Source organism: Peromyscus eremicus, chromosome 9 (assembly GCF_949786415.1).
Source record: "Peromyscus eremicus chromosome 9, PerEre_H2_v1, whole genome shotgun sequence".
In the NCBI taxonomy this organism is placed as follows: Eukaryota; Metazoa; Chordata; class Mammalia; order Rodentia; family Cricetidae; genus Peromyscus; species Peromyscus eremicus.
Genome location: NC_081425.1, coordinates 4,062,982 through 4,135,070, shown reverse-complemented (window position 1 = coordinate 4,135,070; position 72,089 = coordinate 4,062,982).

The window sequence follows — 72,089 nt, the reverse complement described above, 5'->3', positions numbered from 1 at the left end:
AAGGGGATCTAAATGAAATTGCTATATAATGGTGGAGACAGAGCCCCTACTGGACATCTCTTGTCAACAAATGAAGCTTCCAGTACTGGGATTGGGGGTTATATCTAATTGTGTTGTTGGTCAAAGGGATCCTATAGGAATCTCCAAACAACCCAGGCTGTTGTCAAGACTATGGGCTATTCTCCACAAACTAGCATTAAGACCCCATTGCTGAAGACAATATTTACACAACTCACTGAACATGGAGAAGTTGAGCTTGTACCTACATAGAGCCTTCACCCCATGTGCTAGTATCTTTGGTACGGAAAGATACTCTGCACACCACAAAAGGAGAAATGTAAACACCAAACCAGCCACAAAACCTTTGATCTACAATGGTGTACTGTCTGCAAAATAAGCTAGGACAATGGTGGCATAAAGCTTGTGGGAGTAACAAACCAATATCAAATTTTACTTAAGGCCCACTCCAGGAAATAGAACCCATTAGGCCAAGACCAAATACTTCTGTTCTTTAAAAAAACGTAGCAATAAAATGACTCCTAATGACATTCTGCTATACTCATAGATTGGTGCCTTGCTCAGCCATCATCAGGGAAGCTTCCTCCTGCAGCAGATGGTAACACATACAGAGACCCACAGTCAGACATGCAGAGAGTGAGAAACCCTGGAACACTAAGTAAGATGTGTCCATCAAATCCTTCCCTTGGGGCTCAGGGAATCCCACAGAAGAGATGGTGGAAGGAGTGTAAGAGCCAAGGGGATGGAGGACACCGAGAAAACAAGGCCCTCTAAATCAACACAATCCAAGCTCATAGTAACTCCCAGAGATGGAAGCAGCATGCACAGGGTCTGCAGAGGTCTGCACCAGATGGGACTCTAGAGCTGATGTGGAGAAATGGACACATACCCCCATCCCTAACCCAGAAGCAATCATCAATTGATAACCACTTGCAAATGAAAATTTAGTTTCCTCAAAGGAGAAACAAACTACTCTTGAGGGTAGTTCCCAGGCCCAGCAGTAGATGGCCAACAAGAAATAAACTCAAGGGCATCTTTGGAGGTTCCTTGTCTCACAGTGTGGTGTCAGGGATTTTCCTTTTTTTATTATTATTATTTTGTTTAATCATTTTTTATTTTTATTTTATTTATATATTTTTATATTTTTTATTTTATTTCTCTATTTTTATCCTACAGGTCCTTTGTGTAAATATTCTGGATTCCAGTCAGGTGTTTTATGGGCTTCCTGAATGTGAGAACAAGTGGGTCTCTGTTTCCTGTACCTCCCCCAGGCTCTTTTCCTTCTCTTTGTTTGTTTTAACCAATTCTGATGTTTGTTTTATCTTTAGTTTATTATATCTTATTTTCATCCCTCTTTGTTTTCTAATGAGAGACAGAAAGGGGGTGGATCTGGATGGAAGGGGAGGTGGGAAGGAGCTGGGAGGAGTAGAGGGAAAGGAAAATGTAATCAGAATATATTGAGAAAAAATTCTATTTTCAATAAAAGGAAAAAATATTGTTTCTACTATCAGTGGGGCACAACGAAGTCTTTTCTACTCCTGTGGTTGTTAGGATGTATTTGGTTCCCATAAGCTCACAGGAGTGGCACTATTAGGAGATGTGGCCTTGTTGAAGGAGGTGTGGTTTTTGTGGGAGGAGGCTGGCTGACACATGCCTTTAATCCAGACCTTGAGGCTGGGGGGCACACCTTTAATCTGGACCACTCCTTCTGTTGGAAGTGTGTCACTGTGGGGGCGGGCTTTGAGGTCTTTTTCTCAGGCTTCACTCAGTGGGACTGTCAGTTGATTTCCTGTCACCTGAAAGATGTAGGACTCTCAGCTCCATCACCACCTCTGCCTGCATGCCGCCATGTTCCCTGCCGTGCAACAATTGACTGAACCTCTGAACTGAGAGCCACCTCAATTAAATGTTCTCTTTATAAGAGTTGCCATGGTCATGGTGTCTCCTCACAGCGATAGAAACCCAAACTAAGACAACTTCAGATCATGAAAACCTTTAAAATAACTAATCAAAACAAAAAAATTAAGAAATGACCTCTTCTTGCTCCCAATTCAACCATCTGGGCTGAAGAAATTACCTAATAAGGTCACTGAGTGTATCACTATAGACAAGGAAACAAATGGGGACATCCCCAAGAGTATGAAAAAGCCATTGAAGACAAAATTAAATACACCAGTTCTTGCTCTAGACCTGAGGTAAGACACAGGGTCTGGTGCCACCCAGGAAGCATCTGCTTGGATTTTAGTCCCCTCTGCAATCACAGAGCAGCTGCTGGAGAAGTAGGCAAAACCACAAAATCCCACAAAACCAGAGTGGGAACTAATCTGTACATCCCAGTCTGCTAACCGCAAGTGTCAATCACCAAGACTCAACTGACAGAGAAGCCACAGAAGACAAGGCTTTGCTTCTCAGCCTAGCTTACTAAAAGTCCTGTGGGTATTTTGCCTGCAAGGCATCACAACAGTTCTGGTGTTTAAAAAAATGTCTGTTATTAGCATTGTTGAGCTCCACTGATTGGATGGGAAAGGAGGAAGCCCGCTTCCAGGTTCCTTGACCATTCTGCTTGATTGTTATGATAATATTGCTCTGGGTGTACATATATTCATGTTTCACAAGCCATAGAACTCATTCTTTGGTCATGAAAATAGAGTCTATACTCTGCTGTGTAGCAGTCAAATTAGTTGTACTGTAGAACAAGTGTGCTCTACATTTTGGTGGCTTCAGACAACAAAGATTCATTTCTTACTTGCATGGCACATTCTTCATTATTATCTGGGGCCTCAACTCACACAGGGACCAAAGCTGATGCAGTCGCCAGCCTTCTGGAATGTTACAGCCCTAGGACAAATCACACAGCAATTATTTAACTTTCTGCTCGCATTTCATTGCATATCACTAGATCGTTTTTTAGTTAAATTCTGTCATAGGCAAGAAGGAATAAAAGTTGAAATGTTTGTGAATAGGCCTATTCTTCTGAAAAGGTCTACCTAGTTTCCCTGGGAAGAGCTCATGTGAGAAAGGGATGTTAATAAGGAGACTAGGAGCAGATCTCAGAGGGAGACATGCAGAATGTGCTGAGGAGGGATGGATTTGTGATGATTCTCAGCCACTGGTGTGACCTATATTTAGCTTTTGACAGTTGTACATGCACCATCTTCCTTCTCACCCAGACTTGGCTTTCTAACTGACAAAGGGTGGCAGGCAGAGCTGGTGTTAAGCTAAGGACGTAACGCTACATGTGTGCATGTGTGTGTGCATGTGTGCGAACGTGTATACTGGTATGAAAGCTGTCAGATGAGGCAAGTTGTTAAATTAATTCTATAAGAAAACCTACAGTGAGGTGCCTGAAAATCAGAGGGCTCTCATTATGGCACCTGTGGGTGTCCATACCTCATTCCCATCTGCAGCTCTTTGGCTACTGAAGAGAGGTTAGTTGGACTTTGTGTAGAATGTGTTCAATACTCAGAACTGAGTGGGAAAAAAAACCACCTCCTAGCTGAGAAAGAGAATGGTCATACTGTAAAATATATTACATATATATACATATATATATATATATATATATATATATATATATATATATATTTAAGCCTGTAAACAGAAAGTGAGATATTTCATAAAATGTGTAAAGGAACCAGGATGAGGTAGATGATGGAGGCCTGTCTAGGCCAGAAGAGGGCACCAGATGCCCTGGAGTTGGTGTTTCAGGTAGGTGTGAGCCACCTGACATGGGTGCTGGGAACCAAACTTAGTTCTTCTGCAAGAACAGTATGGACTCTTATTTTATTTTTATTTATTTAAATTTTTTGTTTGTTTTTGTTTTTTGAGACAGGGTTTCTCTGTGTAACAGCCCTGGATGACCTGGAGCTCAGTAGACCAGGTTGATCTCAAACTCACAGAGATGCTGCTTAACTGCTCTTAACTGCTCAGCAACCTCTCCAGCCCCAAAGCCTCTTCTTAACCAACTCTAACGTGGCTTTAAAAAAAAAAGAAAGAAATGAAAGTTAAATAAAATACAGGTACCATTTTATCAACACATTCTGAAAAAATATCCATTCAGCATTGGTCAGAATTTAATGACAATAACTCAATAAATAAAAAGAGAAATAAGTACTAGATATTAAAATATCATTAATGATTATACCTGGGTGATTTTGTAGAAATCTCTTAACATTTTAATGTTCTAGGTTTTATATCATTTATGATACTGTTCTTTTATTATTGGGAAGCTCTACTTTCTGCTGAAATGAAGTAATAGTGACTACCTTTGCTCTCCCACCTCAAACACCAAACTCTAAAGTGACAGGTAAAACGACTGTTGCCTAGTAGGTATCTGCTACTAATAATAATCTGCTAAGAGGGCTCAGTTCTCAAGACAGGGCACAGATGAGGTGACATCGCACGCAGTTTTCCAAGCTACTGCCTGGGGAGTTTCTGGTTTTAATAGCAAAGAAATATGACCTGGAGGAAGCCCAGCAGACTTCCTAAGTCTAGAAAATTGAGTTGGAAATCTAGAAAGAGAGAGCAGATAGATTTTCAGAGTAAGGGCGTTTCTGGAGGGTCCCTGATGTGTACAGGACATTCATATGAGGAAACCTCTCCAAACCTCTCTCATCTAATGATGAGGCCTGTTTTCACCAGTTGGCCTACAGAACCTTGGCACAGATTGGGTATTTGAAGGGTTTTGCCTGAGAGATGAAGCAAAATAAACATCCAGTGTTTTTAACTAGGTGTAATTTTACCCGCAGGGTCATTTGGCAATGTCTGGACTGTTACTGTTAACAACTTTTACTGCTGGCCAACGCTGGTAGGTAAGTCAGAGGCACTTGGCAATAACCAAAGGCTGTGACATCCTACCTGTTCCAAGTGCTTCTTGGGTCCTGCATTAAAGAAAGACCTGGAAAGTTCAAACTGCTTCCAAATAACTTTTTCCAGAATATGGTTCAAAAACATTTATAAGAATTATAAAAAGAAATACTCACAATGTCTGGAATCCAATAAAAAAAACTGCTATGCATGCAAAGAAATAAAGAAGTATAATGCATAATGAGAAGAAAAATCACTCTGTCTCCACTGAACCAGAATTGCAACATTGATTTAACAGACAAGGACCATTATTATAACTTACGTTCAAAGAGTTAAGTAGAGACACAGATGGTATTTTTTTAAGAGACTAAAACTGAACTTTTAGAGAAAAAAATACAATGATATATGTACCGCCTTATTTTATGGCAACTTGACACAAGCTAGAGTCATCCAAAAGGAAGGAACCTCAATTGAGAAAATGCCTCTATAAGATCTGGGTCCAGTCCACGGTGGGTGGCGCCATCCCTGTGCTGGTGGTGTGTTCTGTAAGAAAGCAGGCTGAGCAAGCCATTGGGGAACAGTCCTGTAAGCAACACCCCTGTGTGGCCTCTGCATCAGCTCCTGCCTCCAGGTTCTTTCCCTGTTTGAGTTCCTGTCCTGACTGCCTTCAATGACAAACTGCAATGTGGAATGTAATCCAAATAAACCCTTTCCTGCCTAAGCTGCTGCTTTGGTCATGGTGTTTTATCACAGCAATAGAAACCCCAAGATAGTGGATGAAATATATACTAACTGGGACTGAATAAAAACAGGCTTTTAGAATTAATTAATACTTTTTTTTCCGAGACAAGATTTCTCTGTGTAGCTTTGTGCCTTTCCTGGATCTTACTCTGTAGACCAGGCTGGCTTCGAACTCACAGAGATCCGCCTGCCTCTACCTCCCAAGTGCTGGGATTAAAGGCATGCGCCACCACTACCTGGCTAATTCATACATTTTAATAACTAACAGTGAGAGCTATGTAAAATGAAATATAGAGAAAATAAAGTTTTATTTTATTTTTATTTAAAATTTTTATACACTGTATTTTGATCATATTTCCTCTCCTTTAGCTCCTCCTAGATCCTCCCCAACTCTGTGCCCACCCAATTTCTTCATTCTCTCCCTCTCTCTCTCTCTCTCAAAACATAAAAACAAGACAAACAAAAATTATTAAGACAACAGTGAAACAAGAAACTCATCCAAAAACAAACAACAACAACATGGAGTTCGTTTCATGCCAATAGTCCTGGGCATGGGGTCTGCCCTGGAGTATGGCTGATACCCAGTGACAGTGGCCCGCCACTGAAAAACTTATTGTCCCTTTGTCAGGACCAATCGAGAAAAGGTTAGGGGTGGGACATAGTGTCTACATCCCCTGTGACTGTCTTGTGGCTGGAAGACACTGTCATCCTGCACCTGTGACTCTTAAATCCTTCCTGCCCCCTCTTCCACAATTATCAATGGGTTTGGTGAAGCCAGCCTATGTAGGACTGAGTGATCCAAAGCCTCTCAATCTCTGCACATCATCCAGTTGTGGGTCTCTGTGTTAATTACCACCTACCGCAAGAAACTTCCCTGATGAGACATCAACAGTGTAGTAATAATCCGTGGGTATAAAATTGAGTACCATATCAGTGAGCTGTGAAATAATTCAAGTAGCCTAATATATGTTTAATTAGAATTTCCAAAGAAAGAGAAAATGGGGAGGGGATAGGAGGAAGAGAGAAAGAACAGGGGAAAATATTTGAAGATACAAGTTTAACAAATTTCTAAACTTGATAAAAACTATAAATCCACAGATCCAAGGAGTTCAAAAAAATCAACACCAAGGTTACCATTATTAAACTAATTAAAATGACAGACAGAAAATCTTAAAGCAGAATGTGGGTTAAACAAAAGGAACAAAAGTTCTTACAGAAGACTTCTCATCAGAAACTGTGGTTGTGAGATGACAGCGGAACATGTTTAACGCAAAAGAGCCTGTCAACCTATAATTCAATGTGTGTCAAACCAGCACTAAACACAGATCCTTCAGCTGTGTGCCTACCATTCAGCCCAACAAGCTCCATCAGAAGGCTGCAAATCCATGGTCTGTACCCACAGAAGAAGTGAATGACTTTCCAACCAGAAGCTACAGAACAACAAATATGAAAGGAAGCCCTTCAGGCAGAAGGAAAATGATGCCAGGCAGAAACAAAGTCCACACAAAGCAATGAAAAGCACCAACTATGGTAACTGCACAGTGCTGAGTAACTTACCTGTACTGTCTGAAGATGTCAACCTCCTAGGAGTTCTCTGTATGCTGCAGAACCTGTGTTGGGCCATTTGCTGGAGGTTCAGAAGATGCCAACAGGTCAGTATTATGTAGTCAATTTCAGATTCCTCTACTGCATTGGAGAAAAGGGATATTTTTATGCAATATGATGATATTGTGGCAGGAACTACTGAATGGTACTTTTTCCATGGTATGTGAGTGATGAGTGTCATGTTTATCATCTTTGTCCTTGTCCAATGAACTTTTTATTGATTAAATTTGTTCCATGACAATTTTATACACCTATATAATCAGTCTTATCTCTTATCCCACCCCGTTAACTCCCCTCTCCTCCATACAGATTCCTTTTCATGTTTGGTTTGTTTTGTGACCCACTGAGTTTAACCAGGGCCATCTGAGTGACTATGGGTATGGAGCTAGCCAATGGACTGGAACTAACCAGTGGGTGGGCATCTAAGGACACTAATGCCACCTCTCTTAGAATCTTTCATCAGGGAGTGCTATGACCCCATGAGCCCACCCCACCCATGACTGGCTGTTGACAGGTCCAGTCTTGCACAGGTCCAGCACAAATACCCACAGCCACTGTGTTTTCATGATTGTAATTGCTACGTAACACCCATAATTTAGTCTTTTGACACTCTTCTCTACATCTTCCAGATTTTAAATTATTCCTGTCTCTTTTTCACTAGTATTCCCTGAGCCTTAAAGAGAGTGATATAAACATCCTACATAGGGCTGGCCACTCAGCTATCACTTTTTCCTCAGTATCTTGAACATTCTGTATTCATGACAGAAGTTTCTTTGACTAAGGCTGAAGGTGGCATTTGTCTATGAACATAAACACAGATTTTAGAAAGCAGTTTGGCACTGTGTCACTTTAGCTGATAGTGGTAAGCTCTCTCCTAGGGCTATGACCTCCCCACTCATGGTTTTTTATTGGGTTTACAGTATCAGGCTTGAAATTCCACCTATGGAATAGGCCTTGAATTCAATCTGCGAGTTGTTAGTTGCTCCCATAACAGTCACCATTTCACCAGTGGGCACATCTGGTGTGTCTGGCAGGTTGGTATTGTAGTTTGTAGAGTTCACAACTGAATTGCACCACGGATGCTCTTTCACCCTCAGCAGCCTGCAGAGCCCCTTTTAGAATTATGAAAGCTCCCAGTTCAGTTACAGGTCGGCTTCTACATCTCGCAATGAAGGTTTGTGGTATCTTCAGCATAGTCTTTTGAATTTTTTCTTAGATTTATTTATTTTATATGCATGAGTGTTTTGCCTACATGTATGTATGTGCACTGTGAATGTGTCTGGTGCCCATGGTCAGAAAAAGGTATGAGATTCCTGGAACTGGAATCACATGATTGTAATCATCATATGGGTATGAAGAACTGAACCCAGATCCTCTGCAATAGCAACAAGCGCTCTTAACCACTGAGCTGTCCCTAGCCCAGCAACAGAGTCTTATTGTTTAGTTCTAGTAGACAACCAAGAAGGATGGCAACAACTTGTGGTTTGTTCGGGAAGGTCTGGACCCCCCTGACCAACAAGGTGGTAGCCCACCCCTGACACTAACATTTTTATTTAATAACCAGTGGCCTCTAGGAACTGCACTATCCAGCCAGGATAGCATCATTTGCTTTTTTCCCTGTAGTTGAACAAAACTATGAATACAATAGTGAATATGTATGAATATACAATAAGAATACAAGAAAGACATAACTCCAACTTTTGGGGCCTTATTTGCTTAAGATCCTTTTGATTCCTGATCCTTCAAAGATTATAGCATTTTGAGAAAACCAGACCAAATGAAAAAGTGTGTGGTGTCTTCAAATGACTACAATAAACCCCCCTATCCTAACTTTTTCATTCATACTCTCAAGTATTCATGTATAAGTATCCATCAATCCTCTGGTTTCAAGCTTTGTTTCTTGTGCTGGAATTATGAAGAGAACCTGCAGTACGGGGAAGAGTAAGTTTAAGAAAACAAATCAATAATTTTTCTCTTCCTTGATAAAAACTTAGCAAATATTTCTTTGCTATGATTACATTCTGGTGATGACATTTAGTTTGGAGATCTCAAGGATACAAGAATGCTAGAGGTAGCCAGACAGAGGGGAGAGCTCATGGACTAGGGACTCTAAGACTCAGACACTGCTTTGCTCTGTGGCTGGATAGGCACTCTAATGGGTGGTCCAAATCCACTCTTCATTTCTATAGCAATTTCTGTGTCATCTTTCCACCTTAAATAAGCCTCTCATTTAACTCATATTGTTTTCATTCATTTACCTCTTGATTTTCCCAGTAGACAGCAGGGCTCTTGTGAGCATGTGCTATATTTCCCTATGTCTTTATCAAATGAAGCTTAGTAAGATGAAAAGATATTGATTTAAAGTTGTCTGATGCTATAATCTGAATGTGCTTTGTTCCCTCCAAAGCTCATGTTGAAATATAACTTATGATATAATAGTATTGAGAGGTAGTGGGGGCATCTACAAAGTGTCTATGTCGTAAGGGCTCTACCGTGATGGAGGGACTAACATCACTCTCATGGAACTAGGTTGCTTCTCACAGGAGTGAGTTCTTACTCTCTCGGGACTGGATTAGGTACCAAAGAGGACTGGGTGTTATAAAAAAAAAAAAAAAAAAGATGTTGCACTTGTAGAGGGTAAAAGGGCCAGCCAAAGAAACACACCCTAATGCTGAGACCAGAGTCAATTCATTGGACCTGAAACCAGAGCCAAAAGGTTAAAGGGGCCAGTGAAAAAACCATGCCCTGGTTCTGAAACCAGAGCCAAAGAAACACACTCCACCCTGTAGCTATAGTTTTCCTGCCTGGCCCACAGTCAGGACAAACCTCTGTCACCTGCCAGTCCCACAGCTGCTCAGACCCAACTAAGTAAACACAGAGACTTATATTGCTTACAAACTGTATGGCCGTGGCAGGCTTCTTGCTAACTGTTCTTTTTTTGTTTTTTTGTTTTTGGTTTTTCGAGACAGGGTTTCTCTGTGTAGCTTTGCGCCTTTCCTGGAACTCACATGGTAGCCCAGGCTGGCCTCGAACTCACAGCCATCCACCTGGCTCTGCCTCCCGAGTGCTGGGATTAAAGGCATGCTGTAGTGGGTAGCCATTCCACCTTTGATCTGAAAGTTCCAACCCCCATTGAGACTTCAGCAACTGTCACGCCTACAAGGCGGGGCCAAGGGAGGCGCCTGGGGACCCAAGATCTGGATCAAGCGCTCTCCCCGTTCCGGGACCTTAGACGGTAGAGGTGGACCAAGCAGAGCTCCAGAGAACACCGCTGGACTGTGATACACCTTCCCCAGACCCCGCGACCTACCTATCCCTTAATTTGTAAGTTACGCCATTAAATAAATCTCCTTTTAACTATGTGGAGTGGCCTTAATAATTTCACCAATATCTGGCACTTACGTGGGGCAAATTCCAAAGGTCTGGGTGGCTCCTGCCCTCAGCCTCCTCCCCGGCTAGCGGGTACCTAAACCCGCCTGCGAAGTTCCATATAACCAGGGAACACCTAGACGGTTCCATTCCCGAAAAAGGGAGCAGCTAGTCGGGTCTCAGTTCCCTAGCTTAGCTCCGAGACCAGCGAAAGAGCCACTCCCCGGCTTCCTGAGTGCCGGCCCCGGCTCCGGCTCCCGGCTCCCGCCATCTTGACTCCAGCGAGCTGCAGTCAGCCAAGATCACCAGCAGGCCCTGCATTGGAGCTGTACCATCGCCACCTGCTGACTGAAAAGTGCTACTACACCCCCCAAAACCACAAAAGGTAAGTAAAAGTACCTGATAATTTTACACCTTAAAATTGACTAACAAATTTTGAGTAATTCTTGTAATATGGCTGACAACATTACCTCACAAGAATTTGAAAACCTTTTTGCCTGTATGATGAATGACATCTTCCTGGAAATATACGACCTTCCTAAGGCATATCTGGCCTGTACCATTTTGGCATTCATTATAATAATCCACACAGTGTTCAAACACTGGTTTAATAACAAGAACAAAGATGAGTCATTATTGGGACTGATACAGGCTTTAAGCGAGAGCAATGAAGGCTTACAGAAAAGGATTCTCTCTCTGGAATCTACTAACCAGGATTTACAGGCTTTCAAAACTAACAATGAAGGCTTACAGAAAAAGATTCTATCTCTGGAATCTGCTTTAAAGGATAGCAATGAGACCTTAGAGAAAAAGATTCTTTCTCTGGAATCTGCTGATCAGGATTTACAAAACAGGCTTGTACCAAAAATTGATCATATTGATAATAAATGTGAATATTTAATGGACAGAACACTAACTCTCCAGACAATATACAAGGAAGAAAGATTATCATTAATTGATAAGATAAGGTCCATGGAATCATGTGTTTCTGAGGAACATAAAAACTTCTATGATTCCATGAGAAATCTGGAGTCCCTTGCCAGAGAGGAGGTTCGCTCCCTAGAACAGACCCTAGGTGCTCATTTGCAGGTCTTAGAAGAAACTCTCAGTAAACATGACAAGGAACCTAATAAGCAGAAGGGCAAGACCATAGAGGTTGTAACATCTCCAAATGGCTCTCACACAATGGCTTATCCTGTTATCATCCATGAGAAGCCAGCGGATGACACACACCCCGAGCCATATAATACATATACATTACAACCAATTTCAACAAGGGACTTTAAAAATATAAAGGAAGCAGTCGTTACATATGGGATACACTCCACATACGTAAAACAATTGTTAAATTCATGGTCTACCTCACATAGAATCATCCCAGATGACTGGCATCAGTTAATTTCAGCTATTCTAGAATATAGTCAGCAGCTACAGTGGAAAAGCTGGTTGAGAGAAGAGACAAAAAATTTAGAACAACAAGGTAAACTCAGAGGTTTTGTAATCTCCCAAGATCAAATACTTGGTGAGGGATGTTTCGCTGACAGGAATGTACAAGCCATTTGTGATGAGCATACAATATCCCTATGCCGTACAGCAGCTCTAAATGCTTGGGAAAAAATTCCAGAACCTGGAAAACCAACTGAGGTATACACAAAGATATTTCAGGGACTGCACGAACTCTTCACTGATTTTTTACAAAGACTGAACACAGCTATAACAAGAGCTGTATAAGATAAAGAATTAAGAAAAGTATTAACTGAGTCCTTGGCGTTCGACAATGCTAATGCAGAATGCAGAAGAATACTTACACCATTAAAGATCAGAACAGCTCCTTTGGAACAATGGATTCAGTATACTAATGGTGTTGAGTCTCGTAACTACAGTAATGAGGCTTGGATAGGAGAGACAAATCCCAGAGGTGAAATAAGGCCCCGTGTTACCAAATGTTTTAAATGTGGTACACCAGGTCATATAAGTAAAAACTGTACGTGGGGTACTCCTAGAAGTAATACTCCTTTTAGGAATAGCCTAAACAGGAGACCCCAACCACCTCCCGGATTATGTAGAAGGTGTGGCAAAGGCCGACATTGGACCAGTGAGTGCAGATCAAAAATAGATATACAAGGTAACCCTTTACTGGTGGGAAATGCCTCGGGGGGCCTCTTGCAGGCCTCCAAATCAAATGTAGTACGAACATTCCCAGCCACTGTGGAAGAAATTCCTCTCCAGGACAACTGAATAAACCAATGCCTAATGTAAAAACCGATACTGCAATGGATGATAAAACCGCTCTGATGGGTGGATCACAGTTTACAAAGAACACTATAAAACAAATATTTTGGCAGACTTCCATAAATGATCAAAGACCAAAGCTTAGAATTCGAATTAATGGCCTGGTTATGGAGGGCCTGGTAGACATAGGTGCAGATGTGACTATAATTACACCAAAATCATGGCATCCAAATTGGCCTCTTCAAGAGGTAGATGTCCAACTTTTAGGGATTGGCACCCTATCTCAGATAAAACAGAGTTCAAAATGGGTTGAATGCATAGGGCCAGAAGGACAGAGAGGAAGGCTGAAGCCATATGTAGCAAATGTAGCAGTAAATCTTTGGGGCCGAGATCTGTTACAACAGTGGAATACCCAGATTAAAATTCCTACACTTTCAGAAAAAGAATACAGACCAATGCATGTTTCTAGGAATAATATCATCACATGCTATAAAAATCAGGCACCAACCATTCAGGCTGTTCACAAACAGAGCACGACTGCTGTTGAACTCTCAGAAGTACCAACTGCCTTACCTTTAAAATGGCTAACTAATAAACCTGTCTGGGTTGGACAATGGCCTTTGACAAAAGACAAGCTACAAGCTTTAGAACAGCTGGTTCAAGAGCAGTTAAATGCTCAACACATTGAAGAATCTACCAGCCCTTGGAATTCTCCTGTATTTGTTATTTAAAAAAAGTCTGGTAATTGGAGAATGCTGACAGATCTAAGAGCTATTAATAAAGTAATTCAGCCAATGGGCTCCCTACAGACTGGGATGCCCTTGCCTTCTCTGCTTCCTAAAGAATGGCCTATAATAGTTATTGACTTAAAAGACTGTTTCTTTACCATACCCTTACAAGAAAATGATAGAGAAAAATTTGCCTTCACATTACCTAATTATAACAATTCTCAGCCAGTCAAGAGATATCAATGGAAGGTCCTCCCACAGGGAATGTTAAACAGCCCTACTTTGTGCCAATACTTTGTGCAGAAACCATTGGAGATAATTCGTGTAAAGTTTCCACAATCCATAATTTATCATTATATGGATGATATCCTATTAGCTGATCCAAAGTCAGATACATTAGAAAGCATGTTTGAAGAAGTAAAAAAAGTTTTGCCTCACTGGGGACTGCAAATTGCTCCTGAAAAAATACAAAGAGGAGATTCTATTAACTACTTAGGATATAAGATAAAGCTACAAAAAATTAGACCCCAAAAGGTACAGCTAAGGAGAGATCGATTGAAGACTCTTAATGATTTTCAAAAGTTATTGGGAAGCATTTCCAACTTACTGGGTATCATGGGAATACCCAAAGATGGACTACAAAATTTGGCTAATACTCTAGAAGGGGACAAAGAATTAAATAGTCCAAGAGAATTATCAGCCGAAGCTGAGAAGGAATTGGCTCTAGTAGAAAAGACAATTCGAGAAGCACATGTGGATCATGTGGATCTAGAACTTAAATGCATTCTTGTCATATTCCCCTCCAGACATTCCCCAACAGGTATTTTGATGCAGAGGGAAGATATTATATTGGAATGGATATTCCTACCATGTAAACCAAATAAGAAATTAAAGACTTATATAGAAAAGATCTCTGATTTGATTCAAAAAGGTAAACTAAGACTTTGCCAGTTGACAGGAATGGACCCAGCAGAAATTGTAGTACCTTTAACTAATGAGGAAATTTCATCACTATGGTAAGATAACAAATACTGGCAGAGAGCCTGCAGTAACTTTTTGGGAGAGATTAACAACCACTACCCCAAAAGCAAGAGAATAGAATTCATAAAGAAGACTGAATGGGTCCTTCATCACATTGTATGACAAAAGCCAATTTCCGGAGTCCTCACATTCTATACTGATGCAAATAAATCAGGGAAAGCAGGATATAAATCAGGAGACTTAAGTAAAGTGGTACAAAGTCCATACAGCTCTGTACAAAAAGCAGAACTGTATGCCATTCTTATGGTACTGATGGACTTCAGAGAACCCCCTCAATATAGTCACTGACTCTCAATATGCAGAGAGAGTTGTTTTACATATTGAAACTGCTGAATTTATTCCTGATAATACAGAATTAACGTCATTATTCATACAATTGCAGGAAATCATCAGAAAAAGGGAACATCCTATACATATAACACATATCAGATCCCATACAGGTTTGCCAGGACCTCTAGCACAAGGTAATGATGAGATTGATCAGTTACTAATAGGTAATGTGCTAGAAGCCTCAGAATTTCATAAGAAATACCATGTAAATAGCAAAGGTTTGAAGAAGGATTTCTCCATCACTTGGCAACAGGCTAAGGATATTGTGAAAAAATGTCCTACTTGTTTCATCTATAACCAAATTCCATTACCTGCAGGGAGCAATCCAAAAGGTATACAAAGAAATGAAATTTGGCAGATGGATGTGTTTCATTTTGCAGAATTTGGAAGATTAAAGTATGTACATCATACCATTGACACCTATTCAGGATTTCAATGGACAACTCCTATGAGTTCTGAAAAGGCTGATTCTGTGGTTACACACCTATTAGAAGTTATGGCCATCATGGGAATACCTGTACAAATTAAGACAGACAATGCCCCAGCATATGTCTCCAATAAAATGAGACAATTCTTTGCTTATTACAATATAAAGCATGTTACAGGTATACCACACAATCCCACAGGCCAAGCAGTCATAGAAAGATCCAATCGAACTTTAAAGGATATGCTAAATAAACAGCAACAGGTAACAATGACTTCTAGAAATAGATTGCATAGTGCTTTATTAACCTTGAATTTTCTCAATGCTGATGAGAAAGGAACAGCTGTGGAGAGACATTGGACGACAGACAAAACTCCTGAGATAAACCAACCGGTTTATTTCAAGGATGTGCTGACCTCAGAATGGAAACCTGGATATGTTCTACGTTGGGGAAGGGGTTTTGCCTTTGTTTCTGCAGGAGGAGAAAAGCTATGGATACCAACAAAATTAATAAAAATTCAACTCGAACAGGAAAAGCCCCTTGATGAGGAGAAGTAAAAGATCATCCACCAATGTGACATCTCTACAAGTTGTAAGAAAAATTTAACAATCAAAGGTTGGGGTAGGGTTCTGTTTTTGTCTTTCCAGGATAATGGAAATACCCATCTTCCAAAAATCATAAGGCCTTGGATATCCGGATGTTTACAGCAGAAAGAAAGAATCTATTGGTACCAATCTACACACGGTAAAATCTCACTGTCTAACATCTATCTCTCTATCAATCTAGAAAAGTTGTGGTTCCAATTCAATTATAAGCCAAGCTGGCTTTGGAGATGGAATTGGTTCACTCCTTCTCTAAACCCAAGCATATTGCTAAAAGAAAAGTTTGAGAGATTCTTCAGTCCCATATCAGAAGAACCCTCTGGTGTGAGACAGAAGGAAACCAATAAAAAGGGACCATTGTCTTCTAGATTCTAATTCTCTCCATGCTTACTCTCGATTTCTCAGAATCCTTTCTTACATGCTATGTCCTCTTTAAATCCAAACCTTCCATTTTTATAACAAATAAGTTTTTTCCAATAGCAATCTCAGAAGTCTCCAGAAGGAAGATGGGGCCCCAACAACAGCAACTCTACCCAATCCAGAATGATGCCATGGTAATCATCATCATACTACACTTCTTGCCAGAATTTCAGACAATTTTACCCATTACTCTAAGACTTGCTGCAGAACCTACAGTTAGTCTAACTGAGATTTAACTATCTGAGCTTTCTCACAGTACCCAACAGAGATAACATCACCCCCTAAACAGCAGAAAGCAATTCTAAGAAAACGACGCCCCTTCTCCCTTAGGTTTCATAATTCTCAGGGTTATGGATGATGGTTATAGGGTGGGGGTGGAAGAAAATATTAGACTCAGTATTCTAAAAAAAAAAGGGAAAAGAAGAAATGGAATGGTTAGGTATAAGATATTATGGTAGATTATTGTATATACTAGTATACAAATTTAGTAAAATAGCAACCTTAGATAATTTGCACTGTAATTTGCACTGTTATGGATTCTTATATGTTGATACAAATGTAAACTATTTTTATATTCCTGTTTAAGATAATTTGTATATTGATACAAATACAGAACTATATTTGTTAATAATGTACATATATTTCTACTCTTATTTGAAATATTTGTATATTGATACAAATGTAAATTTATATCTGTCATACTTTATGTATGTTCTACTTCTGTTTAGGATATTCTGTATATTGAAATATTTTTAAGATTATTGTCATATTGCATATCGCACTATATATTCCTACCTCTGTTATAAATATCTTGTGTACTGTCACAATTTTGAAGTCATCGTTCTTTACCATACATTTGCTTATAGACTGTTTACCTTGTTTACGTGAAGCCTTAGTCCTTAGGTTATTTTGGTAGATAAGACTTATAGATTTATAGTCACCTATGCTTGTCATCTCTATAGTTACGTTAGTTAGGTTATCCAGATTTACAGATACATAGGTCAGATGGACAGGTAATCTTCAAACACTTCATAGACCTAGAGAATATGGCATTTAAATAACTTAGAATTCTGTTGATGTGAGACACAATTGCTCCTGGCTGCACCAATTTGATCCCAAGAGAATGTTGGACTTCTACGACATTTCCATTTGGAAGTTTGTCTTCTTGGCACAAAATGGCCTACTGAGCAAAGAACTGCCCTTGCCTCGACGGCTGACAGTACAAATGCAATGCTATCCTTTCTGGACAAGCGGGACACAAGGAAAGCGACCACTGTACTCTGCCAAGACAGGGTAAGATGGTCTTTCAGAATTCCTGCTTCTGAAAATGGTCTGTCAGATACTCTGGGCCTGTAGCCAATTTGAATGCACCAACAATGCTGAGAAACATTAGGTGACTGTTCAGGCTGCCAGCTGTCTCGGTCTACTCTTGCAAGATTCCCAAAAGTTGCTTGCATCCATCTACCATTTCTCAGGTACCATTATATTCCTTCTCAGGTCTTTGATGGGATTGAAGACTAGCAGTTATAGTTACAACTTAGTAGGTAGAACATATTAAGTATTAGATTCAGGTTCTTTAGGATAGGATACCTTTTGGAATGATCTTTGTAACATGCCATTTACCTATGCTCTATACTTTTCTGGATTTTAGTATGTGTTTCTTGCTTGATATTGTTTGCATTGGTTGTAGTTCCATCTTATCTAGGTCATTATCCCTCATTATTCCTGGACAATATTTGATAACCATTCCTTTGTATATAGTCTTGTATTAGGTTAGAACTTTCTTATTTAGACAAAAAGGGGGAGATGTAGTGGGTAGCCATTCCAGCTTTGATCTGGAAGTTCCAATCCCCATTGAGACTTTGGCAACTGTCACGCCTACAAGGCGGGGCCAAGCGAGGCGCCTGGGGACCTGAGCTCTGGATCGGCGAGCGCTCTCCCCATTCTGGGACCCTGGATGGTGGAGGTGGACCAAGCAGAGCTCCAGAGAACACCGCTGGACTGTGATACACCTTCCCCAGACCCCGCGACCTACCTATCCCTTAATTTGTAAGTTACGCCATTAAATAAATCTCCTTTTAACTACGTGGAGTGGCCTTAATAATTACACCAATAGCATGCGCCACCACTGCCTGGCGCTAACTGTTCTTATATCTTAAATTAATCCATTTCTATAAATCTATACCTTGCCACATGGCTTGTGGCTTACTGGCATCTTCACATGCTGCTTGTCATGGTAGCGGCTGGCAGTGTCTCCCTCAGCCTTCTGCTTCCCAGAATTCTCCTCTCTCCTTGTCCCACCTATACTTCCTGCCTGGCCACTGGCCAATCAGTGTTTTATTTATACAGAAAGATATCCACAGCACCACCCCTGACCAACTCAGCACAAAAACCAAGCAATGCCTGAGCATGAAACAAACCAATCCCTGAGCGTGAAATCTAGCCAATCTCTGAGCTTATCCAAGCTCAGGGATTGAAATCCAATTCCCAAACTCTGCCCCTAAGAAGCCCTATATAAGCTGTGTACTTGGTTCAGTTTGGAGCTGCCTTGTTCCACCCTGGCAGGGGCAGCCACCCTCCTGAATTCCTCCCTCCCAATAAATCTCTTGAATGAGGTTTGGGTGGTGATCATCTTTCCCTAGAGTGGAGCTGGGCATAAAGGTAACAATTTTTGCCAGAGCAGGAGCAGAACTGCTGTTTCCTGCAGGGAAAACTTGAGCAGAACAGGGCAGCGCTGTAAGGGCTCTCAGAGAGGAGCAGAGCTGCTGCATTCCCGCTGGGAAACCATACCCACCAGAACAGAGCTGTGGGCATCATCTGGCTTCCCACAGCCAGGACACCTTTCCTCTCTCTCTCTCTCTCTCTCTCTCTCTCTCTCTCTCTCTCTCTCTCTCTCTCTCTCTCTCTCTCTCTCTTTCATTTTTCTTCCACATTGCAACATAGCATGAGGCCTTGGTGAATTTAGACACTGGATCTTGGACTTCCAGCTTTCAAAACTATGACTTTTATTCTTCATAAATTACCAAGTCCCAGGCATTTTGTTGTAACAACAGAAAAGAGAAAAAGATACACTGTGTCCTCCTTTTAGGAATATAACTACAATTAGATCTCTGAACATACAGAATGGGGGAAATGATAAGTTGTAAAAATTCAATGTCATATAAAATGCCTTTGTAGCATGAATCTTAAAAAGTCTTATTAATAAAAACAAATCTGGAGCCAGGTATTGGGGTGAATGCCAGAAGATCAGAGAAGCAGAAGAAGCCACAGCCACCCCACCTCGCCAATTCCTCAGCTGATCCCCTTTACTCAGACTGGAAGCCTCTGAGTCTGCATCTGAATGGATCTCAGCTGAACTGCTGCTCAAAAGCCTAAAAGCTTAACCAGCTTCTAGTTCCTTGTCCTCACACCTTAAATAACTTTCTGCTTTCTACCATCACTTCCTGGGATTAAAGGCATGAGTCACCATGCCTAGCTGTTTCCAGTGTGACTTTAAACTCACAGAGATCCTGATGGATCTCTGCCTCCCAAATGATAGGATTAAAGGTGTGTGTGCCACCATTTTCTGGCCTCTATATCTAGTGGCTGTTCTGTTCTCTGACCCCAGATAAGTTTATTAGGGTGTACAATATTACCATATGCCTTTTATAAATTGAAAATCTCAAATCAAGATTCCAGGAAGCTTACTAACATTTTCTATAAATAATGAGAAATAACAGTTAAATTTGGTGTATGGTACAAGGAATTGTGCTAAATGCTTTATGTAACAATCCTGGAAGGTCAGTTCAGCAAACTAAGACATGAAGGTTGAATGAATTATCTAAGAAAGGACATTCAGTGGATAAGAGTTCCTTTTCTTTCATTTTTCCATGGTCCCTAGCAGAGTGTATTACACAACTCATATGATAAACACAGACTGTGTGGATAAGCCTATTTATAACACTTAGCATAAGGACTTAGGACTGTCTTTTCCTTTATGGGCTCCCCAGTTGTGACAGGTGACTACTCCATGCTCAAGCTGACAGAGCAACACCTATGCAGGATTGTCAGAGATCCCGTGCAGTCTGCCCTGTGACAGGTGCTGCTGTATCTACAGTCTGCCCTGAGACAGGACACTGCTGTATCTACAGTCTGCCCTGTGACAGGTGCTGCTGTAATTTACAGGTGACATTAACTTTCTCTCTCCAGCTCTTCACTCTTTACCACGGGCAGTGAATCATTCTCCAGCCTTATCAACAGCACTTGAAACCACTCATGCACTTTTTCATCTCCCTGAATATAAGCTTGAGATCCTCGTGGCTGAACAGGCTTGCTCTGGATTTGCAGAGTGGTGGTTGCTTGGATGCCCTGTGCCTCGTGGTGGGGGCCAGCTCCTGGAAGCTTGAGGAGCAGACAGTGTTCGTTAGGAACATGGTTGCTTACAGGTGTTATCCCCCAGCCTCACTCTGGTTCAGACTCATGACTTCCATGTTTCCTGTTTACCACAGTCCTGAAAGATCATTTGTCTTGTGGAGCTGCAGGTGAAGTCTCTAGCTCAAAGCAGCCGAGTACAAACTGTGTTTCTTTGCAAGCTGGCGTGCAAAGTGAGTGCCGCCCCAGCCCGCGTTTGTCTCTGGTTCCCCACCCCTCCTCACACAGGCTGAAAACGATCTTAATAGCTGCGCTAAAATGATCCCTTCAAAGGCAGAATTTAAAAATTGACATGTTATGGGGTGGATCCTCCAAAGAGGAGGATATTGATTTCTTTCCTCACTGCTGTGACCAAATTCCTCATAAGGAGCGGCTTAAGCTGGGGTGGGCGGGGGTGGGAGGGGAGTGGGTGGGTTGGCTTGTGGTTCGAAAAGCTACAGTCTGTTGTGGTGGGGAGGTCACTGCAGAGCTGTTCATGTTGAAGAAGAGAGTGGACAGGAAGTGGAGCCTGCCTCTAAGTCTTCAAGTCCCACCCAGTTCACGTTCAGACCACAGCAGGGGGACACGCCTGCCTGTGATGGGGGTTGTTGATCCCCTGAGCTCCCTTCACACCGTTCCTCCCTGCCCCTCCACTGAGTGCTCCTGCCTGGTGTTCCTAGTAGGTGTGCCCATCTCAAGCAGCTAGTGGAAGGGCCGGCCATAAGACTCAGCAGGAAAAGAGGCCTGCTGCCAAACTTGATGACCTGAGTTCGATCCCCACGTCCCACGTGGTGGAAGGAGAGAACCAATTCCAGAAGCTGTCCTCTGATCTCCAAACACATGCTGCAGCATAAATGTGTAAATAAGTGAATAAATGTAAAAAAATAAATAAATAAAATTCTTAAGGAAGAACAATTTAAAAGGGGGCTAGTTGAAGTAGAGTTACTGCTCAATCCCATCCTAAACCCCACGACTGCATGCTGCCAAGAAGGAAATAAAGGGAGCTCCTGGAGCTTCTGGAGCTTCTCTACCTGATGAAAATGTAGCATCTCAACTGTCTCACCCACTCAGAGGGCCTAATCCAGTTGGTGACCCCTCAGCCATTGGTTCATATTTCATGTGTTTCCGTTTGTTTGGCTATTTGTCTCTGTGCTTTATCCGACCTTGGTCTCAACAATTCTCTCTCATATAAACCCTCCTCATTCTCGCTAATTGGACTCCCAGAGATCCACCTGGGGCCTAGTCATGGATCTCTGCCTCCAGATCCATCAGTAGTTGGATGAGGTTTCTAGCACGACAATTAGGGTGTTTGGCCATCCCATCACCAGAGTAGGTCAGTTCGGATTGTCTCTCGACCATTGCCAGCAGTCTGTTGTGGGGGTATCTTTGTGGATTTCTGTGGGCCTCTCTAGCACTTTGTTTCTTCCTATTCTCATGTGGTCTTCATTTACCATGGTCTCCTATTCCTTGTTCTCCCTCTCTGTTTTTGATCCAGCTGGGATCTCCCACTCACCCAAGCTCTCTTTCCCTCGACCCTCGCCCTTCACTACCCCCACTCATGTCCAGGCTGTTCATGTAGATCTCATTCCATTTCTCTGTCGTTGGGCGATCCCTGTGTCTTTCTTGGGGAATGGGGGGCGGGCTGGGGGGAAGGTGAGGGGGGCGGGAGGGGGGAGAACAAGGGAATCTGTGGCTGATATGTAGAACTGAATTGTATTGCAAAATAAAAATTTAAAAAAAAAAAAAAAAAAAAAAAAAAAAAAAGAAAATAAAAAGTGGATAAATCCACTATATATTGTAAAGCATGTTTTGAAGAAATAAATAATTCTACATTTAGGTCATAAAAAAAAAATATTTCTTTGTATACATACATGAAACATTCAAATAATAATTTTAAAAGAAGCTTCGTCAAATATTTCTAGTTGATATAATTTAATTTTTATTGTTAATATCATTACCTGTTTATACACAATTAAGTTGCGTTTTGCTACATATAGTGGTAATTTTGTGTTGAATTTTTTAATATTTATTTTATTTTATAAAAAAAAAAAAAAAAAAAAAAAAAAAAAAAGAAAATGTAGCATCTCACCAAGTTCAAAGGTTAGAGTTCTCTGGGGGCTGATCAAACCCTGTGAGCAGTGAGGGGACTGGAAACAAGGACACAGAATAACCCCGTTTGTAACAAGCTGCCATGTTTTCTCTCTCACTGTGGGCTACAGAGGCTTTCTTTTGTTTTTTGTTTGTTTTTCCTCTTCCCTTTCCAGTTCCCATCCTGGAAACATGGAGATGAAATGAAAGATGTTGCCAGCCTCATGCTGTGCTTGGTGATTCAAGGAGCCTGCAAGGACCTTTGGGTCTCTTTTTGGTTGACTACCCTATGAAGATAATTCCCTCACCCTCCACCCTCGAGGGAAGGCATTTGTTTACATCAAGTCCTTCTGCATCTACCCCTGGAGTGCAGTAAGAAGCAGGCTAAGCAACACAGCTAAGCCTGTATCACCCTGTTTTTCATTCATGTTGCTAAGTCCTCAATTATTCCTGAAATGCCTCAGAACTTCCAGTGTTGGAGCCCATGAGGCATCAAGGGAAGCACAATTAGAAGCATCCACAACCAGGGACCCAGTGAAGAGTGTGTGGTTGGTGCCGATGTGTCTGACAGACTGATGTAGTCCACTAGACCTCACCTACTCAAAGCCCTGTATCCCATGGGTGTGTTGGAGTGAATCTGTGGAGCTTGCAGACTGTACTGACTCAGTTGTAAAGGAGTTACAATATTTTCATGACAGGTGGCATGGTAAGAGATGGTGTGTTTGGTCCATTCCTTGACAATATCCATCAAATGCTAAGAATCTGGGCATTGAACAAAAAGGAAAGATGGCAATTGATGGAGGGATGGTGAGCAGGCATGTTATCTCTTTTTCCAGACTTGTGCCTCTGGCTCCCTAGCCATCCCCTCTGCTCTGCTCTATGGGTTTCTGTTTTAAATTAGCACTAAATGAAATGGAATTAAAATATGATGAAGTAGCCTTGGAGTTACCCTGCTTTGCATTTAAATCCTTGAAAAACATTGCATTTACACGTTATGAACACTTTTTGGTTCAAAGCATAATTTGAGTCCGAGGATAAGAGTGATTTTTATAGTTCCTTTTCAGTAAGGAAGAAAGGATTGCTAAATTTAGCAAGGAGGGATGTGAGGGGTGAAGAGAAAAGCTGACTGCCTGAGAAGAGCCGCTGGCCCTGGCCTCTGGAGCCACACATGGAAGGCAGGGGAGGAGGACAGTGGAGATGCCCTTTCTTGGAGGTTAAAGGTGGTAAATGATAAATTGGAGTCTTCAGTTAGAGTCTTTCTAGTACTTTCCAAGCCTGTGATATATGCCAAAATACTAATGCAAATGAGTTGCAAGTCCGGGAGTTCTTAGGTTTTGAGGAACATCTTGTCCATCCTCTTTATCTGCCCTACCAACCAGCCTCAGTGATGCTCAGAAATGCCAAGACACTGTCCAAAACTGCACTGATGGACAATTGCTAACAGACGGCCACCACCCACTAAGCCCTGTTGTTCTCTCCATTGTCTCACATGGATGAATAAAATGCTCAAGGCCCTAGGTTAAAAAGCCAAAGCCATAAGACCATGAGAACCCTAGGAACCACAGACTACACCATACCACTGAGGCAAGATCATTGACTCCGCCCAAGACTGACCCTCTTGAGAGATTCACCATAAAGCGTCGAATTTAGAGAGCTTCTTAAGGGGATTGACCCTTCTGAAGATGCTGACTCCTTTATACAGGTGGACAGGGAATAGTATCCTTCATACAGATTTACAGGGGCTACACACCTAAAGCCTGCACTCTACCTGTCCACTCTGAGACTGTGGTCTAGAGCAATGGTTGCATGAGAATACTCTTCCGATAGGATCAGCAGTCTGAAGAGAAATCGACAACTACTATAATCCCCTTGAAGTTATATCTGTGGAGGAAGTCAATCCCATTTGTCAACAGAGACCTGATCTGGGCCCTGAGAAAATAGTCCCTTTGGCATTGTCGCATTCAAAAAAGCAGATAGCCTATGACATCTAGGCAGATATTATCACCCTGTGTAGGATGACTCCGTTTTATAGATATGTATAGATGTATATGTTATATATCAGGAAGCTTCTACAGTAGTAGATTTCCATATGGTTCTTTCCAAGGCTTTTAGGACTAGTTCTCCCTCCCTGTTCCCCCTCCTTTACCCTGCCCTCCAGTCTCCCACTGTACTTAACCCTCTCTACCCAAATATTCCCTTTTCCCTTCATACAATCTATGCTATACTACCCCCTACCTTTAAGTCCCCCCACTCCATGGCCTCTATCTACTTTCCTGGCTTTTATAGGTACTCTAGTTTAAACACAAATATCAAAGATTCAAAACTAGGGTCCATATATGACAGACGTGTTCTGTTTGTCTTTCTGGGTGTGAATTATCACAGTCTGGTTATTTCCAGCTCCATCCATTTGTCTGCAAGTTTCATAGTTTCCTTTTTCTTTACAGCTGAGCAAGTTCCGTTGTGTGTCTGTACCATAGTTTCATTATCTATTCTCTAGTTTGCAGACATTTAGACTATCTCTATTTCTGGTTATTGTGAATAGAGCATCAATGAATATTAATGAGAAAGTGTCCCTATATAGAAAGACATAGGATCCTTTGGGCATGTGCCCAGGAGTTGTATAGCAGCATCCTATGACACATGTGGTTTGGGCTTTTGGGGATTTCTCAAAATTAATTGAGAAATCAATGGAAACTTTGATCTCCATAGTGGCTGCCCCAGTTTGCGCTCTCATCAACAGTGAATAAGTGTTCTCTTTCCCCATAGTCACACCAGCATTTGTTGGCACTTGTGGTCTTGATTTTAGCTATTCTGATGTGAGTAGTGTTCATTTGAATTTCCTGAAGGCACAGAAGGCCCAGCTCTGGGTGTAGGTTACTTCTCTTCAAGTTGTTGGTCAGTGTAGTTCCATAGACCCAAAAACCAATGCAGGCTACTGCCATTGTACATTGGTTTAAACACTTGAATGACGACCTCAGAGTACCCTAAATGCATCAGTGTCACATTAAGAAAAAGAAATTAGGACTGGAGAGATGGCTCAGAGGTTAAGAGCACTGACTGCTCTTCCAGAGGTCCTGAGTTCAATTCCCAGCAACCACATGGTGGCTCACAACCATCTATAATGAGATCTGGTGCCCTCTTCTGTATATATAATAAATAAATAAATCTTTAAAGAAAAGAAAAGAAAAGGAAATCCTCTCCTTCTCTTTCACTGTCTTCCGTCACCTCCTACTGTCTGTTTAATGAATCTGAACCTGTGTCGCCTCAGTGTTGTTGTGTGAATATACCTGTCCCTGTATGTGTCCCTAACAAAGGGCTTTTGCTCTGTATTGATTGAACAGAGCAGAACATGGGGAAGGGAGGGGATACTTTACAGAAGTCTTTAACAGAGCTTTACAAAGGATGAAACTTTATTAGCTCCAACTGACCCAGATAGCAAACAAACAAATGCTATCAAGCAATATCCAGGTACTGTTTCCAGGGTTTATGTCAGGTATTTACTTTATAATGTTTCTTTCCAACATATATGTTGCTTTCAACAAATGACTATTACACATACAAATGACCTGTACAAAGACACACGCATTGCTCTCTGAGTCAGGGTCGTGAAGGAGTTCATAACAAGATTGCAGCTATACATTAGTTTAGGTTATAAAAAATGTATTACGTGGAAATCTAGTGAAAATAATATTAGTTGTGACACTGTTTTCCTTTTTTTGTTTTTTTGTGTTTTTTTTTTTTTTTTGAGACAGGGTTTCTCTGTGTAGTTTTGGTGCCCGTCCTGGAACTTGCTCTGTAGACCAGGCTGTCCTCAAACTCACAGAGATCTGCCTGCCTCTGCCTCCTGAGTGCTGGAGTGACATTTTTCTCTTAAAGGCATGTTAGACAAGCAGGCTGAGTACACAGCAAAACAGCAATCTTAGGGCTTATGCAATCTCAAGGAGTGTTATTAAACTCAGCTGTGGGATCAGCAGAATTTCCAGTCTCTTAGAATATAAGAGATATTTTTATAGTAATGCATCATCACACTGTTGTTCTTGGTTGTCTTCTAGAAACTGACGGTAAGACTCTATTGCTGAGGACACTATGTGCTAGAATCATAAGCCATGCTGACAGAAAGCTGTTACTGACGTGGAAGTTTTATCCCTACTGTCTAGCTCTCATGATACCAGAAGGTGACAGGCACTTTACTGGGGAAGAGAAGTTATCAGCAGTCTCAGTCAGCTGTGAACTCTGAGTTGCAATAACAGCTTGCCTGGCAAGATGTGCCTACCTGTACAGTAGTGGCATGTATGCTATAGGAGAACCAATCTCCTTCTGGTTCACTTAAACCCACTCCACAAGACAGAACTCGTGCCTGACACTGCCAACCGGGCAAAGAACCTGGGGCTGGGAAGACTCTATGGCTTAGGGGGAAACTACTGCTGTCACTCAACAAAAGGGACATAATACTAAATGGTACCCTGAATATTGATATTTATACCCAAAGATTAGTGCAGCTCTCAACCTTCATCAGAGAAGCTTTTATTTTTCAGTAGATGGTGATAAATACAGAGACTCACAGCTGGACAAAGCGCAGAGAATACAAGACTTGGGTGTGTTCAGCCCTAAATGGGACATCTGTAGTATACATCACCCTCCATGGCATAGGAATCATAGCAGAAGAGGATGCAGGAAGACTATAAGATCCAGAGGCTCCAACAGTTTATCCTGTCATTACAGGGATATCACAGTCATGGATTCAGCAACTGCAAGAGCATGCACAAGACGCGCATGTGATCAAGTCAGTCAACCTGCCAGTATGGATGGGGGAGGAATTCATGAAGTCCAAGCCCTAGCTGAGAAGCTGTTGACCATTGATGGCTCCTGGGGGATGAAGAGTCTGTTTACTTCTGTAGTGGTCCCTGATGTCCCCGTGGATGGCGCTGCGCCCATGCATACACCGGCAGCACTAGATGGACTGGGTGGGTTTGAGAAGGAAACATGAAGTTGAGAGGGGCATGCAAGGGGGTGGAGGAGAGAGACTGGGGACCACATTGGACCTTTTAAATGAACATTGTATTCTTGTATGAAATTATTAAACCATAATTTTTTAAAACAAGAGATCTTTGACAATTCTGTAAAGAAGGAATGTTCACAGTGACTAATGACAGTAGGGAAGCCAGGGACTTGCTACAAATGAAGTGTGACATTTTTGAGTTCAGCTGGATAGTCAGACAACTGGGCATAGACAAAGAAACATGAGTAATGGACATTAGAGATGAACAGGAATAAAGAAACACAAATGGTGTGGTCTGAATGTCACATTGTCTGGTAATGGTAATGCCGTACAGAAAAAGATTTCAATTTTAAATCATCATTTTAGCTCACTCCTCTCTCTGGAATCTGAGGGAAAGATGGCTTGCAATGAGAACCCCAAAATACCACATGCCATGGGTGAACAGGACCATCCCCTTCGTCAAGTCACCCAGGAACAACTAGCCAAAGACATTGGTGACAGCAGCTGCCATGACAGGGACAACTTGTCTTAATCCTGATCCTCAAGAAGCAGTGCCCTACAACCCCACCAGTACCTCCTCAGGCTCTCCTCCACACACCAGGAGGCTCACCACAGCCCTCTTCAGGTCCATATGTCATGAGGCTCACCATGACCTTAGCTCCAGAAGGAGGAGGATGTCGTTCTCAGGATGCTGTTCCCAACTTCTTTGGGGAGAGGGAGCTATTTTTTAACATTCAAAGCTGCCAAGGTCATCCAAAATAAGGGAAGTCTAAGAAACCGTTGCAGTCAATAAGAGCCTAAGGAGACTTGCTTCTCAGCATAACGGGGTGTCCTAGATGCGATTCTGGGGTGGGAAATGCACACCAGTGGGGAAATGACAATGAGCAGAACTAAGCACGGGTGTTAGGAAATAGCAGTGCATCAACACTGCCTCATTACTTCCAACAAGTGAGCCATGGAAATTTCCAAGTGTCAGCAGTGATGGAAACTGGATGCAGGGGATGTGGATCTCTGTGCTGCTTTCCAGTAGTTCTAGAAACTGAAAACTGTTCTAAGACAAAATATGCTTTAGCAACAACAGCAAAACACAGCTATCAGTGAAAAGCAATGTCCACAAAGGGGGTTAACTCACATGTGATCCGCTGTCCAGGGATAGCTCACATGCGATCCACTATCCAGTGCGGAACGAGCACAGCTCATAAAGGCAGCAAAATACTTTCCATGGCTGAATAAGGCTTTTCTCTAGGGTTCTCACAGTGTGGATGGGGGCCGGTCATTAGGAACCCTACCCTTCCTTCCATCTACACTACAAACATCTCAAGTAGCTTGAAAGTTGTTGGGGTTTTTTTGTTTGTTTGTTTGTTTGTTTGTTTGTTTGTTTTTGCAATACAGTCCAGTTCTATATATCAGCCACGGATTCCCTTGTTCTCCCCCCCTCCGCCCCCTTCACCTTCCCCCCAGCCCACCCCCTATTCCCACCTCCTCCAGGGCAAAGCCTCCCCCCAGGACTGAGATCAACCTGGTAGACTGAGTCCAGGCAGGTCCAGTCCCCTCCTCCCAGGCCGAGCCAAGCGACTCTGCATAGGCCCCAGGTTTCAAACAGCCAACTCATGCAATGAGCACAGGACACGGTCCCACTGCCTGGATTCCTCCCAAACAGATCAAGCCAATCAACTATCTCACCCATTCAGAGGGCCTGATCCAGTTGGGGGCCCCTCAGCCATTGGTTCATAGTTCATGTGTTTCCATTTATTTGGCTATTTGTCCCTGTGCTTTATCCAACCTTGGTCTCAACAATTCTCGCTCATATAAACCCTCCTCTTTCTCACTAATTGGACTCCCAGAGCTCCACCTGGGGCTTAGCCATGGATCTCTGCATCCATGTTGTGGGGGTATCTTTGTGGATTTCTGTGGGCCTCTCTAGCACTTTGCTTCTTCCTATTCTCACGTGGTCTTCATTTACCATGAAGTAAATCTCCTATTCCTTCAATGGCAGTGCTCTGCTCCCCTCCCCCACACCCCTGGTGTTTATTAGTAATGTACCTGAACCTCTTCATTTTCCCTAATTATTTCAGCTTATCTAACAGTGAACCAGTATTGAAACCACTTCAATCCCAATGGAGTATCTCTTAGATAGAAAATGGGACATGCTGATGTTTGTCTACACTCTGGTAAAAAGCTCTAGCCACTACCTACTAATAGTATCCTCTGGTGTCTCCCTTCTGCCTTGTCCATGAAGACATTCACCACAGGGTCTGAGCAGAAAAGAATCACATGTGGCAATGACAGTGAAAACATCAACAGTTACATGGAGCATTGATTGAGCTGACATTGAAAACATCACCAATTACATGTAACATTTATGGAGCTGACATTGAAAACATCACCAATTACATGTAACATTTATGGAGCTGACATTGAAAACATCAACAGCTACATGTAACATTTATTGAGCACTTACTATCTGCCATTTGCTTTTTTGTTTTTTTAACACACTCTACTCAGAGGAAATAAGCAACTTTATTTCAAAAATCTAATCCAGTTTTGTTTTTTGACTTAATTTGGGGACGGGGGGAGGACAGTTATGCAAGCTGAACTTGAACTCACCATAGCCCAGGAGAGCCTTGAACTTGGGATCCCTTCTACTTCAGCCTCTAGAGGACCTAGGACTTTGAGCCTGTGTCACTGGTGTTAAACAAGGCTTCAGTCTCCGAAGCTTCCATTCTTCGAGGATCCCCAGGCTGCTCAGTCAGAGACCTGCCTATTCTGAGGGTGATTTCTGTAGTATTTCCCACCACTGTCTGTTTTCTCATTCACCACTTATAACAGTGTCAGAGAAGGGGAAGAGAAGATCTTATCATTTGAATAATATTTTTATTTATTCCCTGAGAATTTTATACACGCATACAATGTATTTCTCTCCTATTTACCCTCCATTTCCTTCCAGAACCTCACTTATGTTCCCTTCCCAACTCTATGTCCTCTTTTTCTTTATAAGCCTACTAATTCATATATGCCTGGGTACAGGGCTATCCCCCAGGGCATGGCTGGTCAACCTACCAGGGACCACACCCCTAAAAGAAACTGATTCTCCAGCTCTTAGAAGCTATCACCTGTAGACGAATTTCTAAAGTCTATTAAATAAGAAACACAGAGCCAAATACAGGGGTGAAAGCCGTAGAGATCAGAGAAATAGTGAGAGCCACCAACTAACCTTAGCTCACCACGCCGCCGTAGCTTCCCAAGAGAACCAGCTTCTTCCTGTCTGACCTGTGCCTTTATTGCCTTCCTGTTCTGCCTTCTATTGGCTCTTAGCCCAGACACATCACTTCCTTATCACTGTCTGTCTGTACAGACCTCCAGGTCTCTATGGTTGGTACTGGGATTAAAGGTGTATGTCACTATGCTTGGCTGTGTCCTTGAATGCACTGAAACTCTGCCTGCCATGTGATTGGCTTAAGGGCGTGTGCTACCACCACTTTTGTTTATGGCTGGCTCTCTATGTCCTCTGATCTCCAGGCAAACTTTATTTATTAACATACAAATAAAATATCACCACCATCACCTGTCGTTAGCTTCTCAGCTAGGGTAAGGGGCCATGTGCCCCTCCTCCACTCATACTGGAGTGACTGGTTTGATGTTGGCAGGTGTTGTGCAGACAGTCACAGATGCTACGAGTTCACGAGTGCCACGGTCCCTTCACATCCAGAAGACATTGTTCTCTTCATCTTCTGCCAATGTCACTTCATGCTGGTGTCCAGGAGTGCTGTGTGCCCAGATACTGACTCTGTACTTTTGAAATGTTTGGGTAGGTCTCCTCGGTAGAGACTATCTGCTGACTACTACCTGCCTCCATTCCTGTGACACAAGCCCTGTGATATCTAATTATCCTTAGCTCCCAGTTGTGAGGGTCCTTCATGATGCTCTCTTATTAGAACTGTTGAACAGATCTCTAGAGGTGGGTCCCTTCAAGATTGTTGCATGTAACTACTCTCCAGGGGGTCACTCTACAGACAGAGTCTGGGAAGCTCCACTGTGCACATGTCAACCTCTACTTCATCCTTCTATCCTTATTTGGCCATCCAGAACTCTGATCACAGGAGATTCTGCCCTTTGCACCAATTCTCCCTCCTCTGGGCATAAGCCTAAAGACGTCAGCAAGAAGGTGCAGAGGAAGTAGAGAGAATGAAGTATTTTAGTCTTTTCGGAAGCCTGTGCTGGAGAACCCTGCATTTAAGGTTGCAGTTCACCGTGTCTGGATAGCTCTCTAAGTTTGATGCAAAATGGAGGACTCTCTTTCTCAGCAGGACCCCCCTTCTCTGCCTGACCTTATTTGGAGGATAGCTCTGCAGAGAGCTCCCTGTATGACTCAGCACATGTATCCTGCTCTTTCCTCTTGCCCAGATGATAATTAGGTGCTGTGGCATGACCAATCAGTCATTCTTGTCCGTAACCCTAAGAATCCTTATATACCTTTGTAGCATAAATTGTTAGAAGGTCTTATTAATAAAAACAAACCTGAAGCCAGGTATTGGGGTGAATGCTGGAAGATCAGAGAAGCAGAACAAGCCACAACCACCTCACCTTGCCAGTTCCTCAGCTGATCCTGTTTTCCTCAGACTGGAGGCCTCTCTGCTGAACTGTTGCTCAAAAGCCTAAAAGCTTAACCAGGCTCTAGTTCCTCGTCCTCACACCTTATATACCTTTCTGCTTCCTGCCATCACTTCCTGGGATTAAAGGCTCTTGTTACCATCCCTGGCTGTTTCCAGTGTGGCCTTGAACTCACAGAGATCCAGACGGATTTCTGCCTCTGGAATGCTAGAATTAAAGGCGTGTGTGCCACCATTTTCTGGTCTCTATAGCTAGTGGCTGTTCTGTTCTCTGACCCCAGATAAGTTTATTAGGGTGCACAATATTTTAGGGAACACAATATCACCACATACCTTGCCGCTGGAACAGCAAAATGAGCTGTCTCTCTGAAGCTGACTCCTGGAAGTTCTTTCCATCATGTTCACGTCTGAACCCTACCCGCCACTTTTGCTCCCTTTGCCCTCGTGGACCAGTGGCCAATGACTCCTGAGTGGAGGAAACCCACAATGCTGTAACAGACTACTATAAGTTGGGAGGTTTATATGCAATACAAATGTATTGTTCACAGTTCTGGAGGCTAGAAAGTTCAAAGTCAAGGCACGGTTGGGGTCAGGGTCTGGTGAAGTCTTACTTGACACGTGGATGGCACTTTATCCAAGCATCTTCATGTGAAGAAAGAGACAAGGGCTCTCTCTCAGGTAGTCTCAACAGGAGAGCCACCCAGACACTTCAGAAGTACAGAAATCAGCCTCTGAGTACATAAAACTCCCAGACATCAGCACAAGGTAACACTGACACAAGATGCATAAGAGCTTGTCTGCTGTTGCCTGCCTTCTCTTCCAACACTGTGAGAAGTGGAGAAGTGGACAGCAAACGTGGAAAACTGTGATGGGGAAATACCAAAGGCCAAACCTTTACCTCTTACAGTGGTGCAGGCCTCTTTTCTGCGGGTCCTAATTATGTCCAAGAGGACAAAGGCCTTGTAACAAACCTCCCAAAGGCCTGACTCATAATACCATCACCTTGGCAGTCAAGATTTCAACACACACATTTGAGGGAGACTCAGAATACAAACCACAGCAGGAAATAAATGAGCCAAATATGCCCTTACTTCTGTTTTCCTAATAATAAGTTTCCAGTGTGTGTCAAAATCAAGTTGAGTTTGAATATGTAAACTGATTAAACTCAACATTTCTTTTGAGACGGGGTCTCACTATATAACCCTGGCTGTCCTGGAAGTCACAGAGATCCTTCTGCCTCTGTCTCCTGAGTGTTGGGATTAAAGGCATGCACCACCACATTCAGCCAAGATTAACAATTTTAATAAGTAAAACAGAACTAGAGTCTTTAATATGTGCAAACATAGCCTAAAAATGACCAGAAAAACACTGGGACTAGCTTAAAGTATGGCTGAGAGATGGGAGAGGGAGCCTGAACACATCAGTGTTGAAATACAGAAGCAGGAAGAAAAAAATAAAGTCATTTCACAAATAACTCCCACTATGGACAAAGTGTTCCAGGAACAAACCTTATATACCAATTCATCCTTATAACTGTTTTATGAAGTGATATACTAAAATAAATTCTCTGAAGAAATGAACTATTCTTAAGTGAGACATTTTGATCATTCATCAAAACAAGCCAATTCCCACTTATCTTCTGCATGGAACTTTTGAGAAGACAACTCCAGGCTAGTGGCTGTTTGCTGAGGGAAAATTCAAAATGGAAGAATTCTAATAATGAAGGTAATTGAAGAGAATGTGGGAGGCAGAGACAAGTAGATCCTTGAGGCTTGCTGGCCATCCTGTCCACCCTGATTAGAGAGCCCCATGTCTAAGAGAGAGAACACCTCACAAAAGAAGTGAACAAAAGGTAGAACACCCAAGGGCACCTCTTGCTTCTGCATGTACACCTACAGACACACATACACACCTACAGACACACAATCACACCTACAGATACACATGCACACCTATAGACACACATACACACCTACAGATAGATACACATGCACACCTACAGACACACATACACACCTACAGATACACATACACATCTACAGACACACATACACATCTACAGATGCACATGCACACCTATAGATGCACATATACCTACAGATACACATACACACACACACACACATGCTCACACACACCTACAGTCACACACATACACCTACAGACACATACACATACCTACAGATGCACACACATGAAAACACACACACACACACACACACACACAGACCCCTACAGATAAGCACACCTACAAATACACTCACACACACACAGATGCACATGCATACAAATCTACATACACACACCTACAAATGCACACACATGCACTTTCCAGTCTTCACCCCTTATGCCTTGTAAAGTACCCACGTGTGTGTAGTAGTTTTCCATTTCCGTGGTCTCAAGTGCTGAGACTACCCTGCCTCTTCCTTATCAAGTTATGTCACTGAGTTCATTTGACACAACCACTGGAGGAGAGAGAGTGAGAGGATGTACAGACACATTCTTAAGCAGACATGAAGACAGAGATGGTGGGCACTTCTTTGTCCACTCATTTGCTTTGCATCTGTTCTCAAGGCACGTAGGGACATCTTCGAGTGAGAAAACACAAATATCAACTGCAGAGTTATTTTAATGACATGTAAATATGGCATACCTGTTTTTTAGCAAAATGGTTTTTCTCCTTTGAAGAGTGAGGAAAAGAGAAACTCCTGAAAATTTTGCATACCAAAATTCTAGGTAAGAGCCAGAACGTATTAGGATAAAAAGTTCCTATAGCAGTTTTCTCTTTTTTTCAGTAAAAAAAAAAAAAAAAAGCAAGCTTTAATAAGATATCCTTAACTAAAGAAATTATTGCTTCCACACAGTTATATTTCTACATTTCAAATGACTCAATCTTATTTCTCCCTAACAATAGTTTAATCAAATGGGTAATTCTTCATGAAAATCTATCCTTTCATTAAAAGTTACCACAAATGTCTCAGTTAATCAGCTAGCCTTCATGGATAATTTAACATTCATGGTTTAAACTTGTGAGGGCTAGAGAGGTTGATTAAGCAAGGCAAAGCAGAACCCATTCACACCAAACTGCCTTCAGTTTAGTTCAATATCATAGAAGTCCTCCCATGCATTATTAGCTTCCTGTTACATTTTAAATCCATAAGACGAGTAAATATTTAGTTTTTTTCTTTTATTAAAAAGTAGATTTTTTTCATATAATATATTTTGATTCTGTTTACCCTCTCCCTACCTGTCCCAGTTCCTCCCCACATCCCCTCCCATCTGGATCCACACCCTTTCAATAATACGGCTAAGGACATTTAAAAAATTCTTAGGAGGCATGTCAGGCAGTTTGATATGGCCTGGAAGTTCTTGTTCTGTTTAAAAACTCATGTGTAACAGTTATTTTGATGTCCTTTTTCTCTGAGTAAGGTTGAAATATTGGTCATTGTGTTGCCTTCCAGTGTAAGGATGATGGTTTTAAGGAGTTTCCTCTGTGCTGACTGGCTCCATGGTCCTGAAAGGTGCTATGCAGGCTATTGAGCAGTCTTCTGCAGATGTGAACCCTGTGAACTACAATGTGACTGGCCCAGCAACACCCAGGGGTGCAGTAGTGGCTTGAATGTTATGGGGGTGACCGACTGCTTTCTGAATGAATTTAAGGACTGCTCCATGTAAATGTGAAGAAAGAACTCACGGTTGGGGAGCTAGCAGGCCCCATGGGAGAACCCACTGCTATTGTTCTGCTAATGACATAATAACAAAATGTCCTCTAAATTTGTATCTCTCCACCATAGCTCTCCACCATTGCATCTCTCCACCATTGCATCTCTCCACCATCGCATCTCTCCACCATCGCTCTTCACCATTGCATCTCTCCACCATTGCATCTCTCCACCATTGCATCTCTCCACCATTGCATCTCTCCACCATTGCATCTCTCCACCATTGCATCTCTCCACCATCACTCTTCACCATTGCATCTCTCCACCATCACTCTCCACCATCACTCTCCACCATTGCATCTCTCCACCATCACTCTCCACCATTGCATCTCTCCACCATCACTATCCACCATTGCATCTCTCCACCATCACTCTCCACCATTGTATCTCTCCACCATTGCATCTCTCCACCATCACTCTCCACCATTGCATCTCTCCACCATCACTCTCCACCATTGCATCTCTCCACCATCACTCTCCACCATTGCAGCTCTCCACCATTACTCTCCACCATTGCATCTCTCCACCATCACTCTCCACCATTGCATCTCTCCACCATCACTCTCCACCATTGCATCTCTCCACCATTGCATCTCTCCACCATCACTCTCCACCATTGCATCTCTCCACCATTGCATCTCTCCACCATCACTCTCCACCATTGCATCTCTCCACCATTGCATCTCTCCACCATCACTCTCCACCATTGCATCTCTCCACCATTGCATCTCTCCACCATCACTCTCCACCATTGCATCTCTCCACCATTGCATCTCTCCACCATCACTCTCCACCATTGCATCTCTCCACCATTGCATCTCTCCACCATTGCATCTCTCCACCATTGCATCTCTCCACCATAGCTCTCTATCATTGTATCTCTTCATCACACATCAGTGTGAACAATGGTTAACACAGAAACTCACAACTGGTCAAAGTATATCGATGAGAGCATGCAGGAGTACTCAGGCACAAATGGGATTCTGTATTGCTGCCCAACCCCTACTGAGGCTCAAGGACTGTCTGAGAAGAGGAGTAGAAACAGTGCAAGAGCCAGAGGTCAGGGCAGAAGATCAAGCCAGTCAACGGTCTAGCACGGAGGTGGCAGGAGCTCATGACTCTCCCCACAACTGGGGAGATGTGAAGAGTTGGTGGCTTTGGGGAGAGGGAGAGTCAGTTTTCTTCAAGGGTGTGGTCCCTGGTAGGTCAACCACACTTCAGTGGATGGTCCCATACCCAGAGTACATATTAGAGACAATGAGATAGAAGAGGGGGAAGTAATACAATGTTGGGAGGGTAGAAAGGCAGGGTGGATATGGGAGGAGTTAGGGGTAGTGGGAGGGTGAATATGATCAAAGTATATTGTATGAAATTCTCAAAATTATTAAAAATATTTCTTTGGCCGGGCTGTGGTGGCGCACACCTTTAGTCCCAGCACTCGGGAGGCAGAGCCAGGCAGATCTTTGTGAGTTCGAGGCCAGCTTGGTCTACAGGGTGAGATCCAGGAAAGGCGCAAAGCTACACAGAGAAACCCTGTCTCGAAAAACCAAAAAACAAAAAACAAACAAAAATATTTCTTTGAAAGGGGTTATGGTTTTAAAGTCAGAATATCTTCCTTGAGAATCGTTTGAAGACCAGAAGAAGACAAATTTTTTAATGAAAACTTAACTTTTTTGTGAAATCAGTTAGGAGAAAGCCCACACTACTGAGCAGATGGAAAGTCTGACAAAAGCAGAGAGTAAGTGGGACTATCTGTGGTAGAGAGGGGAGTAGGCAGCGCTGTGGCCTTGGGTCCTGAGATTTCTTGGTGGTAAGAAACATCACAGTGTGCAAAGTGAATTTGCTTATTTATGACAGTGGAAAAAAGGGCACAAAGTTGCACTGAAAGCTAATGCTAAGCATGAGAAACCACACAGATCAGTGTATTTACAGCTTGTTGCTGTAGCAACCAGGAAACAAAAGATTCTACTCTGTGAGCTCCCCATGGACAATCTCCATGAGCTGGGAAGAGGCGAGGGTTGATGGGCCTGCCACTAAGAATCAAGGGTCATCTGGAAAGTTCCAGCCCTATGTTCTTCCCAACAAAAACTTGTGAAGATTGCTGATCTCAGAAAAGTGCACTCCCCTCAAACATAAGTCATCAGAAGGCACCATCTCAGGAACTAGTCACAGTACTACATGGTGGGAAGACTGAGAGAAGAAAATGAACAGCTGGCCATCCAGAAGCAGATGAAAACAGGGGAGGAAATAAAGGACAGCCAACTCATCTCAGGGAAAGGTGGGCACGAAAGCAAGTCACCACAGATGCACCGTAGAAATGAAAAGTGCCTGCGGTCCGAGAGACGCTGGCTAGAGTGCTGAAGGCAGAAATGGGAAAGGGGGAAAATGGACATAAAAATTGGAGACATCGGAAAGATATCAAAAAATGCAAATGGAAAAAACAAAGCTAACAATTTCCAAAAAATAAAAAACATGTTGAATTTACATAAAAATGCACATCCTATCCCAGGAAAAACTGACCTACTATGTTCGATATTGTTGCATACTCGAAATTACTGAATTTCAAAAATAAGGAAATAGTACTTAGAAGGCCAGGTAAATAAATTATTACCAAGGGAAAATATCCAACTAATCTTGGACATCTCCATAGCAACAATTAATCCAGAGAAATGCTAGAACTTCAAAACACTTTTAGAAAAGGGAATATGTACAAATAGTTTTATAGACTGACAAACTGAAAGACAATAGTCCAAAGTCTATGATAGACAGAGAATTCCGGGAATACTGCTACCGTAACCAGTCTTCTCGGGGTGCCGTATCTGTGATGGGGTGGGGGTGAGAGGGTCTGGAGTAGGGGTGGAGGTGGGCTTTAACAATGGCTAAGCAGCCAAAGATGTGAGAGCGTAGGGAACAGCGATCAGGGAAAACACGGCAGAGTAAACACAGAGTGGTAGATAGTCCGGCAACACGAAAGTTGAAAGAGGAAAGAAAAGGAAGGCGAGAGGCCGCACAAGTTCATAGACTTGGAACTAAACACAGTCGTGGTAGATACTGATTCTGACAGCCTTACAATATCTAATAAATATCCAGAAGGCCTGCAAGTGTGTGGGTGTCAACACAGATATAAATAATCCATGGGACAAAGACCATCTTACAAGAGAAAGAGCACATTTGATTGGGCAAAAGTTAAACCCTGGGCTGGGGATATTCCAGCTCAGTTAGTGAATGAACACTCACCTAGTGGGCATGAGGACCCAGGTGTGGATTCACAAACCTGTCTTCATCCCCTGTAGCACAAAATACTTTATTTATTAATTAATTTTTGATTTACTTATTTAAATTTAAAAATTGAACCACAATACATTCAAAGTTTGTAAGACGGGCCTAACCTAGTAGTATTGAAACCAAATATTTCTGTCATACTAAAAAATGTGGATGGGACAATTCACCTTTTATTGAAAACAAAGAAGTTTGACATTGGAATGCAAAATGAAACTCAACTCAAACACACTAGGACAAAGTGACTCAGAAAGTCTGAAAACTAGAAGGTTAACAAAAGGAGTTCGGAGATTTAATTCAAGAAGGAAATGAGGCCGTGATTTCTATTTTGTGCCAGATTGGTATTGGACAAAAAGTACAAGCTGTGAAAAAAATAAAAGACACAATGATTTTAATATTTATAAGCCAAATCATGAAAAAATATGTCAGGGAATAAGCCAAAATCCAAGGCCCTCAAAAGCTCCACTGGTTTTCTAGATATTCGATCCCTGTTGTGATGGGAGTCATGCCCACAGTTCTTTTTGAAATATGATTTCTATTTAGAATCAACTATATGTACTGGGAAAGAGGATCAAAGCCTCTACCCATAAATAGTAGGGGCCATTACATGCAGATGAAAAGATCTAGTTGAAATCATTTGTGGAATAAAGATAGATGGATACTATCTCGACATGATAAAATAAGCTCATCTCAATCCAAACCCAACCTCATGTGTAACTAGGAAACACAGTCAGGAGCACTTCTAGAGTGTCCACTATAGATGTCTAGTTTCCATTCCTACAAACGGGGTATGATAAAATCCTCATGTACTCATCATGGTGTGAGCATGAGCTGCATCTAGATACATACATACCCAACAGTGCCGTCTTTTTATTCAGAATCAGTGACACTTTAATTACATAAAATGAAGAGAGACAGGGGAAAGACACCTGCCACCAACCCTGACAATCTGAGCTTGATCTTGAGGACTCACATGGTGGAATGAGGGAACCAACTCCCAGAAGCCGCCCCTTTACTTACACGTGAACGCTGTGGCACATACACACCCGCCCACCCATCAACCCCTACATATGCACACACACGCACACACACATACACACACACACACACTTAATTAATAATATAAACAGATGACAAACAGCATTCTGGGTATGTTGCAATTAATGACACATTCCTAGGTAATTCACAAAGTCCTGCTGACCCACATTCTCACATGCATTCAATATCAATAAATTTGGGGGCTTGTATTTTAGGCTGAAGTTATTCTAGTCCAAAAAAATTAAGAACACACTGTTTGCCAGGGGATTTTAATGGTGTTTTCTCATTTTAACCCTAGGCAGATGGCTCCTGAAGTATGATAGTTGGGTTTTGGACACTTCAACCTTATGGTGGTACAAACGGGAATTCAGGAGAGGCTGTCTCCACACTCTGAGTCTCTACATAGCTATACAGCTACAACTTGAGCTCATTCATTGTTTGCTAGCTTCTGGTGTGATCCTGGGGATTGAATACATGCTAGGTAAGCACTCTCGCTCTCAGCTTTATCCCCAGACCTGCAACTAAGTGAGTGATCCAAGTCATTTCCCTGTTCAGACCCTTTACATGGAGCGCGAATGCCCTGAACAAGGTTAAAAATGTCTAGCCTAGCATTCCAGATGCTCTGAAATCTGACCCTAGGGACAAATGCAATGCTTTCTTCTCTCTTTTCCAAGAGCAGCCATGGTGTCCCTCGAATGAACCAGGCACCAGCTAGTTAGTGGAGACCGGTTAGTAATGTAGAAGACACAGAACTGACCTCAACAAAATGCTGAGGGGTAGGACATGCCAAGTACTACACATCTATGCCAGTGATAAACACTACTGAGAAAGGTGGATTGTCTCATGAAGGTGTGTAATGAGGCTCTCGAGCTAGTTAGGAGACACAACACAATGTGGTCCCACTCTGGCAACATCCACACAGAACTGTGACTGTAAAGCCGGACCTAGATATGCAAACGAGGCCTGAGTAAGAGACACTTGGTGCTCATGCCAAAGGATACCTCGGGTTGTCCAGGCCAAATGGAAGGGCCATTCATTCTAGAATCAGAGACTGGTGTGCTTGAGACACTGAGGCAGGGAGGAACTTGGCATGTCCATGGAACTGAAAGAATAGTACTGTAGAGCAGAAGGCAGAGCATGTGGCCCTCGAGTTCCACCCATCCTGGTCATTTGCCCAGACCAGGATCATGCTGGCAGCCACGAGCCTCAGTACCTTCCTCTCAATTGCTTCCTCCTTCTTCATTGGAATTTAATTCACAACTCAAAACGAACCACAACCCGGACTTTGAGGTTTTGGGTTAGCCAAAGATTATATACTAGATTTATATATGTATATTGGATGTACGTGTGCACTCATGCATGCATTCAAGTGCCACAGAGAGTGCAAGCAGTGGCCAGAGGACAACCCTTGGGAGTCTGCGCTTTCCTTCCATCATGTGGGTCCCTGGAGTATTTTGAGATATGATACCAAAAGCATGATATAGCAGATTTTAAAACTTTATGAACTAGATTTCACCAACCCTAAATATTTTTGTTCTTCAAAAGATACTTAAAAAGAATCCAGATCTAAGCTAAACATGTAGAGAACGTGGACAAACTGCATACGTGACACAGCTCTTGATCCCAGAACACATAAAATCTCAAAGTCAGCACCAGAGCAGATGAATGCCAGCAATCCCAGCACTCGGGAGTAGATGCAGGAGGGTCAGGAGTTCAAGGTCGTCTTCTGCTGCACAGTTCAAGGACAACCTGTGCATATGAAACACTGTCTAGCTCAGTAGTAAAGTGCTTTCTTAGCAAGCATGAGGTCCTAAGTTCTCCCCATCACCACAAAGCAAACTCCAAAGTCAACAGTAAAAGAAAGCACAAAATGTGATTAAAAGGCAGGAAAAATATCTGATTAGATACTTCATTTATAAAAACATATTTGGGGGGCTAAAGATATATCTCAGTAGTTAAGAGCACTAGCTGCTCTTGCAGAGAACCCAGGTTTGATTCCTAGCACCCACATGGTGGCTCACAACCATCCGTAGCGAGTTCCAGGACATCTGATACCCTCTTAGGGCTTCCACAGGTACTAGTCATGCACATGGTGCATAGATACATGCAAGGAAACACATAAAATAATTTTTTTAAAATACATACTTGGATTATAATTAATTAAACAAAATAAGTAATGTCCCACATAGTTAATCTTTAAAGAAATATAAATTAAAACCATATAAAAATCCATTGCACATTTATTTGAAAGTCTACAATGAAAGGTCTGTCCCAGCAGTGGTGTTGGTGCACGCCTTTAATCCCAGCACTTGAGAGGCAGATGCAGGTGGGTCTCTGTGAATTCGAGGCCAGCCGGGGCTACAGAGTGAGTTCCAGGACAACCAGGGCCACATAGAGAGACCTTGAAGAAAGAAAGAAAGAAAGAAAGAAAGAAAGAAAGAAAGAAAGAAAGAAAGAAAGAAAGAAAGAAAGAAGGAAGGAAGGAAGGAAGGAAGGAAGGAAGGAAGGAAGGAAGGAAGGAAGGAAGGAAGAGATGGAGGGGGAGAGGGAGGGAGGGAGGGAGGGAGAGAGAGAGAGAGAGAGAGAGAGAGAGAGAGAGAGAGAGAGAGAGAGAGAGAGATTAAAGTCCTCCCCTACCAAGTATGGATGTAGAATTCTCATACATTAAGGCCGAGATCTAAAAACAGTAAAAATATCTCAAGTGTAAGTTGTGTAGATTCTTAGACATGAATCATAAGCCCCAGCTGTTAAACTACTGTTCATCAACCAAAAACAAACAAACAAACAAAACAAAACAAAAAACAGAAGTATGTGTCCATCGACAAACTGTCGTGAATAACTATTGCATCTCTGTCTATCTACAATAGCCCCAAACTGAAGACCATCAACCAACCACCCGCTGGAAGAGTACTGACAGTCTTGATACATCCATGTCAACGCTTACTGCTCAACAATTTAAGAACAATGAGCTATCAATATAGTGTCTTAGTTAGGGTTTCTATTGCTGTGACGAGACACCATGACCACAGCAACTCTTATAAAGGAAAACATTCAGTTAGGGCTGGCTTATAGTTCAGAGGTTCAGTCCATTATCATCATGGAGGGAAGCAAGGCAGCGTGCAGGCAGACATGGTGCTAGAGAGGGAGCTGGGAGTTCTTACATCATGACTCACAGGCAACAGGAAGTGGTCTGTCTCACTGGGTGGCATCTTGAGCATCTAGGAGGCCTCAAAGCCCTCCTCCACAGTGACACACTTCAACAAAGCCCACCTCCAACACCTCCAACAAGGCCACACTTCCTAATAATGCCATTCCCTTTGGGGGCCATTTTCTTTCAAACCACCACATACAGGTAATAACTTGGAGGAACTTCAAAAAAAAATGTCCCATGTAAAAGACACCAGGGGAAAATGTCTAGCAAGTGCAAAGGAAAGTGACCAAGGGGAAGCAGGTGACTCCTTACAGGCAGAAGAGACCACTACAGACAGGATGAAGACACTGTCCGGGTGATGAGAATACTTATTGCTCTGATCTTACCGACAATTTAATGGGTATATACATATTGAAGTTTACACTTCCAATAAGTATTTTTAGCTGGTACAAGTTTTAACTCAATAAAGCTGCTAACATAGAAAGGGTGCTTTTAAAATGCCCTTCCTACATCACCAGTGTCTGATAGCACGCTCTGACCACCTCCACCAACACTGTTCTCATCTCCCCTGAGACCCGTGAGTACTTCCTGCCTCTCTGACTCATCTGACTTCTCGAACTCACCACCTCCCTCATGTTGCCCGTTATCATTTGCTGGGCATGATCTTGAGTTACTCCCTTACAAACAGAGCCAGCATCTCTGGTCCTCCCTCAGCCCACGATGAATTCCTTCCACGTCGTAGACCTCCTCAAACGCTGTGTTGAAAGATTCATCTCCAGAGAAACATAGCTTGTGATATTTTTCAGGAGACAAATTATAGGACTTCCTCCAACCCTTGATCAAGCTGATAGAAACAAATTCCTAATTTAAACTTAAGCAGCACATTGCCAAACACAGCAATTTCCAATGTGGGAGATATTAAAGAGAGTAAACACTCCAATAAATCATGTGTGACAAAAATCAGTGTTTTGGGGCCAAGAATTAGAGGAATTCACATCAAAACCCATACAATTAACCAGCCTGGCCAAAGTAAATGTCTCAGGAGGAGCTGGTTTGTAAACGTCTCATTTGTTCTCCATCTGGTTGTTCATGGGCAACCACCCCAAGATGTGGGAACAAAATAAGCAAACTAACCCCCCAAAAGTCAGGGGCTCCAAAATAAGTTGGCATCTCAGCTCCAGAAAATCTAGTGTTCATGCCAAAGTATTGATTCCGTCCTTTAATATTACCAAGGCATTTTTATTACACAATACCCCAGCTTAGGAAAGGTGGAATTGGAAGCAAATCTACATTTCTAGTTGAAACCCACTTATGCCTGTGTAAATTCCCCCCACAACACCTGAATAAATGGCCATGGAGACTCACTCACAACTGAAACTCATATCACCACAGCTACCCATGTCCTGAGGATCTCTTACAGGTGAACAGGTGAAGAAAGTCCTGTTAGGAGACTTCTGGACCTCTCTCTCATGCTGTCCAGCCTCAGATGCAGCTCTCAGTTAATCTTCAACACAGTTGTCTCTCTGGTAAAGTATTTGTGAACTTATGTTGGGTTTTTCATGAAGCTGAGGCAGAGCCAGCATAACACTGTGGGACTGTGAGCAGCTTCAGATGGACACTTGTCCAACCATGCCTGTGTCAAGAGACCACTTGGCTACCAGGGATCCTCCTTCACTGGCCACTCAGGCTATTCGGAGCCCAACACTCTATTCTCAATGGCTTCTCATACCGTCTCGTGCCTGCCATCGTGCTTCCCCAATTCTCTTTGAAGTCGCAGTTCTCTCTCCTCTGCTCTGCACAGCATTTCCTTTCCTGTTTTGACCGTGGAAAGTCTCCCACACAGGCTCACGTGTTTGAACACTCAACCCCCAGCTGGTGGCACTATTTGAGAAGGTTGTGGAACCTTTTAGGGGTGCATCCTTGCTGGAGGCTGGGTCACTGGGACGGGTCTTGAGGTTTTTGTAGCTCATATGTACTTCCTGTTTACTCTGTTTCCTGATTGCTGAAGCAGAGTGACCAGTAAGCCTCACTCCTGCCTCTGTGCCTTCAGATTCCCTCAAACCATAAGCCAGAATAAACCTTTCTTCAATTGCTTCTCGGTAATTCTTCTCAACAGCAAATCTCTCCGCCCCCATTCCCAACTGCTGCTTCATGTCTGGCCATGTCCACAGTCCCCATAAAAGATGAACCTTAATTTCTAGTTTCCATCCTACTTGAGAAGCTTTGATTTTAATCCAGTTTCACTAATTACATTGGAACCATTCTAATGGACCATGAAATAGTTTTTAAAAGAAAACAACCTTTAGAAGCTGAGCCTTGTCACTGTCCGGCTGTGCTGGAGATGGAGCCAGGGCTTCTCTGCCCCTGAGCTTCAGCCCTAACCGACCTCACTAGGTGACTCAGGCTGGCCTTGAACTTACGCTGTAGTCCAGATAGCATTGAAAACACAATCCCCCTGCCTCAGCCACTGAGGGTGGCTGGTAACTGGGATAACAGGCATGCTGATTGATGCCTCCAGGCCCACTTCATATGCCATCTTAACTCTGTTTTTCCCGGAAAGGTGTCCTTAGATACCTCGGTCATTAGTTGTCCCTTCTGCTATCTCAAGATTCACCTTGTCAGGGCACCTCTGCGGTTGTCTCTTCCACTAGCCTCTGCAGCCACAACCAACTTCTACAATGTGATATGAACAAAATATTCAATATTTGTCTGTCCAAGTTTTTTATGCCAATTATATGTGGTTAAAGTCAGACAGCCAGAAACTGGTCCCAACAACAGATATGCAAACCCCTACAGAAGTGAAGCCGTAAAGACTACAGTTAGAAATGGTCCTTCGCCCCCACACAGGCAACCAAATCAAACTCTGCAGTGCTCCAGGGTACACTGTGTGCTCTGCTCATCCAGCCTCCTCTGGAGGCAGGCTTCCTTCCAACCTGGACTTTCTACCCCCATAAATTTGTTGTAGCAGTACTGCCTCTGGAATTCACGGGGCCCACTTCACCAGACATGACTCATGCTGGCCGTGCAGCAGCTTCTTTCCACTTGGGTATCATTCAGAGGCACTAAACAGGAAGATTATGCACACATCCAACAGCAACAACAGTAAAAAAAAATGGTCTCTCAGTTAGGGTCACCCACCTGCACCCCTCAGTCAGCACTCCTTCCAAAGAATAACTGTGAAGCAAAACTCTAAGCTCACTAAAGTTGCATCTAAGTTTCCTTTACATAACAACTTCAATTAGCTTGGGCTGGTAAATAATCAACACATCTAAACTGCATGGGGATAACCATGGACTTGATTTAGCACAGCCTTAACTCTGAGAAGACATGCGTATTTGTGAGTTATGTGTTAAGCTATGTACATATGTATGTATACATTCATACAGATACCTAAAGGTCTTCACTATAAGTGATAATGAGTAGCTGTGCTTGATTACCACCATGCAGACACTACACTGTGCCATATGTCATTCACTCATTTAATCATCTGTGACGTTGCAACAAATCAGGAATCATCCCCAAGACTAGAAAGATCTTCCTTTTTTACAGTCGTCTGACTTTTCTCTCTGCAGAAGGAGGTAAGGAACAGTCTCTCCTGCTGGCCACATCACTGTTGGAGAAGATGTTTGGTGCATTAAAGAGTAGAATAAACCCTGTGCAGGCTCCAGCATCAAGGAAGCACCAGGTAGGTACTGGGAGACTGAAGGAGCATCAAGTCTGCATACTTAAGAAGAGCCAGTTAGGCAGCTCATCCCGGACTGAGAACGTAAGCAGCCGGGTAGTATAACATGCATAGAATTTAACTCATCAGACAGGAAGCAAGCACTGCATCTATGTGCCGAGGGCTAACTGCCATGCCCAGTGGACAGTAACTGACATGTATTGGATGGAGGTGTGTCACAGCAAGACATAAGCCTGTGGTGTTTGAGTACAAGAAAGCCTTAAACAGAAGAGTTGTGCCCAAATTGGTCTTCCCATCCAATGCTTCCAAGTTTTGAGTCAGGATTCACAGAAAAGCATGGTGCTCACAAGCCCCCTAGGTCCAGGAAGGAGGATGCTTAGGGCAGAAGTTACTGGCTCAAGACCCCACTGAACTCCTTGGAGGCTGAGGGAATGTGTCTTGAGACACAGTTGGGAAGGCCTACTGAGGCCAGTCTCCTCACTCTAACAGTATTGGTGAAATTATTAAGGCCACTCCACGTAGTTAAAAGGAAGATTTATTTAGTGGGTAACCCACAAATGAAGGGATAGGTAGGTGGCGGGTTCTGGTAAAGACACAGCACAGTCCAGCGGTGTTCTCTGGAGAACTCCCCTTGATCCACCTCTATCGTCCAGGTCCAGGAAACAAGAGAGTGCCATGCGTCCTGATCTCGGGTCTTCAGGGCCCTCCCTTGGCCCCACCTTGTAGGCGTGATAGTTACCGAAGCCTCAATGGGGGTTGGAACTTCCAGACCAAAGCTGGAATGGCTACCCACTACATCTCCCCCTTTTTGTCTAAATAAGAAGGTTCTAACTTAATACAAGATTATATACAAAGGAACGGTGATCAAATATTGTCCAGGAGTAATGAGGGATAATGACCTAGATAAGATGGAACTACAATCAATGCAAACAAATCTGAACCTGAATCTAATACTTAATGTGTTCTATCTAAGAGATTATATATATACTAAGTTGTAACTATAACTGCTAGTCTTCAACCTCATCAAAGACCTGAGAAGGAATATAATGGTATCTGAGAAATTGCTCTATATAAATAAACACTGATTGGCCAGTAGCCAGACAGGAAGTATACACGGGACTAACAGAGAGGAGAATTGAGGGAACAGAAAGGCAGAGCAGGAGACTGCCTGGAGCTGCTGCCAAGACAAGCAAGATGTAAGGTACCAGTAAGCCACGAGCCACATGGCCAAGTATAGATTAATAGAAATGGGCTAAATATAAGAGGAAGAGCTAGACAATGATAGGCCTGAGCTAATGGCCAAGCAGTTTAAATAACGTAAGCGTCTGTGTGTTTATTTTATAAGTGGGCTCCAGGACTGGTGGGACTTGGTGGGACCTGGAGAAAAAAGCTCTCCAGCTACAAACAGAGCGAACTGAGTCTCTTAAAAGCAACAAATTAGGAGGAAAATGAGTTGCTGGTTGCTAAGCAACATCAGTGTGAGGCTCTTTCTTTACCATCAAGACCATTCTCTCCATCTTCATGAACAAAAGTCAAAGAGACCTTAGCAACAGGCATATATTTAGTTGTGACATCAGTAGACACCAAGTGAATTTTTCCTGGAAATAACAAACAGCAAAGCACCAAGCACTCTGGGTTTCCAAGTAGTCATGCTGAATGCACAGGTCGACAATTTCTGTTCTAAAAACAGTACTGTCTCTCTGTACAAACAAGAGGAGGGAGGGGCTCTTTCATCAGTAACTTGAATAGATGTGGAAGTTTTGCAAAGTCAGGCAAACTTTGTTCTCGTCCAAGGTCAGGAGGGGCTTAGCTGAGAACCCTCCAGTATGAGTTCATTCTTTGCCTGAATATCAAGAAGCTTAAGCTAAAGGGGAACCCTCTCCTTCCCTGTCTCTCCTTAAGAAATGGATGCTCTGTCTCTATGGTGGCTTTCCCCAGCAAAGCTAACTGTAAACACAGACAAAGATAACATACTGGAACAGTCCGCTCTACTATCCACCAACTCCCTGAGTTGCACAGCCTCATGCTTTAAACAGTCCCTTCCTCCTTCCTCTGACAGCCTGGCTTCACATTCTGACTGAGTATCCACCTCTGTATCCCTTACCCAACAGCTACTGTAGCCCTGACTCCCTGATCAAGATCACTAACTTCCTTGAGCCTCATTTATTGCCGTTTCCTTCATCTCTAAGCAACAGAGCAACTGACCTGATGATGGACAAGCATACACTAGTGAGCATGCCCCAGGGACGGTGCCCATGGACACCACTTGCCCTGGCTAGAATGAGGATGTAGGATGATCTTTCTGTCAGGAATCCAGAAAGCATCTCAATCTCAAGTTCCTGAATTACCTACTATGTGTAAAACACTGCTCAGAATTGTAAAGAATATTTGAAAAGAAGTACTGTGGTTCTTGAGGAAATACAGCTAACACAAAATAAGGTAGACCAGGTCATTCATTTCATTCAATGTTGTCCATATGGGAATATTATGAGAGTGAAGCCAGGGGAAAGGGGCAGGGGATAATTTTAGACATGGTGCTGGGCCACTTGGTGCTATGAAAGTTGTCAGATGCAAAAAGGCCAAGACCCAATCAAAATAATAACCAGAGTTAGGAGGACTGGAAGAATGGGGACAGCAAGACCTCAACATAAAATCCCAAGCAGTATGCATCACAAGTGTGAAGATTTGTGACAAGGGCAGATATTGCTGCTCTTGCCTTCTGTCCCTAAGTGATGACACCCAAGGCTTTACATAAACCCATGTCACATCCCAGCCCTCCCCACAGTGTCCTGGGAGCTGTATCAAGTCCCACACAGAAGCAAAGCCAGAGCTCAGTGATGAGCTGCGTTCCATCCCAGCAGTGTCCACACTTGGATGCCCTGAGGCCACTTGTTTTCCATTTCCTGATGAATGTTCTCATAAGCACAGACCTACAATCTTTGCACAGTTTGGGCAGATTATAAACTTGGCTTCCTCTCTATCGATCAGCCTTGCCATAATGTCCCTGAAAAATTAAATTGGTCTGCCAAGACATATACTTTATGAGGTTTCACATTATTGCCCTGGAATCTGTCCTCACAAGGCCTTCAGAAATGTAGAGACTTGCTCAGCATTTCTCCAGGCAGAAAAGCATCCACCAGGATCCCATCCCTGCTAAAATCCTCTAGAAACAAAAATTCTACTTTGGTTTTATGGAACACATTCATGCACGGACTCCTTGTGAAGGCTGTGACACCTGGCATTTGTTCTTACACACTGTAAAGTCATGTTATTGTAGAATCTGAGCTTCTGGAAGGTAGGTAAGAAGGAAATGCAGTGTTTTCTCTATTTGGATCCCAATTCTGAGGAAGGAATCTCTTCGGCAGTCCAGTGGACAGCTTAACGATCCCACAAGCTCATCCTGTTACAGAGCCCGCAAAGATATTAGCGTTATCTGAAGGACAGGAAGCAACGATCCCGGGGTCTTGGAGTCCTAACACCGGTTTAGACTCTCCACCAGTGTTCTTTCTTAGAACTTCCAAGTTCAGACATCGCCATGGGAGCACCTGGGGCAGAAGGAAGCCAAATTCCTGTTGATGATAATGTGGGCTTTGTTTTCTGTTTAGTTTCTAGGCTCATCCACTGAAAAGATAAAACTCCTAGCCAAGTTCAAGGATTTTTTTTTTAAATAATTTGGCAATCCTAGAATTCTAATGTTTTCTTGATTCTGGCTTTCCTTTTACACTTGAGTTTTTTCCCACATTAAAATGTGTTAATCTAAGCAGGATCAATCAAGTATTTGCAGAAAACTGAACTGGTAGTGTGAGACAAATTAATTATAGGGGAAATACAAATATATTAACATGATATAATACAGTTTGGTATGAACAAAATAAGAAAAAAGGAGATTATCTCTATCCTTAATAATATTACTGTTTACTTGTGAAATAATACCAGCAAATGAATTATTTTAAGAACAGTTAAACTGCTCATCCCTGTCACAGATATAGCAAAAGACCAAATGAACAATACTGAATGCCAAACAAAACTTGTATGGACCATTAACTTTTCTTCATTTTAGGACTTTACTTTTCAATTCTTCAAACAGTGTGTCAGTTAGGATTTTTATTGCTTCAGTGAAACATCATAACCAAAAAGCAAGTTGGGGGGCTGGAGAGATGACTCAGATGTTAAGAGCACTGACTGCTCTTCCAGAGGTCCTGAGTTCAATTCCCAGCAACCACACGGTGGCTCACAACCATCTATAATGAGATCTGGTGCCCTCTTCTGGCATGCAGTCATATATGCTGTATATATAAAATAAATAAATCTTAAAAAAAAAAAAAAAAAAAGAAAGTTGGGAGGAAAGAGTTTATTTGGCTTACACTACCACATTGCTGTTCATCACCAAAGGAAGTCAGGACTCACACAGAACAGGAACCTAGAGGCAAGAGCTGATGCAGAGGCTGTGGAGGGGTGCTGCTTACTGGCTTGCTCCTCATGGCTTGCTCAGTTCACCTTCTTATAGAACCCAGGACCACTAGCCCAGGGATGGCACCACCCACCATGGACTGGGTCCTCCCCCTTGGATCACTAACCGAGAAAATGCCTTACAGCTAGATCTTGTGAAGGCATTTATCAACTGAGGCCCCTTCCTCTCAGATGACTTTAGCTTGTGTCAAGTGGACATAAAACCAGCCAGGACACAGAGCAACCACCTGTGGAGCAACCTCAAACTCAAGTTCAAGGCCTCTCCATCTGTGCGGTCTAAGCCCAGTGCCTTGGCTGGTTTTAGTCGTTCCCTTTGCTGAGCTTGCAGTCCAACTCCTTCTCTTGTAGGTCTGCTAATATCATGACTAAATTCTGCTTTGATTTGTAGTTGACTAATAAACACCCATTATCCAGCACAAGTCTTGAAGGCATACACTAAAGTTTCATTGGGATCCCTGTGACTATTAGTTTTCATCATTAACTTGACACAACCTAGCATCACCTTAGAAGAGAGTCTCAGGAGGGCCTGTCTAGGTTAGGTTGGCCTGTGGGCATGCCTCTGATGGATGGTCTTGATTCCATTAACGGACATGAGAATACCCAGCCTAAAAGTGGGTGGTGCTGTTCCTGGGTCCAGGGCTATAAAAGGAGAAAGTGAGTCAAACACTGGCAAGAATACATGCAAAGCATGCTCTCTCTGCTCTTGACTGTGAGTGGGACTAGTTGTATCAAGTTCCCAATGCTTTGACCTCCTTGCAATAATGGACTTGAACCTGGAATTATAGGACAGGTAAATACTTTCTCCTTTAAACTTGCTTTTTCTGGGAAATTTTATCACAATGACAGGAAATAAAACTAAGACAATAAGCTTCCAAGGAGTTTTACAACATTTAGTAAGCATTTATTGACATTATCTAACTTCATCATAATATAGAAACTGTGCTCTTTTCATACAGAAATTTCTATGGGAATTTTCTAGCTGAGCTAAGCTATGAGTTTCTAACATGTCCTCTACCACTCAGTTATGTAATGGGCATATCTTTGATCATTTATTCCTGTTTTCTATAGCTTATCCATTAGATTTTTTTATAGAATAGAAAACAATTGAGTCTAAAAATTATGTCACTAAAATTTTTTCCTCTTTAACACTTGAATTTGAAAACAAAAAGTATGAGGAAACTCTTCAATCATACACAGCATGCACAGAATGAGTTGGGGGGGAAGTCAGTTTCTATGTTAATAATGCTGAGCATCTACATGGATTGGTAGGATTAATATAGTAAAAATGGTCATCCTACCAAAAGCAATCTACAGATTCAATTAAATCTCCATCAAAACTCCAACACAATTCTTCACAGACCTTGAAAGGACAATTTTGAGCTTCGTATAGAAACACACACAAACAAAGAAGAAAAAAAACAGAATAGTTAAAAAAAATCCTAAATAATAAAAAAAAAACCTGCTAGAGGTATCACCATCCCTGGTTTCAAGTTCTACTACAGAGCTATAGTAATAAAAACCACATGGTATTGGCAGAAAAACAAACACATTGATCAATGGAATCAAATTGAAGATCCAGATATAAATCCACACATCTAAGAACACATAAGTTTTTATAAGGACACCAAAAATACACACTGGAAAGAAGACAGCATCTTCAACAAATGGTGCTGGTCAAACTGGACTGCTACATGTAGAAGAATGCAAATAGATCCATACTTATTACCCTACACAAAACTCAATTGCAAATAAATCGAAGACCTAAACGTATGACAGTTACACTCAACCTGATAGATGAGAAAGTGGGGAGTAGCCTTGAACTTCTCGCACAAGGAAAGACTTTTTGAACAGAGAACCTATACCATAGACACTAAGATCAACAAATAGTAAATGGGACCTCATGACACTGAAAAGCTTCTGCATGGCAAGGACAGTGTCATTTGAACAAAATGGCAGCCTACAGAACAGAGAAAGATTTTTATCATTTTTACCAATGACACATCTGATGAAGACCTAATATCCAAAATATCTACAGGACTCAAAAAACTAGATATCAAGAAAATAAATAATTCCATTTAAGAATAGGGTACAGATCTAAACAGAGAATTCTCAAAAAAGGAAACTCAAATGACAGAAAAACACTTAAAGAATTGTTCAACATCCTTAGCCATCAGGGAAATGCAAATCAAAGCTACTGTGAGATTCCATCTTACACCTGTCAGAATGGCCAAGATCAAAAACACAAGTGACAGCTCATGTTGGCAAGGATGTGGAGTAAGGGGAACACTCCTCCATTGCTGGTGGGAGTGCAAACTTGTACAGCCACTATGGAAATCAGTGTGGCAGTTCCTCAGGAAGATGAGAATCAATCTACCTCAAGATCCAGCTATTCCACTCTTGGACACATTCCTGAAGGATGCTTCTTCCTATCACAGGGATAATTGTAGCTAGAGTTTTCCTGCCTTGCCCACAATCAGGACAAATCTCTCTCACCTGCCAGTCCCACAGCCGCTCAGATCCAAACAAGTAAACACAGAGACTTATATTGCTTACAAGCTATATGGCCATGGCAGGCTTCTTGCTAACTGTTCTTATAGCTTAAATTAATCCATTTCTATAAATCTATACCTTGCCATGTGGCTTGTGGCTTACCAGCATCTTCACATGCTGCTTGTCATGGCGGTGGCTGGCAGTGACTCCTTCCACCTTCCTGTTCTTTCTTTTCTCCTCTCTGTTAGTCCTGCCTATAATACTTCCTGCCTGGCCACTGGCCAATCAGTGTTTTATTTATTGACCAATCAGAGCAATTTAACATACAGACCATCCCACAGCAGATAATTGCTCAACCATGTTCATTGCTGCTCTATCCATAATAGCCAGAAACTGGAAACAACCTAGATGTCCCTCAACAGAAAAATGGATAAAGCAAATGTGATACATTCATGCAATGGAGTATGTGTAAAAAATAAGATCATGAAATTTGCAGGTAAGTGGATGGAGCTAGAAAAAGAATCATCCTGAGTGAGGTAACCTAGACTCAGAAAGAAAAACATGCTATGTATTTGCTTATATGTAGATATTAGCTATTAAGTCAATGATAACCAATCTACAGCCTGCAGAACCACAAGGTTGTATGTAAAGTCAGAGACTAGGGACAACAGAAAGCTCTCACCAGGAAGGGGCCAGAGTAGATAAACATGGGTGGAAGGGAGACTGGAAAGGGAGAGTCAAATGGGGAGGGGGAGGAGAGAAGAGGATGGGGGAGAATTGGGAAGGACAGATAAAATTAAAGGCCATGAGAGGGAGAGTACAGAAACCTAATATAGTAGAGGCTTCCTAAAGCATTCGCATACATAAGGGCTATCCGAACAAAATTGCCAAATGATGGGAGAGAAAGAGCCCCTGCAGAAATCTTTTGCCACCAGATGAAGTTTCCAGTACTGGAACTGGGTTACATCTAACTGAGTTGTTGGACAAAGGAGTCCCATGGGAATCCCCAAACAACCTAGGCTGTTGCCAAGATTATAGGTCGCCCTCCACAAACTGACAGCAAGGCTCCATTGCTGAAGACAACACCTGTACAACTCACTGAACATGGAGAAGTTGAGCTGCTACCTACATAGAGCTTTCACTCCTGTGTTCTAGCATCTTTAGCACAAGAAGGTACTTTACACTCTACCAAAAGAGAAATGCAAATCCCAAGCAAGCCAGGAACCCTCTGACCTACAGTGGTGTACTGTCTGCAAGACACGCTAGTGCAATGGTGGCACATGGCTTGTGGGAGAGACCAACCAGTATCTGATTTGACCCACACCTGACACTGCTTGGGTGAGCAAGACACTGAGACTAGATAGTCCAGGAACCTATGGTAAAACCAAATATGACTATTATATAAGAAAATTAAAAATAAAAATAAATTATAGCAACCAGGCAGTGGTGGCACACACCTTTTTTAATCCCAGCACTTGGGAGGCAGAGCCAGGTGGATATCTGTGAGTTCAAAGTCAGCCTGGTCTACAGAGGGAGGTCCAGGAGAGGCACCAAAACTACACAGAGAAACCCTGTCTCAAAAAACCAAAAGTAAATAAACAAATTATGGCAATAAAATGACTCATATAGTGAATTCAGTGCCTTGCTCAGCTGTCATCAGAGAATCTTCTTCCTCAGGAAGATGGGAACAGATAAAGAAACCCATAGCTAGACATTATGCAGAGAATGAGAAACCTTGAAACATTCTGCCTTAAACAGGATGTCTCCATCAAATCCCTCCCTTCAGATCTCAGAGAACCCTGGGGAAGAGGAGACAGAAAGAATCTAAGAGCCAGAGGGGATGGAGGACACCAAGAAATCAAGGCCCTCTAAATCATCATGAGCAAAGCTCGTGTGAGCTCACAAAGACAAAGGCAGCATGTGCAGGGCCTACAGGGGTCAGTACCAAGTCCTTTGTGTGTTTATGATGGCTTCCAGTGTAGTGTGTTGGTGGGATTCCTGCATGTGTAAAAGAGTGGACCACTGGGCCAGGCCGTGGAGGCGCACGCCTTTAATCCCAGCACTCAGGAAGCAGAGTCAGGCGAATCTCTGTGAGTTCAAGGCCAGCCTGGTCTACAGAGCGAGATCCAGGACAGGCACCAAAACTACACAGAGAAACCCTGTCTCAAAGAAAATAAAAAGAGTGGACCTCTGTTTCTTGTGCCTTCTCTTAGGCTCTTCTCCTGCTGTTCATTTTGTTCAGTTCTGATGGGCTGGTTTTTATCTTGTCATATTTTATTTTATACTTTTTAAAGGGAGAATAATACCTTTTCAATCCTCAATTTTCTCATTGTTAAGTGAGCTTACTTACATTTTTTCCATAAATTATTTCTGAAGAATAAATGAGAATATGAAAATAAATTGAGAAATGGTGAAACAAATAATTCTGGGCATTGATTACATATCTGTGTGTACTGTGTTAAGCTTACTGTGTGAATTATCTGACTTCCTATATTTTGTTGCTATTATTACCCATCTTATTCTCTCTTATGAGTTTGTTTTGTTTTGTTTTTAATCTTCTCATTTAGTTTTTGGTAAGGTTTCAGAATGGAAAAAATATGATGTTTGTGTCCAATCAGCTCCTGTGGCTGGCAAGCATCCAGTGTTTGTTTAAACAAAGGCATTTTAGTGGAACGGTCAAAACAGCCCGCTCTGATGTCAGACTGCCAGAGTTTCAATTCATGTTCCAAAAATTATTAGCTGTGATATTTCCACATACCACTCAGAGAGAAAAGGGAACTTAAGGCAGCTTTTGTCTCCTTGGAGAGGTGAGAAAGGTTTGTATCTAAAAACAATGACAGGATGCTACTTTTTTTAAAAAGGAGATTCAAGAAAGAAATGAAAATGAATCTTAGAAATTTATAAACATTATCACTCAAATTAAGTGTTGGGAGATAAGACTGACAAACTCTAGCATGGTGTAGAGATCATGAAAGGAAGTTAAGGAATGTTGGCAGGCCAGTGTAATGGTTTAATCTTAAATAAAAAGAAATTTCAAACTGGGTAAAACGGACAAAAAGGGAAATATCAATGGAATATTGAAAGGAAATAACTGGTTGCCAACTTTGAGGACAGCTTGAGACACAGAACGCCTCATCTTAAAAAGAAAACAAAAAAATCAGAGCTGAAGACGGGCGTTTTCAAGTTGCAGAGACTCACCACTTTCTCATAACAATTGGTTAAAATGGAGCTGCCAAAGGTCACATCAGTGAGAAACTTCTGAGCATGAGAACAACATTCTCAAAGCCTGCACAAAAAAGTCACATGCAGTCAGGGATCAGATGGCTCAGGAGTCAAAAAGACAAGGGAGCAATGCCTTCCAACAGAAGAGGAAATTATGATTACGGTTTCTAACTTAGAAACCTCTACCAGCTCAATGTCAGTTAAATTCGGGAGTAAAATAGATTTTCATAAACACAATGTCTCCAAATCTTACCCAGCTACCCCCATGCACCCTTTCCAGGAGGCTCCAGATGATGTGTTCCGTTAACCTGAGGAAATAAACCCAGAGAAGGGAAATCTGGAGGTGAGGGGTCCCCTGATGGATTACTGGAGGACCCTGACAACAATTAAGCACTAGTCACTGAGTAGCCCAGGTTGGGGCATTGGGACCCAAGAGTGAGACCACTTGGTCAAGCAGTCACCAGCAAGATACCACTGCTCTTTGCCTTAAGCCAGAGGCTCCACGTGAGCACAGCAAGACTGACTGCTCACATATGAACGTGTGTGCGCACACACACACACACACACACACACACACACACACCTAGGCAGGATGTTGTATATGTGAAACAATGCCCCTGGTCCTCAGCAAATACTAATATATTCTCTTAGTAACTTACAAAGTATTAGTGTTGCTTTATTTTTACGGTTAAGGAGGCTCAGAGAGGTCAAACAGCCCACTGTCACATTTCAAGTCGAGGAAAACTGGCTTAGAATCCAAGCTCTGTTGTTGTACATATCTATGGGGTACTATGTGGCAATTATTCCTGAATACATGTATGCAAATCAGGATAATTTAGTTTTCCATTTGCTTGTTATTCCTGTGGGCTGCAGCCGTTGAGTTCCTTTCTTCAAGTCATTCATAAAATATACAATAGGCTATTGTGAGACTCAGTCGTCCCCACTGCTGAAGAACACTAGGCCGTCTCTCTCCATAATTTATCCCTCAACCTTCCCAGCCTCTGGCCATCACTCTTTTACACTAAAATTCACTTTATTTTATCTTCCACCTATAACAGTGAACATGTAACATATATCTTTCTGCCTCTAATTCACTGGCCATGATATTCTCAAGTCCTACCCATTTTGCTGTTAGTGATGTAATAGCACAAATTTCACAGTCTTAACCATAGAATCTCACTGTGGACTTGGATTGACAGGAATGCTTTTTTTCTGGGAAGAGTACAGCTTTGGCATCCTTTTGACAGGTCAAGATCAACCTTCATGAGCCCAGAAGTAGAAAATTTGGGGCAGCTAATGACTTTGAGCCTTTCTCTGCCAAAGACCCAATATCTGGTCCCCATAAATGCCCTGATATACACCCCATGTGTCCCAAGGTCGGAATACATGATTTACTTTTTCTCATGAGATTCTAGTTCCCCAATAGCCAATAGAGACCTCTTCAGAAAGAGGAAACGGGCCTGAATATTTGGAAGTGTTTTGTATGCTGCAAAGTGATTTGTGAGCAGCAGTAACGACGGTTACAGTAACAGCCTCTCCACTGAGGATGTCTCTAAACTGGGTGAGCCATTCCAAGGTCACAGTGTCACATTCCCTGTGTGATTCCCAGATGTTGTTATCAGGATCTTTGCTATTCTTGGGTTCCCTTTGATTATATCACAAATATTTGTTCTCCCCTGGGAAGAACTGGACGAGAAGGGATTGCTGCCATCAGCCACTCTTTCTAGAAGAAAGGCACAAAAATGACAACCCTAATCATATGGCATCATAATCATGACCTTAGTTCTACATCAATCATCATGGAAAGAATCTTTATAAAATTCTTCAATCAAAGGACTCGAGAGTGGGTCAGTTATGGCCAGAGAGCAGTATGCTTGAATGTCAGCTCTCAGAAGAACCCAGAGTGTCATTAAGACCGGGAGATAGCTGTGGAGCCAACCTGTGTGTTCGATTCATCTGCTGGAAAAGCTTTTAATCCATACATCATATTCAAGGCAAACATCTGTTTCACAAAGAGAAAAACTTGAGTTACCCCTGGTGACATTCCCCCTAATGAGGCCTGAGGAGAGAGGTTAATAAATCTGTTCCCCTTTTCAGACCAATCTCCCTGTGAAAGACACGTGTGCCCCAGACTGAAGTTCATTGTCACCATCATCGACCACAGAACTCACTAGACTCTGTTGATTCTACATTATAACAGCCTGTATCATCTCTTATCTTTATGGCATTTATTTTCAAACACAAACAAGCTAAGATAGCATTAATTCTGTGGGACTAACAAAAAGGCCAGTTCCAGTAACCCTAGAGTTTATAATATGGGTTATTTCACCATAGCCAGGTCATTACTGTCATCTGGTTTGTGCTGACAGAAAGAAAGAGGGATTGTGTAGGAGGTTGCTTTGACTTGAATCATGTCCCCACACCCCAAATTCATATGTTGAAATGCATGTGGCCTTGTTTGAAAATATAAGCAATCTTAACTGCAGTTGGTTAAGATGAGGCCATGGGTCTCAGTAAGTCAGATTGTCCATATGGGAGATTTCCCTGAGCAAGTGTTGGTGCAAGGTGTTTCTACATCCAAAAGCAAGGAACCATGTGACCCACAGCAAATGAAGTGAAAACCTAAGGAGGAGACCCCACGTGTGAGCCAGAAGAAGGAATGGTAACCACATAAAAACCAAAGAGAGATCTGGAACAGGTCCTGGCCTCGCAGCTCTCTGAAGGAAACAGCTGTAGCCAGCTGACAAATGTCTCCATACATCCATGTGGAACAGGATCACCTCCATGCTAAGTTTTCTACATTTTCCTTTCTATTTGGCTTCCAACATCTTAGCAACCTCCCAGAACTGGAAGTTCAGGTGTGAGCGCTAACAGGAGAGAAGGGTGAACATCTGTTCCAGTTTGGATGCAAAATGTCCCCCGATGGGCTTCTGTGTTTGTGTTTGGCCCCCAGCTGGAGGCGCTATTGGGAGAGGCTGTGGAACCTTTAGGAGGTGGGACATAGATGGAGGAAGGTCACTGGGGGGAGGGGACTGGAGGGCTATAGCCGAGTTCCACTTCAGCCCTTGTCTCTCCCGGCCTCCTGCCAGCAAGCCACCACACCACGTGCTCCTGCTGCTGAGGAGCCACCAGACACCAGACCTTCCCCTCTATGAACTGCACCCCTCAAACTGTAAGCCAAAGTCATCCTTCCTCCATAAGTTGCTTTTTGCCAAGTATTTGATCCAAGTAATGAGAAGATTGACTAAGACGTACACGAAGCATCCTAACATTTCCATTCTTATGTAGTTAGAAAACTGAGCCAGTCTGACAGCATAGGCCCTGTTCCGCACCAAAGACTTAGGATAGGAACTAAAGAGCCAGGCTCCTGGAGTCTGCCTCTTCTTCACTGGTAGACACTGGTTCTGTGACCACCACGGGCAGTTTAAGTCTTTCTGACCCGGGCCTCCAGGACACTAGCAGTAAGTACATGGCTCTGTCCCAACATCGGGCCTCCACACACTTAACACTTCACTCAGTGTAGAAACCCTCACTCCTCCAGACCTGCCCTTTCTACTCCCTCTGACTCTCTTCTTCCCTCACACAGCACTTGTCTCTGTCTTCTTGTTTACGAAAACAAACCTAACATCCCCAGTTGGCGCATGAAACATGAGCAGATTGGAGGAGCTATGTCCCTAAACTTGTTGGATTTTAAGATAATAGGAAGACATGATTGGGAACTGAGCTGAATCAGCAGCCATCCCATCCAGCTGGAACTGGACGATGTCAAGAGCATCCACGAGGACAGTGGCAGCTATGCACGGAGCCACTGAGCTCTCCCTCAGAAAAACCTATCAGAGCCAGACATGCTAGCACATGCTTGCAATCCCAGGACTCCAGAGACTGAAGCAGTAGGATTGTGAGTTCCAGGCTAGCCTGAACTACACGGTGAGACTATGGCAAAAGAAAAGGAGAGAAAGGTAGTGAGAATTGGGGTAAAGTGTGCTCAGCATACAATAGATACTTGTATGAAAATGTCCTTATGTCATACATTAGTCTCATGTATAATTAATAAATTACTGCAGTGCTCTCATAGCCCCAGACCACTGCCACTGCTTTAAATTCTACCTGGTGTTGGTGTTTGTTCTGAGGCCAGACTAGGGTGACCAACTCATCTTTGCTCAGATGCCCCCAGCACAATGGTGTCCACACGCACAGCTGCCAGGTGTGCTGAGCACCAAGGAAAGCAGTGCTGGCTCCTTGTTGGACGGGGACCCCACCTCCACCCCCACCCCCACCCCCACCCCCACCCCCACCCCACCCTCCCACCCGACTCTTGCCCGGCAGCTTCTGACCAACTGAAGATCCCTCCTTCTCTTCCGCTCTCCTTTCACTCTCAGGGACAGACCTGGCAATGTCCTGAAGGCCTTCCCTGCCCACCCTCTCTCCTCCTCCTGTCACAGACATGTCCCCAGTCAGCTGCCTGCTTGACAGTCGTGCTTGGCCATCTGGTTACAGATCCCTACAGAGACCTGTTTGTCGGCCATTTTCTTTTTCAGTCTCCCTAACTAGTTGTGTTAGGAACCACCACCATGTCTACCAGTGGCCTCCTGGGGAGAACGGTATGCAAAATCATCCTTTCAGCACGACACAGGAAGTGAAGCGGTGATACAAGCTGAGTGTTGCAGATGCACCAAGGAAGGAGGAAAGGCTGAGTTGCCTGCTGAAGGGAAGACAAGAAGAGTCAACGGCGGCGCCTCTGAGGCTAGCCGCAGGGAACTCTCACCATTTCCCTCCTTCATATCGTAGCACCATGACAAAACTTCCATGTGCTTTGGGCAGAAATTCACAAAATTAAGACGTGCTTTCCAGGGAGTTCTATCGAGATCAACAGGAAAACCAGTGGCTTTCTCTAACACCAACAAGAGAAGCTGTGCCAACAAGTGTGCATGTGTGTGTGTGTGTGTGTGTGTGTGTGTGTGTTCAGTGCTATATGTAGGGCTCAGTCTGTCATGTTCGCAACACACATATTGTAGAAATGTAGAGATTTTTACATCACTGTCTCCAATAATTTCTGGTTTCCCTTTTAAAGACACATCACTAATTATAGGATAGTTATCCCAGCTGGAAGTCTTTTATCTTTGCTAGATACAACCATTTCCCAGTAAGGCTAAAAACCAGATAAATGCTCTGTGTGGCATTTCAAAAGCTAAATATTATACAAGGTCACCTGTGAATCACATTTTTTCTTAAATTAACACATTATTTTGATGTTCCAAGAAGAATATTCTAGTACCTATTTCCTTTTAGCTTTAGTTATGAAACAATTCCAAACAGAGCCCTACACTATGTTGTGCTGGACAGCCAGTCTTTGAACTGGAAGATTCACACAGGCTCACCCAGACACTGTCCAAGAATGATAGAGAGAGCAAGAAAAAGGAAGCACAAATTCAGGAGATCCTGGTCCCCTAATGGCCTCCTAATGACCCTATTTTTAAATATAGTCCTTGGCAGTTACGGCTTCAATATATGAGGCAAGGATGTTAATACCACTGCAGTGGCCATTGAAGGGTACCCACTGTAACCACATGCACTTTGTAGGGTACCCACTGTAACCAATGCCCAATGTATGGTGGTACTGGAATGCCATGTCCCAAGCAAGGGCTGATCCTTGACTGTTCCCACACTCACAGCAAGAGACACTTATCTGTGGGTTGCTACCCAGGGGTCTCCCTGGCCCACCCTTCTGTCCCCATTCCTCTCCTCCTCCACTCAGTTCAGGCTCAGTGTCCCCTCCCTCAGCCACTGTGCTCAGCTTCCCCTCCCAAGTTTCCCACTTCAGTGCCTCCAGGACAGCGCCCAGACTGACAAACATGGTAGGAATGATCATCTGAAGATAAGACATTTCATCAAAACGTGGTCTTTCCTTTCCCCGCGTGGTCTCACTGCTAGCCACTGTCCCCAGGCTTCAGGTCTGCTCATCCTGAGATTCTGGCTACTCCAGCATTTGCTGCCCACTTTCATATCTCCTGTCTTCCCCCAGCCAAGATTCATCTTCTGGAATGTGCCTTCCTTCCTTCTTCATGTGTTGAGTTACTTCCCATTCCTCAAGTTAAATACAAGTTCCGAGAAGTATTTCTCAGCCCCAAGTGCTGGGCTATGACACGTACCTCTGTCATACCCTTTGCTACATTTTTACCTGTCTCCACCATCATGGGTCTTAATGAACAGTGACTGACTTTTAATTCATGAATATTGCTATAACAAAAAATCTGAGGCTGGGTAAGCTATAAAGAGCACAAATTTATATCCCATAGTTCCAGAAACCAAGATGGCGGCAGCTTTAGGGACAGGTAAGGGCCCGCTGCGTCATTACTGTCTTTCACCGCTGCTTTCTCACACAGAAAAGAAGGTGGACAGAAAGAAACGGTAATGAGTCCCTGCAGCTCTGTTGTAGTTAGGGACCCACCCGTGAGCGTGACGCTCTTGTGACTTAACCACTTCAGGGAGGGTCCCTCTCTCAATACAGTGGAGATTCAGTTTCAGCATGAACTTTCAGATCCCTTTGGTCTGAGTGCTTAAGTTCCATCCCAACAGGTCTCCCGTGAGTATAAATGGCAGATCCACACTACAAGACTCTCAATCACAAAGGAAAACAATCAAGATTTTCAGTTACATCCTGTGGTCCATTTAATTCCTCTAAATCCTGTTTCAAACTTTAAGAACGAGTGCATTCCTCATCTCTGTACAATATCACAACTTTCTTGTGTGTGGGAGCCATGTGCATCTGGAGGAGTGCACACACATATGCACACAGAGAAGCCAGAGGAAGCGGTCAGACGTCCTGTCTATCGCTGTCTACTGAACCCAGACCCAGCAAGCCCTAGGATCCTGCTGTCTCTGCCCCTGCAGTGCTGGGTCTGTAAGACCCCATTCAGCCAGGCCCAGCTTGCTTGTTTGTTTGTTTTTACATGCATGCTGGAGATCTAACTTCAGGTCCTTATCTTACCCACTGAACCATCTCCTCATCCCTGTAACATAACTTCCATATATATATATAGATAGATAGATAGATAGATAGATAGATAGATAGATATCCCTCACGACCGGGCTATCTGATGCACCATTTAAACATGATTTTTAACTGAATTATATGAAGGCAACAGCCTTTCTATTTTAGTTTTGCCCAGTTCCTGTAAATTTAACTTTAAATAAGCCTAAAGGAAAGAGGTTACAGCTATTCTTCAATTTAAAGATGTTCTGGGGTGACTGGCCTGCCCTCTGCTCCACACACACACCGGAATTTTTGAAGACTGTGTAAAAAGTGCCCTGACCTCAAAACCAAAGTCCCCCTAATGAGGCAGAACAGGCTGTGGGCGTTTCTAGCCGCCACCCTAGGGCAGCACCCTGTTTTACTGGAGTGCGCGGAAATGTCAGCCGGAGGTGGAACATGCGGTACAAAGCTGAGTGTTGTGAGGACAGTGCAGGGGCCATCACTCGACCCTTACAGAGCGCTCGTTGCCTTTTGAGCCAGGCTTTCAGAAGGAATGGCTGGAGAAGAAGTCGTTTGGTTAGCAGTGTTCCTAAGGTACAAGGAAGTCCTTTTTAATATAATACTTTGGACTTCGTTGGTTTGAATAAGAACGGCTCCCGTAGGCTCCCATATTTGAGTGCTTAGTCATCAGTGAGTGGACTATTTGAGGAGGTGTAGGAGTTGAAGATGTGTTGAGGACGTGAGTACTGGGGGTGAGCCTTGAGATTTAAAAAGCTTACAAGAGGCCCAGTCTCTCTCTCTCTCTCTCTCTCTCTCTCTCTCTCTCTCTCTCTCTCTCTCTCTCTCTCTCTCCTCCCTGCCTGCAGATCAGGATGTATCTCTCTACTACTTTTCTAGCACCATGCCTGGGCTGCCTGCACGCTGCCATGCTTCCCACCATGATGACACAGACTAATCCTCTGAAACTGTAAGCAAGCCCCCAATTAAATGCTTTCTCTTATATGAGTGCCTTGGTCATGGTGTCTCTACACAGCAATAGAACAGTGACTGAGACATGGACTCAGACAAAAATCACGTATTCTCTCTCATACACAGATGCCAGCTTATAATGTCTACGTGTTATATGTATGAGTGGGGGTACAGACATGGAACTAAGGAGACCGTGACAGGGGAAAGAGGCAGGCATTGCAGAGGTGGGTGAGGACGATGGGGCGTGTGTGATGGATGCAGAGAAGAGCCATGATGGGTTAAATACTACAAAGGAGGGGACAGATGGCAGAGATGTAAGAAGAAAGGAAAAATGAAACCTAATACTGTGGGTCTTCATTATTTTCTCGTTGCTCTGATAAATACCCTGGCAAAAGCAGCCTGAGGGAGAACGGGCTTATTTGGGCTTACAGTTCCAGAGGCAAGGAAGGCATGGTGTCAGGAACAGGAGGCTGGCTGGTTGCGTTGCATCTCCAGAGCAGAGAGTAAACACAAAGTGTGGCCATAAGCCTCAGGGCCTGCTCCTCCAGCAAAGCTCCACCCCTTACATGTGTGTTGTGCACATATACCACCACCTCTGTGTGGAGCTCAGGTGACAATGTGCAGGAAATGATTCTCCCCCTCCTCCTTGTGAGTCCCAGATAACTCAGGTGTCAGGTGTGGTGGTAAATGCCTTTACCCCATGAGCCATCTCACCAGCTCTTAACTTTTGAAAAAGAAAAGACCCAGCATGTTACAGCAGTAAGAAGTCTTGTTTATGCTTCTGCCTCCAACTGTGAGGTCTCCTCTGACAGCTCAGACCGGGTTTCCAGTAACGTTTTCAAAGTGGATGAGCTTGGATCCGGTCACGGCCTGCCCAGAGTGCCAGCGCTAGCCAGAATGTGTCTTTCCGAAGAGATGCTTTTCTTTTGTTTGACCTTTACCAAAGTGTGAACATGGTCACCATAGAATCCCATATGGAGGCTTAATGCCAATGATAGGAAGTGGGGCGGGCCCAGTAGGGTGTGTTTAGGTCATGGGACTCCGCTCCCCCGAATGGACTCTTAGAAGAAGGGGCTGGAGAGACAGCTCTAGTGAGGAGCACTTGCTGCTTTAGTGGAGGACCTGAGTTCAATCCCCAGCATCCACATGGTGGCTCACAACTGCCTGTAACTCCAGGGAAATCCAACATCTTCTTCTGGCCTCCATGAGCCCCATGCACAAATGCAGTGTACATACAGGAAGGCACTCCCACACACATATTACACACACACACACACACACACACACACACACACACACACACACACACATATATACTTAAAGACAGGTTAACAATCGAGGCCTTTTGGCTCAGTTTTCTCTTTGAACCGTCAATTGAATCCATATGAAATCTTTACCACACAACTGAGCAGTTGCTAGCAGCATTCTTCTGGACTTCCCAGCCTCTGGAACTGTAAGCTGATACAAATCTTTTCCATCCCAAATTACCCGATCCCCAACACCCTGTTACAGCAAGAGAAAACAGACCATGACTATCTCGGACCACCACAATTTAAACTCAGATGGGCTGGGATTTGAGAAGACTGTGTCTGAGTCCAGGAGGTGGTTGTCACGACCCACAGGCGGACGGGAGAGTTGATCTGGTGAAGAGAAAGCAGACTATGGATTCCCTGGAGGTGAGAAAGCCCCATCACAGATGAGCCCAGCACCCCCTCCTACACCCCGGCCACTGGACCTGCTGATTCACATTCCAGCTCCTGAGGGAGAGTCATGGGAGAACTGAGAGTTGGAGAGAGTGGGCATGTCAGGGCACGGAGAGAAGAGAATGCCAGGCCGCAAAGGGGGCGCCGTGAGGGAAGAAATGCTTCAACGGCCACTAGGCCTCTTTGACTCCCTCTCCCCAGAAACACTCACTCATCTGTACCCTGAACCCACAAATCACTGTTTCAGAATAGCCTGTAAGAGTTGTTTTAACCAACTCTTCAAACGCAGTCACCCCAGACCCTCAGTACGCCTGCCCTGTGAGGGTCGCTCTATCCCTTTCCAGTGTGTGTGCTTAACCTTAGTAAGCCCGTCTGCTGTTCCAGAAAACAAGAATTGGTTTTTTTCAAAAAAGTCTGAAACATTGAGCCCATGAACTAGGCTGCATCATGTATCTGTGCACATTAATGTTTTTACATGTCAGTAGTTCAAGCCCCAAGACAATGCCCTGTGCACGCCTTCAGAAACTCACTGACATCTTCTGCCTTTCTAACATGACTGCACGCTGCCAGAAAGTTGCTGAGTATTTGTCTGGGCATCTGACTATGCAAGCTCCTGAGTACCTGTGGTGGAAACAAAGGATTCTGGGGAATGAGGAAGCTGACAGGCTCAAATATCTCTGCTGAACTCTACGTCTCACAGGAGGAGTTTCAAAGAGCCTTCATGAGTAACTGTCTTTGAGGTGATCCTTACACAGAAGGAAGAGGAATGGAAGGGTAGGGTGGGAGAAGAAAGGATGAAAGAAGGGGGAGGAAGATCTTGAAAAGAGGCTGATGGCGACATTGCAGATGAGGATGACGCATAGCCAGCTATGGCTTTGACATCAATCAATAGATTGTCATTGGCCAGCTGGGGACAGCTGCTCTATTCACATGCCACGCACTTCCCACACAGGGCCAGTGTAGTGTTCTGAATGGCAGCTTATTAACTGAGCTCCCTCTGGCACTGTGTTCAATGGGACACTGTCCAACTCTCTCAAAGTCCACTCTCCAAAGAGAAGAAAAATGGACATTGATACCACCCTAGCAGAACACATGGCTCTATTGAACACAAAAACGTAACTTCATACACACAAAAACGTTCTTCTTTTTTTCTCTCCCATTCCTCACCTCTTGATACTGAACAACACTGGAGAATTGGAAAGGCTGTCATCCCTCAAAGAAGACAATGCCTTGAGAAACAAAGGATCCACATAACTGTTCTGGTGGCCTTGCTTACTACAATCACTCCACATATCTGGAACCCTGGGAAGGACTGGGGCTCATAGAGGCTTCTAAAGAAGGTCTATATGTACACAGATACTCACCATGGGGGAGGGGGAAGAGGGAGGGGAGAACTAGGCACCCCTTGCACTTTCCTTTAAAATACAAAATAGAAGCTTCCCATGTTAAAGAATTTTAGTTATAAGAGGCTAGTTATCTGTATTCACTAGCAAATGTTCCTGGTTAATCCAATAACAGAGTTCTCCAGCCCTCATAGAGAGAAGCTGTTCTGTTGGGTTTCATCTCCTAAGTCAAGAACTTAGTATTTCTAGAGAAGCAAAGACAAGTCGTCTCATGCCAATAACTTTTATCAGACAAAATGCATTATGGAGCTTGGGAGTAATTTAAAAGAAAGATAAACAGTTACGGGGTCTGATGGGTAAGCTGTTGTGGCAGGATAGTTTATTGAAGGCTTTTTGCAGAGTCTGAGAAGGTGGAAAGACACTGCAGAAAGATGGTTATGTTTGGAGTTATTGATAGATTGTATCCATATCAAAGAGGCCCAGCAGCACTCACAGAAAAGCTCCAGGTATAGATAACAGAAAGATCAGGCCCTGATTTAGGAGTGGGGATCAAGGGGACAAAATTTCCCAGAGATGCCTTAAGGAATGAGGTGTTTCTATAAATGGCAGAGAGTCATTTACCAAATGCTTCTAGGATATCAAAAGAAATACAGAAGCCTTGTAATCTGGGGAGAGTGGTCCCCAAGCTTCCCTAAGCATCATCAGATGGGCCTCCTAGGTCATGAGTAACTGAGGCTGCTGGCACATTCCTGATGCTACCTGAGCCATGAGTACTCTAAACTTGCACAAGTTCTGTTCAACAACCTTGGGTGAAATTACAAACATTGGCTACAGATTCTTTGTATTTTTCCCTAAGGGGATAGCATCTATGACTCTCTCTTCCTGGGTTTGGCCTCAGCTGCATGACTAGCTTTAGCCCACTGCCCACATTCCTGCTTGTTTGGGCTCGTCCTCTCTTGCTGCTTCTGGAAGCTGTTCCAGACAGCCAGGGAGAGCCAACTCAAAGCTGAACAAGCACACACCAACTCTCTACATTATGAGCATCAACCACAATCCAGGCAGGTGCGGTCATCTAAGACAAGCAGTCTCCTCCCACCCAAAAGTCTGTGTGTTAAAATCTAGTCCCCAGTGTAAGAGGTGAAGACAGGGAGGCAGAAGCATCAACCAAAGCTAAGGACGTGGGAAAAGCCATATTGGAGCCCACTATTTTTAAAGCAAACTAAAAAAAAAAAAAAATAGCTTATTTAAGGAACTTAGAGATATGGTGTGTATGTAGAAACACTGCTTCCGGTTGTCACAGGTTATTAAATCAAAATCCCAGCCCCGGGTCGGGGGTGGCAGGGTGGCTCTCTATGAGCTATTAGCCAGGGAGCCCCCAGGGATCCCAAGACAACACAGGCTATTACCACCACTCTTGGCTTCCCGCCAGAACTGTATAGTAAGACACTGTTGCCGAAGACAACATACATAGATAAGGACACAAAGAAATCAAGCTGGACCTGAGCTGGGAGCCTCCCTGATGACCAGCACTCAGTTCCAGAAGGTGTCATGCAGGCTACTGGGGTAAAAACCTATCAACAACCTAGCCCAGCTGTGAACCTGGGGTGCTGCAATACAGATCTGCCAGACGAGAAATGTGCCCACTGACGCAACAGTGGCATGCCGTCCTAGGAAGGACCAACCAGGTCTTGATTGGATCTGAGACCAGCTCCGTGGAAGAGAACATGTGCCTAGTACTATAAATATGGCACCAGGTGCCCAGGAAAGCCCATGAAGAAAGGAAACAGTGCCCAGGGCTCAGTTAGCTCTTACAAGAGTAAGTACCAGATGAGTGTGAATAGAAACGGAGATTTCATGTGTAGCTATCTAAAGGTTCCATTACCATTTTGAAAAGGCAATTTTTCCCCATGAAACCAACTTCCTACTTGGATTACAAACAACTGTCTGTACATGTATATATCTACCTCTGTGCTGTTCTCTTCCCTTGGTAGGTCTGTCTGTATACCAACACCACACAGTTTTTATTAATGTCACGTTACAGCTCTTGGGTCCCCCCGGGACTGGGTTACAGTTGTTACCTGCCATGTGGGTGCTGGGACTTGAACCTGGTTCCTTCAGAGGAGCAGCCAGTGCTCTTAACCACTGTGTCACCTCTGCAGCCCTTGGTTTGGTTTTGGGTTTTGAGTTTTTTTATTTATTTTTATGTGCATGTTTGTTTTGCTGGATGTACATATGTGCACCTTGTGTGCAGTCCCCACAGAGGCCGGAGGAGGGCACTGGATGCCCTGGAACTGGGATGTTACGACCTCTTGAGTCAGGCAGTGGTACAGCTTGCAGGTGTTTGTGAGGGGGCTTTAGAAATTGATTGGGTTTAGACAGAATTGCTAGCATGGAACCCCTATGATTGAATGCTGATAGAAGAAAAGAGAAGGAAGTAAACATTCAGACACATACACATTTCCTGTCTCTTGTCATGTGGTGGCCTTTGTGGCCTTGGGACTCTGCCAGAAACAAAATCATCACCAAAGACCAAATCAAGGTGCTCACTTCAGTCTTGGACTCTGACTCCCACAAACCATGAACCAAGTGAAACCTCCTTTATTTATAACGTTAGCCTGCCTCAGGAATTTCCTTATAGCAATGATAGAGTAATTCAGGTAATACTGTCTCTCACTTTTGTTCCTTGTCAGTTGCTCTGTGGGTTGCTTGAGCATCCGTAGCAGCCTTAGATTTGGCCTGTATATGTCTACAAAACAACACTGTGGTTTCTTTAGGATTGTGCTGAACCTATGGATCAATTTGGGAAGAACTGACATCTTAGTAATACTGAGTCTTCTTGCCTAGCAACACATGTATTTAGGTCTTCAGTTTTTCTCAGGAATATATAGTTCTCATATGCTTTTTCAGATATTTAACATTTGACATGTCAATATCAAGATGCTTTATATTTCATTTGTATTTATACTTTGGATGGGTAATTGGTTATGAAAATATAACTAATTTTCTTTCCTTTTCTGAGACAGGGTCTCTCTCTGTAGTACTGGTTGTCCTGAGGCTCTCTGTAGACCAGGCTGGATTAGTACTCACAGAGATCCTCCTGCATCTGGCTCCCCAGTGCTGGAATTAAAGGTGTGTGCCATCACACTTGGCCTTATAACTAATTTTTATGTATTGACCCTATGCTATGTATTATACCTAAACTTACTTCCAGTGGCTTTTTGTAGATTCCTCCAGATCTTCTACGGAAGCAATTATGTCATTTTCAAATGTTTCTTCTTTTACCGTCTGAGGACCCCACCACCACCACCACTTATTACATTATCTAAGCCTCTAGTCTAAGGTTGAATTGAATTTATTGATGTAGACATTTACTTTTTCTAGATCTTAAGAAGATATACTGAGTCTTTCATTATCAAGAACATTAGCTGTAAGTTTTTCACAGATGAAAAATCTTGTTGAGAAAATGTCATTTTTACTTCCAGTTTTCTGAGAGCTTGGATCAGGAATGGCTCCTGAATTTCATTAAATGTTTTTCTGCCCTTTTTGAGATGATCAGATGACTTGTCAACGTTGGAAAGGGAGTCTCCTGGTATGGGGGTCTTTTGACTCCTGTTTGGCTGCTAACACTGGGTCTTGAGCCTGGA